The 71794-nt window shown below is 46.3% G+C and overlaps 2 protein-coding genes across 9 annotated transcripts; one reads left to right on the top strand and one right to left on the bottom strand.

The window, feature by feature from the left end:
• Positions 1-4651: 4651 nt before the first annotated feature.
• LOC311146195 (uncharacterized protein) lies at positions 4652-23718 on the top strand. 2 transcript variants are annotated; one of them, XM_084182697.1, is made up of 9 exons: positions 4652-4742; positions 10233-10438; positions 17035-17127; positions 19181-19276; positions 19666-19776; positions 20800-20923; positions 21150-21999; positions 22360-22477; positions 22634-23718. In XM_084182697.1, the coding sequence occupies exons 1-9, from the start codon at positions 4739-4741 to the stop codon at positions 23213-23215; spliced, it is 2184 nt and encodes a 727-aa protein (XP_084038823.1). In that variant the 5' UTR covers positions 4652-4738; the 3' UTR covers positions 23216-23718. The 2 variants fall into 2 exon arrangements, with proteins under 2 accessions (XP_084038823.1, XP_084038824.1); XM_084182698.1 differs by having other exon boundaries at positions 4659-4742; positions 10236-10438.
• LOC311146198 (zinc finger protein 414-like) lies at positions 23630-46919 on the bottom strand. Of its 7 annotated transcripts, none has more exons than XM_084182706.1 (8): positions 46799-46890; positions 46448-46577; positions 42504-42617; positions 36228-36333; positions 35494-36098; positions 31043-31116; positions 24266-24406; positions 23632-23861 (listed from the first exon to the last, which is right to left on the bottom strand). In XM_084182706.1, exons 1-7 carry the CDS (start codon positions 46799-46801, stop codon positions 24311-24313), a joined length of 1128 nt encoding a protein of 375 aa, XP_084038832.1. In that variant the 5' UTR covers positions 46802-46890; the 3' UTR covers positions 23632-23861; positions 24266-24310. The 7 variants fall into 7 exon arrangements, 4 of the variants coding, with proteins under 4 accessions (XP_084038831.1, XP_084038832.1, XP_084038830.1 ...); XR_014614658.1 differs by having other exon boundaries at positions 23633-23861; positions 24254-24406; positions 46799-46919; XR_014614659.1 differs by having other exon boundaries at positions 23782-23861; positions 24254-24406; positions 31043-31113; positions 46448-46581; positions 46799-46908.
• Between the last annotated feature and the right edge of the window lie 24875 nt (positions 46920-71794).

Consider the following 71794-nt stretch of genomic DNA (forward strand, 5'->3'; position numbering starts at 1 on the left):
TTCTACTCAATATACTCTTTAAATACTTTCCCTGTATCCCCTTCTGCCTCATACTAGATCTCATCCTATCTCTTTCCCTCTGATACTGCCCACACTGTAGCAATACATGCATCACTGTCTCTGTTTCCTGGCAATAATCACACTTTCCTGTTGAATGCTTTCCTATCACATTTAATGTCTTATTCAGCTGGCTGTGTCCCACCTTTAATCTTGTAAAAATAGCCTCCTCTCTTCTGTCCCTTCCTGCCGTCCTCCCCTCCCCGACTTTCCTCTGTACCTGAAATAAATGCCTTCCCTTATTATCTCTATTCCACTGCTCCTGCCATCTCTGCACCATCACTGTATATATCAGTCTTTTTGCCTCTGCCTTGCTCATTGAACTTCAACATCAACATCCCCACTACTAAGTGCTTGTTTAGCCTGTTCATCTACTGCCTCGTTCTCCTCCCCCCCAAATGGGCTGGGGCTCACATAAATCTTATCTGAATACCCATCTGTTTAATCTTGCCATGGGTTTGTAGCACCTCATACAGCAGGTCTTGTCTGCTACGTGAGCTAAAGGACTGGAGGCTCATCAACACTGCACATGAATCAGAGCAAATAACTACTCTGTCTGGCTTAACTTCCTCCACCCACTGCAAGGCCAACAGTATGGCCATCTGCTCCACCCACTGCAAGGCCAACAGTACGGCCATCAGCTCCACCCACTGCAAGGCCAACAGTATGGCCATCAGCTCCACCCACTGCAAGGCCAACAGTACGGCCATCAGCTCCGCCCACTGCAAGGCCAACAGTATGGCCATCAGCTCCGCCCACTGCAAGGCCAACAGTATGGCCATCAGCTCCACCCACTGCAAGGCCAACAGTATGGCCATCAGCTCCACCCACTGCAAGGCCAACAGTATGGCCATCAGCTCCGCCCACTGCAAGGCCAACAGTATGGCCATCAGCTCCGCCCACTGCAAGGCCAACAGTACGGCCATCAGCTCCGCCCACTGCAAGGCCAACAGTATGGCCATCAGCTCCACCCACTGCAAGGCCAACAGTATGGCCACCAGCTCCACCCACTGCAAGGCCAACAGTATGGCCACCAGCTCCGCCCACTGCAAGGCCAACAGTATGGCCATCAGCTCCACCCACTGCAAGGCCAACAGTATGGCCACCAGCTCCGCCCACTGCAAGGCCAACAGTATGGCCATCAGCTCCACCCACTGCAAGGCCAACAGTATGGCCATCAGCTCCACCCACTGCAAGGCCAACAGTATGGCCATCAGCTCCACCCACTGCAAGGCCAACAGTATGGCCACCAGCTCCGCCCACTGCAAGGCCAACAGTATGGCCATCAGCTCCACCCACTGCAAGGCCAACAGTATGGCCATCAGCTCCGCCCACTGCAAGGCCAACAGTATGGCCATCAGCTCCACCCACTGCAAGGCCAACAGTATGGCCACCAGCTCCACCCACTGCAAGGCCAACAGTATGGCCATCAGCTCCACCCACTGCAAGGCCAACAGTATGGCCATCAGCTCCGCCCACTGCAAGGCCAACAGTACGGCCATCAGCTCCACCCACTGCAAGGCCAACAGTATGGCCATCAGCTCCACCCACTGCAAGGCCAACAGTATGGCCATCAGCTCCACCCACTGCAAGGCCAACAGTATGGCCATCAGCTCCACCCACTGCAAGGCCAACAGTATGGCCATCAGCTCCACCCACTGCAAGGCCAACAGTATGGCCACCAGCTCCACCCACTGCAAGGCCATCAGCTCCACCCACTGCAAGGCCAACAGTATGGCCATCAGCTCCACCCACTGCAAGGCCAACAGTATGGCCATCAGCTCCACCCACTGCAAGGCCAACAGTATGGCCATCAGCTCCACCCACTGCAAGGCCAACAGTATGGCCATCAGCTCCACCCACTGCAAGGCCAACAGTATGGCCATCAGCTCCACCCACTGCAAGGCCAACAGTATGGCCATCAGCTCCGCCCACTGCAAGGCCAACAGTATGGCCATCAGCTCCACCCACTGCAAGGCCAACAGTACGGCCATCAGCTCCGCCCACTGCAAGGCCAACAGTATGGCCATCAGCTCCACCCACTGCAAGGCCAACAGTATGGCCATCAGCTCCGCCCACTGCAAGGCCAACAGTATGGCCATCAGCTCCACCCACTGCAAGGCCAACAGTATGGCCATCAGCTCCACCCACTGCAAGGCCAACAGTATGGCCACCAGCTCCACCCACTGCAAGGCCAACAGTATGGCCATCAGCTCCACCCACTGCAAGGCCAACAGTATGGCCATCAGCTCCGCCCACTGCAAGGCCAACAGTATGGCCATCAGCTCCACCCACTGCAAGGCCAACAGTATGGCCACCAGCTCCACCCACTGCAAGGCCAACAGTATGGCCATCAGCTCCGCCCACTGCAAGGCCAACAGTATGGCCATCAGCTCCACCCACTGCAAGGCCAACAGGATGGCCACCAGCTCCACCCACTGCAAGGCCAACAGGATGGCCATCAGCTCCACCCACTGCAAGGCCAACAGTATGGCCATCAGCTCCACCCACTGCAAGGCCAACAGGATGGCCATCAGCTCCACCCACTGCAAGGCCAACAGTATGGCCATCAGCTCCACCCACTGCAAGGCCAACAGTATGGCCATCAGCTCCACCCACTGCAAGGCCAACAGTATGGCCACCAGCTCCACCCACTGCAAGGCCAACAGTACGGCCATCAGCTCCGCCCACTGCAAGGCCAACAGTATGGCCATCAGCTCCACCCACTGCAAGGCCAACAGTATGGCCATCAGCTCCACCCACTGCAAGGCCAACAGTACGGCCATCAGCTCCACCCACTGCAAGGCCAACAGTATGGCCATCAGCTCCGCCCACTGCAAGGCCAACAGTATGGCCATCAGCTCCGCCCACTGCAAGGCCAACAGTATGGCCATCAGCTCCGCCCACTGCAAGGCCAACAGTATGGCCATCAGCTCCACCCACTGCAAGGCCAACAGTATGGCCATCAGCTCCGCCCACTGCAAGGCCAACAGTATGGCCATCAGCTCCGCCCACTGCAAGGCCAACAGTATGGCCATCAGCTCCGCCCACTGCAAGGCCAACAGTATGGCCATCAGCTCCGCCCACTGCAAGGCCAACAGTACGGCCATCAGCTCCGCCCACTGCAAGGCCAACAGTACGGCCATCAGCTCCGCCCACTGCAAGGCCAACAGTACGGCCATCAGCTCCGCCCACTGCAAGGCCAACAGTATGGCCATCAGCTCCGCCCACTGCAAGGCCAACAGTATGGCCATCAGCTCCACCCACTGCAAGGCCAACAGTATGGCCATCAGCTCCACCCACTGCAAGGCCAACAGTATGGCCATCAGCTCCGCCCACTGCAAGGCCAACAGTATGGCCATCAGCTCCGCCCACTGCAAGGCCAACAGTACGGCCATCAGCTCCGCCCACTGCAAGGCCAACAGTATGGCCATCAGCTCCACCCACTGCAAGGCCAACAGTATGGCCACCAGCTCCACCCACTGCAAGGCCAACAGTATGGCCACCAGCTCCACCCACTGCAAGGCCAACAGTATGGCCACCAGCTCCACCCACTGCAAGGCCAACAGTATGGCCATCAGCTCCGCCCACTGCAAGGCCAACAGTATGGCCATCAGCTCCACCCACTGCAAGGCCAACAGTATGGCCATCAGCTCCACCCACTGCAAGGCCAACAGTACGGCCATCAGCTCCGCCCACTGCAAGGCCAACAGTATGGCCACCAGCTCCGCCCACTGCAAGGCCAACAGTATGGCCATCAGCTCCACCCACTGCAAGGCCAACAGTATGGCCATCAGCTCCGCCCACTGCAAGGCCAACAGTATGGCCAGCAGCTCCGCCGTATATACAGCCAGATGATCTGTAATACGTTTCCTGACTTCCACCCCACATTCCTGCACTACAAATGCTGACCCAGTACGTCCTGTCCTTGGATCTTTTGAACCATCTGTGTAAATGGCCACACAATCCTGATACACAGTTTCAGACGTCTCTTAAACAAATCAGCTGGATCAACCCCCTCCCTATCTTTCTGTAGTCTCTCCAACACTTCTAGATCAACTACTGGAGGCGGGAGTAGCCATGGTGGATTTACAGGAATAACTACTGTTGGACTAAACTCCCTTCCCATCCAGTCCCATCTCCTTCGCCTGGGTATTGACCCAATAATTAATTGCCAGTTGCTGTCTCCTAATCTGCAATGGCAGATCCCCCCATCTCCATCTGTAATGCAGCCCTATTTTAGTGTTGCTGAGGAGACGCTGAGATAGCACGGACCCATAGAGAATGATAGAGCCTCTAGTGGCCAAAAAGCTATTTCACCATGGGGAGGCTGGGTGGGGATTCCACCATGCTTCCGCCGTCCATTTTTAAGTAGTCAGCTGGGTGGGGGTTCCTATGGGCTGTAGCCTCAATGAGCTGCCCATGCTGTCACAGACGCTATAATGGCACAGATACAAAGTAGAGACCTCTATCTATCTCTATGCACGAACCAATCATAAGGACTGTTTCCGGAAGTACTTTTGCTACGCTTTTATCACCAACAAAGAAGACGCCAAAAAGGTGCTTCTGTGCTAACTAGCGTAAAAAAAAAAAAATATATATATATATATATATAAATACAACTCTCATTTAATTTTGTCTTTATAACAATCCGAAGCATCAAGTTGCTTAGAGGGGCAACATGGGTACGTATTAGCTAAAGTCGTATAGCTTGTTTGTAGCTTAGCTAGCATGCTTCTATATCTAGTTAGCTATCTCGCTTCGGCCCTCCATGACCGTTTTATCCGGCTGTAGCCCTAAACCATATCAGATTGTATTCGTCACATGATTACGGGCCCTTCCCGACAACGCCGACAGAAAGAAAGTAGCGGAATAATAAATAAAAAAGTGACACGTAATAATGAAAGTAATAATGCGTCCACAATGAGTAACGACAACGTGTCTATACACACGGGGTACCAGTGCAAAATCCACACTTGCTGTACTGCAGTGTTTTAACAGTGTTTTTCAGTGACAACATGTGGACACCAAGGTGTTCTGAGAAGCAGGTAGGTAATTAACACAGGTAGTCCACTGTCTTTCCTCTGTCTTTCCATAAACAAGCGTAGTAACATGGAAATGTGGCAGTGTGGGAGCCCTAACCCTATAAAGGTGTGTATCAATTTAACATTTTAGTTTTTTTGAAAACTATTTATCGCTGATATGAAAGATAAGGTCCTTATGCTTCCAAAACCGTACAGTGTGTTCATGCTATTTATACAGTGTTTTCCAGATGTTCTGCTGCAGAAATGCCGAAGTTTAAAAGCCTTTTCTACATTCTTTTTAAAAGTCTCCTCTCCCCTTTATTTCAAATCAAATCTGGTCAAAAACACATTTATCAGATGTTACTGCGGGTGTAGCGAAATGATTGTGTTTCTAGCTCCAACAGCGCAGTACTATCTAACAATACACAACAAAGCACACATGTAAAATAGTGTAATTAAGAAATATTCGGATGAGCAATGTCTGTGATGTATAGACATTATGGACAGTGTGGCTAGACTATATAGTATATCTGAAGAATATGTGGATAGAATAATATATATATATATATATATATATATATATATATATATATTCCAGAGGGTCTGAGGGGCCATGCCAAGTCATTTCTGCCTCCTGAGGGAGAGGCACTGCTGTGCAGATGTGAGAGTTTACATCGTCAGCGATGAACAGCATTCTCACACGGGTATTCCTCTTGTCCATGTGGTAGAGGGCAGAGTGGAGTGCAATTGAGAATGCAGCCTCCCGAGTGGCGCAGTGGTCTAAGGCACTGCAGTGCTTGAGGCGTCACTACAGATCCGGGTTCGATCCCGGGCTGTGTCGCAGCCGGCTGCGACTGGGAGACCAATGAGGACGACGCACAATATGCCCAGCGTCGTCCGGGTTAGGGGAGAGTTTGGCCGACCGGGATGTCCTTGTCCCATCGCGCTCTATCAGCTCCTGTGGCGGGCCGGGCGCCTGCAAGTTGACATGGTCGCCAGATGTACGGTGTTTCCTCCGACACATTGGTGCGGCTGGCTTCCGGGTTAAGAGAGCAGTGTGTCAAGAAGCAGTGTGGCTTGGCAGGGTCGTGTTTTGGAGGACGCATGGCTCTCGACCTTCACCTCTCCCGAGTCCGTATGGGAGTTGCAGCGATTGGACAAGACTGTAACTACCAATTGGATAGCACGAAAAAGATGGTGGTCAGCTTGAGACGTGGGGATTACAGACTGGGACAAGGAGAGGTGGAAAATGACTGAAGTTGCTTTCAGAACGCGCCCTGGAATACCGTCCGGCTTTCAGAACGCGCCCTGGAATACCGTCCGGCCTTCAGAACGCGCCCTGGAATACCGTCCGGCCTTCAGAACGCGCCCTGGAATACCGTCCGGCCCTCAGAACGCGCCCTGGAATACCGTCCGGCCTTCAGAACGCGCCCTGGAATACCGTCCGGCCTTCAGAACGCGCCCTGGAATACCGTCCGGCCTTCAGAACGCGCCCTGGAATACCGTCCGGCCTTCAGAACGCGCCCTGGAATACCGTCCGGCCTTCAGAACGCGCCCTGGAATACCGTCCGGCCTTCAGAACGCGCCCTGGAATACCGTCCGGCCTTCAGAACGCGCCCTGGAATACCGTCCGGCCCTCAGAACGCGCCCTGGAATACCGTCCGGCCTTCAGAACGCGCCCTGGAATACCGTCCGGCCCTCAGAACGCGCCCTGGAATACCGTCCGGCCTTCAGAACGCGCCCTGGAATACCGTCCGGCCTTCAGAACGCGCCCTGGAATACCGTCCGGCCTTCAGAACGCGCCCTGGAATACCGTCCGGCCCTCAGAACGCGCCCTGGAATACCGTCCGGCCTTCAGAACGCGCCCTGGAATACCGTCCGGCCTTCAGAACGCGCCCTGGAATACCGTCCGGCCTTCAGAACGCGCCCTGGAATACCGTCCGGCCTTCAGAACGCGCCCTGGAATACCGTCCGGCCTTCAGAACGCGCCCTGGAATACCGTCCAGCCCTGCGGTCTTGTGAGTGTTGACCAGATTAAAAGCCTTATTCACGTCGGCCTCGGCGAGCGAGATCACCCAATCCTCTGGGGCCCTCATGCACGGCTCTGTGTTTTTGTCGAGCATAAAATGCAGTTTGAGTTTGTCCGGTAGAGAGGCATCGTTTGGCAGATCACGGCTAGGTCGTCCTTGGTAATCCGTAATGGACTCCAGCCCCTGCGACTAGGTCGTCTTCAGCCACGTGTCGAACATCAGTGTAATAATGTAACCGGTGTAATAATAAAAAATCCCCCCCAAAAATGTTTGTCACATGGTCCGAATACAACCGGTGTAGACCTTACCATGACATGCTTACTTACAAGCCCTTAACCAACAATTCAGTTAGGAAAATATTTACTAAATAAACTAAAGAGGGAAAAAAAGAAGAAAAAGTTACACAAAATAACAATAATGATTCTATATACAGGGGGTACCGGTACCGAGTCAATGTGCAGGGGGTACCGGTACCGAGTCAATGTGCGGGGTTATTGGTTAGTCGAGGTAATTTGTACATGTAGGTAGGGGAAAGTGACTGCATAGATAATAAACAGCGAGTAGCAGCAGTGTAAAAACAAAAGGGGTGGGGGCAATGTAAATAGTCCGGGTGGCCATTTGATTAATTGTTCAGTGGTTTTAATGGCTTTGGGCTAGAAGCTGTTAAGGAGCCTTTTGGACCTAGACTTGGCGCTCCGGTACCGCTTGCCGTGCAGTAGCAGAGAGAACAGTCTGACTTGGGTGACTGGAGTCTGTGACTATTTTTTGGGCCTTCCTCTGACACCGCCTGGTATAGAGGTCCTGGATGGCAGGAAGTTAGGCCCCAGTGATGTACTGGGCCATACTCACCATCCTCTGTAGCGCCTTGCGGTCGGATGCCGAGCAGTTGCTATACCAGGCGGTGATGCAACCGGTCAGGACGCTCTCGATGGTGCAGCTGTAGAACTTTTTGAGGATCTGGGCACCCATGCCAAATCTTTTCAGTCTCCTGAGGGGGAAAAGGCGTTGTCATGCCCTCTTCACGACTGTCTTGGTGTGTTTGGACCATAATAGTTTGTTGGTGATGTGGACACCAAGGAACTTAACTCTCGACCCGCTCCACTACAGCCCCGTCGATGTGAATGGGGGCATGTTCGGCACTCCTTTTCCTGTAGTCCACGAGCAGATCCTTTGTCTTGCTCATGTTGAGGGAGAGGTTGTTGTCCTGGCACCACACTGCCAGGTCTCTGACCTCCTCCCTATAGGCTGTCTCATCGTTGTCGGTGATCAGGCCTACCACCGTTGTCGTCAGCAAACTTAATGATGGTGTTGGAGTCGTGCTTGGCCACGCAGTCATGGGTGAACAGGGAGTACAGAAGGGGACTAAGCACGCACCCCTGAGGGGCCCCCGTGTTGAGGATCAGTGTGGCAGATGTGTTGTTGCCTACCCTTACCACCTGGGGGCGGCCCGTCCAGGATCCAGTTGCAGAGGGAGGTGTTTAGTCCCAGGGTCCTTAGCTTAGTGATGCGCTTTGTGGGCACTATATTATAATAATAATATGCCATTTGGCAGACGCTTTTATCCAAAGCGACTTAGTCATGCATGCATACATTTTTTGTGTATGGGTGGTCCCGGGGATCGAACCCACTACCTTGGCGTTACAAGCGCCGTGCTCTACCAGCTGAGCTACAGAGGACCACAGACTATGGTGTTGAACGCTGAGCTGTAGTCAATGAACAGCATTCTCACATAGGTGTTCCTCTTGTCCAGGTGGGAAAGGGCAGTGTGGAGTGCAACTGAGATTGCGTCATCTGTGGATCTGTTGGCGGTATGCGAATTGGAGTGGGTCTAGGGTTTCCGGGATGATGTTGTTGATGTGAGCCATGACCAGCCTTTCAAAGCACTTCATGGCTACTGACGTGAGTGCTACGGGGCGGTAGTCATTTAGGCAGGTTACCTTCGCTTTCTTGGGCACAGGGACTATGGTGGTCTGCTTGAAACATGTAGGTATTACAGACTCGGTCAGGGAGAGGTTGAAAATGTCAGCGAAGACACTTGCCAGTTGGTCCGCACATGCTCTGAGTACACGTCCTGGTAATCCGTCTGGCCCCGCGGCCTCGTGAATGTTGACCTGTTTTAAAGGTTGCACACATCGGCTACAGAGAGCGTGATCACACAGTCGTCCAAAACATCTGGTGCTCTCATGCATGTGCTTCAGTGTTGCTTGCCTCGAAGCGAGCATAAAAGGCATTTACCCCATCTGGTAGGCTCGAGTCACTGGGCAGCTCGCGGCTGGGTTTCCCTTTGTAGTCCGTAATAGTTTGCAAGCCCTGCCATAATAGGATTCCACCTTGTTTCTATATTGTAATTTTGCCTGTTTGATGGCTCTGAGGAGTTCATAGCGGGACGTGTCCTCAGCTATAGCCTCGGGGTTCACCTGTCACCACGCCCTGTGAGCGGTAGCTCTGTCCTTTAGTTTAGTGCATACCTTGGCGTTAATCCAGTGCTTTTGATTGGGGAAGCAGCTATCGTCTGAGTCCCAGAACATTCCAGTCAGCGCTATCAAAGCAGTCCTGCAGCATAGCCTCCGCTTCGGATAACATTTTACATTTACATTTTAGTCATTTAGCAGACGCTCTTATCCAGAGCGACTTACAGTTAGTGAATACATATTTTTGTATTTTTTTTTGTAATACTGGCCCCCCATGGGAATCGAACCCACAACCCTGGCGTTGCAAACGCCATGCTCTATCAACTGAGCTACATCCCTGCCGGCCATTCCCTCCCCTACCCTGGACGACGCTGGGCCAATTGTGCGTCGCCCATGAATCTCCCGGTCGCGGCCGGCTGCGACAGAGCCTGGATTCGAACCAGGATCTCTAGTGGCACAGTTAGCACTGCGATGCGGCGCCTTAGACCACTGCGCCACTCAGGAGATTAACCATTTCTCTATGGCAAGGGGTACTTCCTGTTGTGAGCTTCTGTTTGTAAACAGGAAGCAGGAGTATAGAGTCATGATCTGATTTGCAGAAAGGGGGGCGGGGGAGGGCCTTTTGCTTGCGGGTTTCTTATTCAGACAATTAACTATGCCTCACTATGGTGACTCAACCTCTCCTCTCCTAATGGATCCTCTCCTCCCAGCAGAAACCCCCTTTCCTCTGCCCTCCCTGGGCCTGCTGGTCCCTCCTCTCCGGATGATGTCAGCGGTCATGTGGCAGGTGGTGCGCCAGGGCAACACAAAGCATTATGGGAAGCTGGAGGAGTTTGTGTCCATGGTAACGGAGGTGGTTCCAGAACTCCTGTCCAACAGACAGAGGTGGCTGCTGACCCTGGCTCTCAGAGGACGGGTAAGAGACTCCCAATCAATCAATCAATCAATCAATCAATCAATCTCAGGGGTGGCTGCTGACCCTGGCTCTCAGAGGACGGGTAAGAGACTCCCAATCAATCAATCAATCAATCAATCAATCAATCTCAGGGATTAGGCGTCCAAACAGTGTACAAATAAATTATATATCATTTTCAAAGGTTTGGGGTCACTTAGAAATGTCCTTGTTTTCCATGAAAACATACATGAAATGAGTTTGAATAGGAAATATAGCAAAATGAATAGGAAATGTAGTCATTGACAAGGTTAGAAATAATGATTATTAATTAAAATAATAATTGTGTCCTTCAAACTTTGCTTTCGTCAAAGAATCCTCCATTTACAGCAATTACAGCCTTGCAGACCGTTGGCATTCTAGTTGTCTATTTGTTGAGGTAATCTGAAGAGATTTCACCCCATGCTTCCTGAAGCACCTCCCACAAGTTGGATTGGCTTGATGGGCACTTCTTACGTACCATACGGTCAAGCTGCTCCCACAACAGCTCAATAGGGTTGAGATCCAGTGACTGTGCTGGCCACTCCATTATAGACAGAATACCAGCTGACTGCTTCTTCCCTAAATAGTTATTGCATAGTTTGGAGCTGTGCTTTGGGTCATTGTCTTGTTGTAGGAGGAAATTGGCTCCAATCAAGCGCCGTCCACATGGCATGGCGTTGCAAAATGGAGTGATAGCCTTCCTTCTTCAAGATCCCTTTTACCCTGTACAAATCTCCCACTTTACCACCACCAAAGCACCCCCAGACCATCACATTGCCTCCACCATGCTATACAGATGGCATCAAGCACTCCTCCACCATCTTTTCATTTGGTCTGTGTCTCACAAATGTTCTTCTTTGTGATCCAAACACCTCAAACTTCGATTCGTCTGTCCATAACACTTTTTTCCAATCGTCCTCTGTCCAGTGTCTGTGTTCTTTTGCCCATCTTAATCTTTTATTTTTATTGGCCAGTCTGAGAAATTGCTTTTTCTTTGCAACTCTGCCTAGAAGGTCAGCATCCCGGAGTCGCCTCTTCACTGTTGACGTTGAGACTGGTGTTTTGCGGGTACTATTTAATGAAGCTACCAGTTGAGGACCTGTGAGGCGTCTGTTTCTCAAACTAGACACTCTAATGTATTTGTCCTCTTGCTCAGTTGTGCACCGGGGCCTCCCACTCCTCTTTCTATTCTGGTTAGAGCCAGTTTTGCTGTTCTGTGAAGGGAGTAGTACACAGCGTTGTACGAGACCTTCAGTTTTGGCAATTTCTCGCATGGAATAGCCTTCATTTCTCAGAACAAGAATAGACTGACGAGTTTCAGAAGAAAGTTATTTGTTTCTGGCCATTTTGAGCCTGTAATCGAACCCACAATTGCTGATGCTCCAGATACTCAACTAGTCTCAAGAAGGCCAGTTTTATTGCTTCTTTAATCAGCACAACAGTTTTCAGCTGTGCTAACATAATTGCAAAAGGGTTTTCTAATGATCAATTAGCCTTTTTTTAAACGATAAACTTGGATTAGCAAACACAACGTGCCATTGGAACACAGGACTGATGGTTGCTGATAATGGGCCTCTGTACGCCTCTGTAGACGGTTTTATCGCCACGCCGACGGTTTTACCCTTTCGTCCACCACCTAAGCCCCTTTTTTGATTTAGAAAAAAACCCTGAGTCTGGTTTTAAGAGATTACCAGCATGTTCGAGAGGATCGTCTTGAACAAGGCTCTGGACAGATTACTGATCTACAAAACATCTTGCACCGCAAATGGGTGTGTCTATGCCCTCAAAGGTGCTGTCTGTGATTGGAGGCTTAAAACAGGAAAATAACTTACACATCTGAGTCGACGGTGTGAGAATAATGAGGATCTTTTGAAGAAAAGGATTAAAGATGGAATCCGCAGTAGAGGGAAACAGCGCCACGGTCTGCCTAGGGCTGTGCGGTATGGCCTAAAAATCATATCTATTTTTTCAAACTTATGGGCGATTTCACAATTGATATCTAAATTTGCTCTACCTACCAAGTGAGCCACAAGTGTTACCTGACTCTGTGTAGACATGTTACTGGTTTTCATTATTCAACAAATAATTGAACTAGTTTAAAGTGCTAAAGAAGAAAAGTATATTTTATAACCACAGGCTCATGGGGTTCACCTTAGCTATCCCACGGACCATATTGTGGGCTTGAGCAGGAAACCACAGGGGAGCTCGAGGGTAACTGTGTAAAAACCACACAAAAAAGGATTACAGAGTATCTATAGTTCATCCTTAAACAAAGTGCTTAACCCATGCTTTCAGATAAGAATTCATTTCAAGAAATTAGTCTTCACTGAAACCCTAATACGCAGGACTTAGCGAGTGGGATTTAGCCGTGAGGGTGTTGTCCGGTCAACTAGAAAGGCAGGACCAGCCGCCACCAGGAGTGTCTGAGACTATGCCCCGTGGTTGAACGTATCCTGTGTAAAAGGTGAGGTAACACGTAATAAGAGCTGGCCCAAGCAAAAATAGTGCAGAGTGGACTAAAAATAGCCCCCGCTGACGCGTAGTATACCGTGTCACAAACTACCCGTGACGTGTTAACAGTAGGTTGGAGTGAGCTAACCTCTGTGGCTAGCAGAGATAGTCCAAGAGGGGATGGCCCGGGATGATAGAGTGGAGCCCAGGACTTCACTGCTAACTCAGTCTAGGGTAGGAAGACAGGGAAGACCCCCCCCTCACTGGGAAAGAGGCTCATACCACGGGATTCTCCAGGCCTACAAAGCACGGTGGGAGTTGACCCCGCCCTGTGTGGTCAAGAAAACGGCCAAAGGCAAAGAGACGGACCGTACTAGTCACCACGACAATACACTGCATTTCAAACAGTTGGGAATAATCTAATGAAATTCAGGGCTTGTAAAATTATACATACGCTAAATACAAGCCTTCAACCATAAGACCCACTAAGTTCATAATTTTATCAAAATAGTTTAACCTGCTTTTTTGCAATGACGACTGATCTGGCTTTCAAGTCTATGAAAATGCCCTTTTTGTTACAAATGTAACCACAACCATGCACATCCACTAATATTGACCAACTTCTGGTAGCAGGCATTATGGAATAATTTAACACAGGTCTCGCAAGCACAAGCCCACGTGCTAGTGAGGAGCCAGCTAATCTGTATATTTAAAGTCTAGCCACCTTTGGTAACAAGGTAGAACAGTTGAACTGTAATGAATACACCCCCTCCGGTCTGTCTCCAACCGTTTGAATAACAGCCTGTTCACTTTGTTTTTAGATGTTGAAGTCAACTGGGCTCCCTGGATAAGAATGAGAACCAGTTGCCAATTCCTTATATAATGCTCATCGCACATTCTATAAAACACAGACTAGACAGCTAGCACAAGTCTGTGGCTAAAATGCTGCTAGCTGTACCGTAACTGAGCATTTTAAATTTCCAAAATCATGTTAATTGATACTCCAGTCTTCGTAGGATCAGCTCTGTTCTACGTTGAGACATAACGGGGCTATCGTTACAAAGGTTAGGTTCTCTATTGCAGTAAATGTCTGTTTCATATGACCGACTGTCGGACCAAACCTCAAATGCAAATGGGGAGTTGAAACCGCTTGTTGTCAGAGAGGAGGAAGTGATCTTTCATCTGGACGTTGTTGTTGTGAGTGTCTGGGGGAGGGGCTTGGCGTCTGTGTGGGAAGGTGCACAGAAGGAGACGAGACCAAAAAGACAAACTCATGAAGAAATAACCTTGATTCTTACGATGCAGGCATTTGTAACATCTCGTTAAAACACACATCGCCCAGCCCTGTGTCTGCCCCACGGCTGTTATTGTTTTTGTATTGTTGACAAAGCAGAGATGGGCAGCGCTGGGGTTAGCCTCGCTAGCTGCTGGATCTAGCATGCTAGTAGATACCATAGACTTCCAGTCATTGCGCTAAAAATGGACTCTGGGAAAGTAGATTAAGGGCCTCATTGCCAAAATTCTGAGGTATCCATTTAAGCTTCTGTGATTGGCGGCTGCAGATGGGTTGAATGCACATGGCAGTTGCTAACACAGATGGGTTGAATGCACATGGCAGTTGGTAACTCAGATGGGGTGAATGCACATGGCAGTTGGTAACTCAGATGGGTTGAATGCACATGGCAGTTGGTAACTCGGATGGGTTGAATGCACATGGCAGTTGGTAACTCGGATGGGTTGAATGCACGTGGCAGTTGGTAACTCGGATGGGTTGAATACACATGGCAGTTGGTAACACAGATGGGGTGAATGCACATGGCAGTTGGTAACTCAGATGGGTTGAATGCACATGGCAGTTGGTAACTCAGATGGGGTGAATGCACATGGCAGTTGGTAACTCAGATGGGTTGAATGCACATGGCAGTTGGTAACTCAGATGGGGTGAATGCACATGGCAGTTGGTAACTCAGATGGGTTGAATGCACATGGCAGTTGGTAACTCAGATGGGGTGAATGCACATGGCAGTTGGTAACTCAGATGGGTTGAATGCACATGGCAGTTGGTAACTCAGATGGGTTGAATGCACATGGCAGTTGGTAACTCGGATGGGTTGAATGCACATGGCAGTTGGTAACTCAGATGGGTTGAATGCACATGGCAGTTGGTAACTCAGATGGGTTGAATGCACATGGCAGATGGTAACTCGGATGGGTTGAATGCACATGGCAGTTGGTAACTAACATGGGTTGAATGCACATGGCAGTTGGTAACTAACATGGGTTGAATGCACATGGCAGTTGGTAACTAACATGGGTTGAATGCACATGGCAGTTGGTAACTAACATGGGTTGAATGCACATGGCAGTTGGTAACTAACATGGGTTGAATGCACATGGCTGTTGGTAACTAACATGGGTTGAATGCACATGGCAGTTGGTAACTAACATGGGTTGAATGCACATGGCAGTTGGTAACTCAGATGGGGTGAATGCACATGGCAGTTGGTAACTCAGATGGGTTGAATGCACATGGCAGTTGGTAACTCAGATGGGGTGAATGCACATGGCAGTTGGTAACTCAGATGGGTTGAATGCACATGGCAGTTGGTAACTCAGATGGGGTGAATGCACATGGCAGTTGGTAACTCAGATGGGTTGAATGCACATGGCAGTTGGTAACTCAGATGGGTTGAATGCACATGGCAGTTGGTAACTCGGATGGGTTGAATGCACATGGCAGTTGGTAACTCAGATGGGTTGAATGCACATGGCAGTTGGTAACTCAGATGGGTTGAATGCACATGGCAGTTGGTAACTCGGATGGGTTGAATGCACATGGCAGTTGGTAACTAACATGGGTTGAATGCACATGGCAGTTGGTAACTAACATGGGTTGAATGCACATGGCAGTTGGTAACTAACATGGGTTGAATGCACATGGCAGTTGGTAACTAACATGGGTTGAATGCACATGGCAGTTGGTAACTAACATGGGTTGAATGCACATGGCAGTTGGTAACTAACATGGGTTGAATGCACATGGCAGTTAGTAACTAACATGGGTTGAATGCACATGGCAGTTGGTAACTAACATGGGTTGAATGCACATGGCAGTTGGTAACTAACATGGGTTGAATGCACATGGCAGTTGGTAACTAACATGGGTTGAATGCACATGGCAGTTGGTAACTAACATGGGTTGAATGCACATGGCAGTTGGTAACTCAGATGGGGTGAATGCACATGGCAGTTGGTAACTCAGATGGGTTGAATGCACATGGCAGTTGGTAACTCAGATGGGGTGAATGCACATGGCAGTTGGTAACTCAGATGGGTTGAATGCACATGGCAGTTGGTAACTCAGATGGGGTGAATGCACATGGCAGTTGGTAACTCAGATGGGTTGAATGCACATGGCAGTTGGTAACTCAGATGGGTTGAATGCACATGGCAGTTGGTAACTCGGATGGGTTGAATGCACATGGCAGTTGGTAACTCAGATGGGTTGAATGCACATGGCAGTTGGTAACTCAGATGGGTTGAATGCACATGGCAGTTGGTAACTCGGATGGGTTGAATGCACATGGCAGTTGGTAACTAACATGGGTTGAATGCACATGGCAGTTGGTAACTAACATGGGTTGAATGCACATGGCAGTTGGTAACTAACATGGGTTGAATGCACATGGCAGTTGGTAACTAACATGGGTTGAATGCACATGGCAGTTGGTAACTAACATGGGTTGAATGCACATGGCAGTTGGTAACTAACATGGGTTGAATGCACATGGCAGTTGGTAACTAACATGGGTTGAATGTACATGGCAGTTGGTAACTAACATGGGTTGAATGCACATGGCAGTTGGTAACTAACATGGGTTGAATGTACATGGCAGTTGGTAACCCGGATGGGGTGAATGCACATGGCAGTTGGTAACCCGGATGGGTTGAATGCACATGGCAGTTGGTAACTAACATGGGTTGAATGCACATGGCAGTTGGTAACTAACATGGGTTGAATGCACATGGCAGTTGGTAACTAACATGGGTTGAATGCACATGGCAGTTGGTAACTCGGATGGGTTGAATGCACATGGCAGTTGGTAACTGGTTGGTTCTCTTCTCAGGTGACTCTGGAACTGTTCCGATCTGGACATCCTGATGACCTCAAGGCTGTTGAAAGCCACCTGGATAGAATCACAGCATCTGGTCTCAAACAGGTGAGATATTCAATCAATCAAATGTACACTGCTCAAAAAAATAAAGGGAACACTTAAACAACACAATGTAACTCCAAGTCAATCACACTTCTGTGAAATCAAACTGTCCACTTAGGAAGCAACACTAATTTATAATAAATGTCACATGCTGTTGTGCAAATGGAATAGACAACAGGTGGAAATTATAGGCAATTAGCAAGACACCCCCAATAAAGAAGTGGTTATGCAGGTGGTGACCACAGACCACTTCTCAGTTCCTATGCTTCCTGGCTGATGTTTTGGTCACTTTTGAATGCTGGCGGTGCTTTCACTCTAGTGGTAGCATGAGACGGAGTCTACAACCCACACAAGTGGCTCAGGTAGTGCAGCTCATCCAGGATGGCACATCAATGCGAGCTGTGGCAAGAAGGTTTGCTGTGTCTGTCAGCGTAGTGTCCAGAGCATGGAGGCGCTACCAGGAGACAGGCCAGTACATCAGGAGACGTGGAGGAGGCCGTAGGAGGGCAACAACCCAGCAGCAGGACCGCTACCTCCGCCTTTGTGCAAGGAGGAGCAGGAGGAGCACTGCCAGAGCCCTGCAAAATGACCTCCAGCAGGCCACAAATGTGCATGTGTCTGCTCAAAAAGTCAGAAACAGACTCCATGAGGGCCCGACGTCCACAGGTGGGGGTTGTGCTTTACAGCCCAACACCGTGCAGGACGTTTGGCATTTGCCAGAGAACACCAAGATTGGCAAATTCGCCACTGGTGCCCTGTGCTCTTCACAGATGAAAGCAGGTTCACACTGAGCATATGTGACAGACGTGACAGAGTCTGGAGACGTCGTGGAGAACGTTCTGCTGCCTGCAACATCCTCCAGCATGACCGGTTTGGCGGTGGGTCAGTCATGGTGTGGGGTGGCATTTCTTTGGGGGGCCGCACAGCCCTCCATGTGCTCGCCAGAGGTAGCCTGACTGCCATTAGGTACCGAGATGAGATCCTCAGACCCCTTGTGAGACCATATGCTGGTGCGGTTGGCCCTGTGTTCCTCCTAATGCAAGACAATGCTAGACCTCGTGGCTGGAGTGTGTCAGCAGTTCCTGCAAGAGGAAGGCATTGATGCTATGGACTGGCCCGCCCGTTCCCCAGACCTGAATCCAATTGAGCACATCTGGGACATCATGTCTCGCTCCATCCACCAACGCCACGTTGCACCACAGACTGTCCAGGAGTTGGCGGATGCTTTAGTCCAGGTCTGGGAGGAGATCCCTCAGGAGACCATCCGCCACCTCATCAGGAGCATGCCCAGGCGTTGTAGGGAGGTCATACAGGCACGTGGAGGCCACACACACTACTGAGCCTCATTTTGACTTGTTTTAAGGACATTACATCAAAGTTGGATCAGCCTGTAGTGTGGTTTTCCACTTTAATTTTGAGGGTGACTCCAAATCCAGACCTCCATGGGTTGATAAATTTGATTTCCATTGATAATTTTTGTGTGAGTTTGTTGTCAGCACATTCAACTATGTAAAGAAAAAAGTATTTAATAAGATTATTTCATTCATTCAGATCTAGGAAGTGTTCCCTTTATTCTTTTGAGCAGTGTATTTATAAAGCCCTTTTTACATTAGCATTTGTCCCAAAGTGCTTATACAGAAACCCAGACTAAAACCCCAGAGAGCAAGCAATGCGGATGTAGAAGCACGGTGGCTAGGAAAAACTCCATAGAAAGGCAGGAACCTAGGAAGAAACCTAGAGAGGAACCAGGCTCTGAGGGGTGGCCAGTCCTCTTCTGGATGTGCCGGTGGAGATTACAATAGTACATGGCCATTAAGGCCAGATTTTTTTTCTCCCAAGATGTTCAAACGTTCATAATATTCTGACAAGCCCATTCTCTTGAACAGTAAGGGTCAGTTCCCTGGACACAGAAAGCCTAGCCCTGGACTAAAAAGCTAATTATCAAATGAGATCCTCCATTTTGAGCTTTGTAGTCCAGGGCTAGGCTCAGTCTGTGTCCAGGGAACCACCACGGTGTTCAGCTTGTGATGTTTGTCTGGACCCTTATGTGTTGCAGTCAAACGATGCAGCGATTGAATTTGCTGAAGCCAACTTCCTGAACCTGATCCAGAGCCTAGTGGAAGACCCAGATAGGAGGGAACACTTCTTCAAGGTAAGATGGAGCCTAGTGGAAGACCCAGATAGGAGGGAACACTTCTTCAAGGTAAGATGGAGCCTAGTGGAAGACCCAGATAGGAGGGAACACTTCTTCAAGGTAAGATGGAGCCTAGTGGAAGACCCAGATAGGAGGAAACGCAAGGCGGCTCAACTCTAACAGGGCTCCTAACTTCCATGTTGACTTATCAGGATGGACTTCTCAGATCATGTAGCTAGAGATGAGTGTTTTAATCTCAAGGCAGGATGCAGTTTTAAAGTATTGGAACAGAGATCAAGACTCTCTTCCCCTTCACTATGGTTGTGTTGGGTTGAGACTTATTTCCCCTTGGGGATCTTTAAAGTATTTCTAACTGAGGTCCTAACTTTGACTGTCTTCTACAACAGGTTGTGTTCCCGGTGGAGTACGGTCCTAGCTTTGACTCATCGCTGCAGACTCTGGTGTGCCACTTCCTGTCTAGACTGGAGGAGCTGCTGCCGGTCCCAGACTTCAAACAGGTACGCAGTCAGACAGCACTGTGACGGTGTCAGAATACCCATACTTGTGTTCTAAATAGTAGGCATTTTAGGTATGCGAAAATAGAACGTTTTATAGTATGTGCATTTTCTAAAATCGAGTATGGTTTAAATGCTGCTCTTCATCCACTACTGAGGAACATGCATCTTTCCAGACTGATAATGAGATAAGGGGAGGCGCTGTACCAAAATGAACAAATGGCAGGAATCAACGCATTCTCAGGAGGAGGAGCCTAGTATGATGATATTCTCAGGAGGAGGAGCCTAGTATGATGATATTCTCAGGAGGAGGAGCCTAGTATGATGATATTCTCAGGAGGAGGAGCCTAGTATGATGATATTCTCAGGAGGAGGAGCCTAGTATGATGATATTCTCAGGAGGAGGAGCCTAGTATGATGATATTCTCAGGAGGAGGAGCCTAGTATGATGATATTCTCAGGAGGAGGAGCCTAGTATGATGATATTCTCAGGAGGAGGAGCCTAGTATGATGATATTCTCAGGAGGAGGAGCCTAGTATGATGATATTCTCAGGAGGAGGAGCCTAGTATGATGATATTCTCAGGAGGAGGAGCCTAGTATGATGATATTCTCAGGAGGAGGAGCCTATTATGATGATATTCTCAGGAGGAGGAGCCTAGTATGATGATATTCTCAGGAGGAGGAGCCTAGTATGATGATATTCTCAGGAGGAGGAGCCTAGTATGATGATATTCTCAGGAGGAGGAGCCTAGTATGATGATATTCTCAGGAGGAGGAGCCTAGTATGATGATATTCTCAGGAGGAGGAGCCTAGTATGATTATATTCTCAGGAGGAGGAGCCTAGGAGGAGGGGAATGACTACTGGTGTAGGTGGTAGAAGAATGACTACTGGTGTAGGTGGTAGAAGAATGACTACTGGTGTAGGTGGTAGAAGAATGACTACTGGTGTAGGTGGTAGAAGAATGACTACTGGTGTATTTCTTCGTAATATTAGTGTCATTTTTACCACCGTTCTGTGTTCAGACTGCGTCGTTGATCAGTGCTGCCCCCTCTGTTCTGGAGGAGTACATGCGCTGTGTCTCTCACGGAGAGGACCTGAAGTCTCTGCTACAGAACCAACACTGCCACGGGAAGCTGCCCAAGAGCGGTAAGCCTCTGGCTCCATCCCAAATGGTACCCTATTCCCTTTAGAATGCTCTACTTTAGACCAGGGCCCATGGGGTTCCGGTTTGAAGTAGTGCACTATATAGGGAAAAGGGTGCCGTTTGGGATGCATCTTCTGTCTGACACTCTGTAGATGAAATATAATGCCATATAACTTTAATAATCCAATAACCATCTTCTTTCCATTGGTCCTGGTTGTCACTGTTCAGCTCCCTCGCGGACAGAGGACCGCCTCCTCATCTCCTTATCCTTCCCTCCCTCTCTGAGACTGGCCAATGCCTCGCGCCCCAGCGCCAGCAAATCAGAAGCTTTCCCTGACTGTGACAGCCCGCCCCTGCAGGTCAGAGACTACCAGGGGATTCTGACTGACAGTTTGAGTGGCCAATGGGCTGAGACAGAAGCAAGTATGGATAACAAGATTGGAACAGATTCGGTAGAAAACCAAGGATCTGAAAGAAAGGCTAACCAGAAGGTCTGTGTGGAGAGACAAAGTGTACGATCGAAGTCTGAGGAAGAAAGAAAAGCATCAGTCTCTGAGCACCAATACTCCCTGATCTCCAACACTGCTCCTCAGACTGCTGAACAAGACACGGCCCCATCAGCCAGCCAACAAGCTGCTGCATCGTCCTCCACAACATCCAGCCCTGCCGCCTCCAGCGTATCGTCGGAGCAGCCTCGGCGCCGCGTTGCCCATAAGTGTCCCCATTGTGGCCGTTGTTTCATCTACCTCTACGAGATGCTGGAGCACCAGAGACTCCACACAGGGGAGAACCCTTACAAGTGTTCCCAGTGTGGCAAGACCTTCAGAAGGTCCTCGGAGATGTCCACCCACCGCCGGACACAGTGCTCCAACGCGGCCTACGTCTGTATCAAATGTGGGAGCAGTTTTGGGTCGATCAGGGAGCGGGTCAGCCACCGCTGTAGTGGTAGCAGGCGGGCCAGCAGTTTGGGTCAGGCAGGTCAGTTTGAGTGTCCACAGTGTGGGAAGATCTTCAAGTGGCACAACTCGTTAAAGAAACACCTGGTAACCCACACCAGTGACAAGGTCTTCAATTGCAGGTATATTATACTGCTACACTATTGCTGTATGTAGGTGCATCCCAAATGGCACCCTATTCCCTATATAGTGCACTGGTTTTGACCGGGGCCAATAGGGTTTTGGTCAAAAGTGCACTGTATAGAGAGCCATTTTGGATGCCCTATCTGTGAGTACACAATGTCAATGTTTTTCAATCACTTCCACAGTCCCCCTGCCCTCCAGAAGGTTCTCTGTCCTGTTATGTCCTGTAAGGCAAACGGTCAATAACCTGCGTCCCAAATCACACCCTATTCAGTGCACTAGTTTTGACCAGAGCCCTATATAGAGAATAGGCTGTCATTTCGCACACAGACAATCTGCTAACCCTAATGTATTGTCAGGTGCTGTGGTGAGGGGCCGTTCCCAGGCGTGGCCGAGCTCAGGGCCCACCAGAAGGCCCATGACGGAGAAGAGAAGCCCTACAAGTGTAAACAGTGTGGAAAGGGCTTCAGCTCCCAGGTGCTTTATTGATTGGTATAATCCAGGGGATAACATGTTTCCATGGTCCCCGATTCTACAGACAAAACAAAATGATGTGTGTGTATTGTTGTACTAAGATGTGAGACCACTATGTATTTTTTTAATGGCTAATAAAATGAGTTCATTTCATTTTAGGTCTGGCTAAATAACCACGAGCAGCGTCACTCCCAAGAGAGGTCCAAGATCTGCCCCAGCTGTGGAAAGGCCTTCAGATGCAAAGGAGACCTGAAGCTCCACATGCGGACCCACACCGGCGAGAGGCCGTACCAGTGCACCTACTGCGCCAAGCGGTTCTCTGTGAACGGAAACCTGACCATACACATCAGAACACACACGGGGGAGAAACCTTTCCTCTGCTCCGACTGCGGCAAGACTTTCTGCTCTGCGGGAGAGCTGCAGATCCACAGGAGAACACACACCGGGGAGAGACCGTACAAGTGCACCGTCTGCGAGAAAGGCTTCACCATGGCTAGCAAGGTGACTCTCCACATGCGGGTTCATACGGGGGTACGGCCCTACGTCTGCCACGAGTGTGGAAAGGCGTTCTCTCGCGGTGCGGAGCTGAAGAAACACGTCCTGAACCACACTGGGGTGAGACCGTACCCCTGTCATCTCTGTTCTAAGACGTACACCTGTCTAAATCACCTGAAGAGACATTTGAAGACTCACTCTGCCTCCCCGTCGTTGGATATTAGCAGTGGGGCGTCTGTAGTATAATGCATATTACCCTTTATTTAACACGATATTGTCAATATAAAAAGTGTATATTTTATTTTCTAACGGCTGCTTTATGCTACTTGTAAGGAGCGGTAGTTGAAGTCGACTGAGTACACTACTTTTGACCAGAGCCCTGTGGGATTGAGTTAATATCAGGACTAGAACTCTGCTTTTAGGGGAAGTGGAACGAGGTTCTGATGGTCATGTTGTCTTCAGTTGAGGCTTATCTAATATCACCATTGCTTTAGCTTGCTGCAGCAGATACTGTTAGTTGACAACTTGGCGTGTGAATTTTCAACAATCAAAGTCGGAACTATAATTTGTGTACGCACCGAGGTGGTTGTTATGAAGGTGTGTGTGTGTGATCATGTTTTCTAAATCCTTGTCAAAACATTTTCTGCACATAAACTTGAATACCATTACCTTTGGTCAAGTTATATTTGTTTTGAATATGTTTTATTGAAATGCATCACGTTCACAGTAAAAATAAAAGCTGATTTCTCAATAGTTTACATTTCTATGAAGCTAGTTCCACTATAGTATAACATCGTATTATGAAACTGTCCTCTGGCGTTCCCACTCCGGTGGGGGTAGAATCAGAGGTGGGTGTGGCCTCTATCTGACGATGGAGAGGCCTCATGGACATCTAGAATCAAGAGAGGATTCAGTGAGACCGACCAATCATATTGAGTCCTTATTAACCCTTAAATCAATGTTACAGCATAGACATCAGTGGGATTTACTAGACAATACAGAGGCTATTATATAGACATTGGTACCTGTGTCGTTACCAGGCTATAATATAGACAGTGGTACCTGTGTCGTTACCAGGCTATAATATAGACATTGGTACCTGTGTCGTTACCAGGCTATAATATAGACAGTGGTACCTGTGTCGTTACCAGGCTATAATATAGACATTGGTACCTGTGTCGTTACCAGGCTATAATATTGACATTGGTACCTGTGTCGTTACCAGGCTATAATATTGACATTGGTACCTGTGTCGTTACCAGGCTATAATATAGACAGTGGTACCTGTGTCGTTACCAGGCTTGGCTGCAGGGCTCTTGTGTTGGCCCTTGATGTGGGCGGTCATCTCCTTCCTGTTGGGGGTGGAGTGGCCACACTGGACACAGCTGTAGCGCCCCCTGGTGTGTTTCCATAGAATACGGCTGTTGAAGGACTGACCTGGAGGGTGGAGGAGCAGGGGTTACTCACAGTACTTTCGCCATGGTCCAATCCCAAATCGACTCCTAGACCCTATGCACTTGTGGAGATCTGAGGGTGTGAAAGGTGTAAGCAATCTGATAACAGCTCCAATATGCCCTCTGATTGGTTAGGTAGAAGTTTCACCATATTGCTTACGCCAATCAAATCCTCTCACATCTCCGCAAGTGCATAAGGGGTAGGGTCTAGGGGTCCATTTGGGATTGGGCCCATATCATTAATACATTGGCTAGTGGTTTCAGATTGATGTAGGGTGAAAGCATGTATACCCAGCACAAGGTTATGGACCAAGTGGAAGCTGGTGAATCAACATAGAAGTGAAGGCAGCCAGACACAGCAAAGCCACGAGCCCTCAGCCCTGTATTACTGAAAGCCATAATGAACCCACAGCTCTTCACACCACAGACCTCTGCTAAAGGAAGTTGGAGCTTGTGCACAGACCGGGTCCTGTTCAGTAAGCACCAGATGAAGGAAACTGATAATGGCGCCGGAGGGAATGACTGCCGTTTTACGGGCTCCAAACCAACTGTGCTATTTTGTGTGTTTTTTTCGCATTGTTTGTTACTTATTTTGTATATAATGTTGCTGCTACCGTCTCTTATGACCGAAAAGATCTTCTGGACATCAGAACAGCGATTATTCACCTTGAACTGGACAAAAATATTTTTTATTTAATGAGTCCGACGCAAAGGATATACTGCTTCTCCGAGACCAGGCCCAAATCCCCGTCATTCGCGTGAAAGACGGAAATACAGGGGGCGGAGATCGGGGTGCCTTGTGAGAATTCGTCGGCGAGTGGGTAACCCGCCTCTACCATCCGTTCTATTGGCCAACGTGCAATCACTGGAGAATAAACTGGATGATCTCCGCTCGAGATTATCCTACCAACAGGACAAAACTGTAATATCTTATGTTTCACCGAGTCGTGGCTGAACGACGACACGGATAATATAGAGCTGGCTGGGTTTTCCGAGCATCGGCAGGACAGAGCAGCTACGTCTGGTAAGACGTGGGGCGGGGGTGTGTATCTATTTGTGAATAACAGCTGGTGCGCGATGTCTAATATTAAGGAAGTCTCGAGATATTGCTCGCCTGAGGTAGAGTATCTCATGATAAGCTGTAGACCCACTATCTACCAAGAAAGTTTTCATCTATATTATTCCTAGCTGTCTATTTACCACCACAAACCGATGCTGACACTAAGACCGCACTCAACGAACTGTATAAGGCCATAAGCAAACAAGAAAATGCTCATCCAGAGGCGGCGCTCCTAGTGGCCGGGGACTTTAATGCAGGGAAACTTAAATCCGTTTTACCTCATTTCTACCAGCATGTCACATGTGCAACCAGAGGAGAAAAAAAAACTCTAGACCACCTTTACTCTACACACAGAGACGCGTACAAAGCTCTGCCTCGCCCTCCATTTGGTAAATCTGACCATAACTCTATCCTCCTGCTTCCTGCTTACAAGCAAAAACTAAAGCAGGAAGTACCAGTGACACGCTCAATAAGGAAGTGGTCAGATGATGCTAGTGCTACGCTACAGGACTGTTTTGCTAGCACAGACTGGAATATGTTCCGGGATTCATCCAATGGCATTGAGGAGTATACCACCTCAGTCACCGGCTACATCAATAAGTGCATCGATGATGTCGTCCCCACAGTGACCGTACGCACATATCCCAACCAGAAGCCATGGATTACAGGCAACATCCGCACCGAGCTAAAGGCTAGAGGAGCGGGACTCTAACCCGGACGCTTATAAGAAATCCCGCTATGCCCTCAGATTAACCATCAAACAGGCAAAGAGTCAATACAGGACTAAGATTGAATCGTACTACACCGGCTCTGATGCTTGTCGGATGTGGCAGGGCTTGCAAATGATTACGGACTACAAAGGGAAACCCAGCCGCGAGCTGCCCAGTGACTCGAGCCTACCAGACGGGCTAAATGCCTTTTATGCTCGCTTCGAGGCAAGCAACACTGAAGCATGCATGAGAGCACCAGTTGTTCCGGACGACTCTGTGATCACGCTCTCCGTAGCCGATGTGAGCAAAACCTTTAAACAGGTCAACATTCACAAGGCCGCGGGGCCAGACGGATTACCAGGATGTGTACTCAGAGCATGCGCCGACCAACTGCTTAGTCCCCTCCTGTACTCCCTGTTCACCCACGACTGCGTGGCCAAGCACGACTCCAACACCATCATTAAGTTTGCTGACGACCCAACAGTGGTAGGCATGATCACCGACAACGATGAGACAGCCTATAGGGAGGAGGTCAGAGACCTGGCAGTGTGGTGCCAGGATAACAACCTCTCCCTCAACGTGAGCAAGACAAAGGAGCTGATCGTGGACTACAGGAAAAGGAGGGCCGAACAAGCCCCTATTAACATCGACAGGGCTGTAGTGGAGCGGGTCGAGTTTCAAGTTCCTTGGTGTCCACATCACCAACAAACTATCATGGTCCAAACACACCAAGACAGTCGTGAAGAGGGCACGACAACACCTTTCCCCCTCAGGAGACTGAAAAGATTGGGCATGGGTCCCCAGATCCTCAAAAAGTTATACAACTGCACCATCGAGAGCATGTACAAATTACCTTGACTAACCTGTACCCCCCGCACATTGACTCGGGAACAGTACCCCCTGTTTATAGCCTCGTTTTTGTATTTTGTGTTACTTTTTATTTTATTTTTTACTTTCGTTTATTTAGTAAATATTTTCTTAACTATTTCTTGAACTGCATTATTGGTTAAGGGCTTGTAAGTAAGCATTTCAAGGGAAGGTCTCCACCTGTTGTATTCGGACCATGTGACAAATACAATTTTATTTTATTTGAGCTTGGAACGGGAGGTAGTACTATGATATGGTGAAGAACACTCATCTGCATGTTTTGTAGGAAAGGGTTTTGCTACGTTTTGCCCTACTGAACCCCACCCAGTCATCTGAATGGTAGTTAACTCTCTCTCTGCTGGTGAAAGCATCAAGACCTGACTGTGAGAGGGAACCCCAACCCGGCCTTCCGCATCTGCGGTGGAAGGTGGAAGGGCTAGAGTGGAGATAGTCAGACCCTGTCTTCTCATAAAAACGTCTGTAGGGTCCGAACGGTTTGGCCTACAAACCCACAAGTGTCACAGGACTCACAACTATAGTCTCCTGAGTGGCGCAGTGGTCTAAGGCACTGCATCGCAGTGCTAACTGTGTCACTAGAGATCCTGGTTCGAATCCAGGCTCTGTCGCAGCCGGCCGCGACCGGGAGACTCATGGGCGGCGCACAATTGGCCCAGCGTCGTCCAGGGTAGGGGAGGGAATGGCCGGCAGGGATGTAGCTCAGTTGATAGAGCATGGCGTTTGCAACGCCAGGGTTGTGGGTTCGATTCCCACAGGGGGCCAGTATAAAAAAAAAAAAAAAAAAAATATGTAAGTCGCTCTGGATAAGAGCGTCTGCTAAATGACTAAAATGTAAATGTAAATGACTCGTCTGAAGGTAACCCATACTAACAAATGGAAGTATGGAGGTCGTTTTGTGCCAACAAAAATAAGGGCTTAATTATGTGTCCAAAAAAAAAAAAAAAAAATATCCTGAGATGTTCTTATATCTCCTAGATATAGGACAGACACTTCAAAACCTTATTCCTTATGATTAATTTTTTTACTTACTTTTTTGCCATTTCTGAATGTGTTATAATGTTTCTATAGGCTATAGTTGTATATAGTCTTATACTTTTAGAGGTTAATAACCCTGCTGGTGAAAGCGTCAAATACCTGGCTGTTTGAGTGAATCTGGGAGTTGGACAGGTTGAACAATCAGCCACATGATGGATCGATTAGGTGATTGGTTATTAGGTGATTGGTTATTAGGTAATTGGTTAGCCCGGGGAAGAGGGAGGGAAGCCAGGTTAGCAGGAAGGGAAGGAGGAGGAAGCCAATAATGCAGAAGGTTAGCATTGGAGAAAGAAGCAGGATAATTCCATTGGACATGACCCAAGGGCAGTTTAGTTTAGTGGTTTCTCCCTCTAGTTGTGTGGTTAGTGGTTTCTCCCTCTAGTTGTGTGTGTGGTTAGTGGTTTCTCCCTCTAGTTGTGTGGTTAGTGGTTTCTCCCTCTAGTTGTGTGGTTAGTGGTTTCTCCCTCTAGTTGTGTGTGTGGTTAGTGGTTTCTCCCTCTAGTTGTGTGGTTAGTGGTTTCTCCCTCTAGTTGTGTGTGTGGTTAGTGGTTTCTCCCTCTAGTTGTGTGTGTGGTTAGTGGTTTCTCCCTCTAGTTGTGTGGTTAGTGGTTTCTCCCTCTAGTTGTGTGTGTGGTTAGTGGTTTCTCCCTCTAGTTGTGTGTGTGGTTAGTGGTTTCTCCCTCTAGTTGTGTGTGTGGTTAGTGGTTTCTCCCTCTAGTTGTGTGTGTGGTTAGTGGTTTCTCCCTCTAGTTGTGTGTGTGGTTAGTGGTTTCTCCCTCTAGTTGTGTGTGTGGTTAGTGGTTTCTCCCTCTAGTTGTGTGTGTGGTTAGTGGTTTCTCCCTCTAGTTGTGTGGTTAGTGGTTTCTCCCTCTAGTTGTGTGTGTGGTTAGTGGTTTCTCCCTCTAGTTGTGTGTGTGGTTAGTGGTTTCTCCCTCTAGTTGTGTGTGTGGTTAGTGGTTTCTCCCTCTAGTTGTGTGTGTGGTTAGTGGTTTCTCCCTCTAGTTGGGTGGTTAGTGGTTTCTCCCTCTAGTTGGGTGGTTAGTGGTGTTTCCCTCTAGTTGTGTGGTTAGTGGTTTCTCCCTCTAGTTGTGTGTGTGGTTAGTGGTTTCTCCCTCTAGTTGTGTGTGTGGTTAGTGGTTTCTCCCTCTAGTTGTGTGTGTGGTTAGTGGTTTCTCCCTCTAGTTGTGTGTGTGGTTAGTGGTTTCTCCCTCTAGTTGTGTGGTTAGTGGTTTCTCCCTCTAGTTGTGTGGTTAGTGGTTTCTCCCTCTAGTTGTGTGTGTGGTTAGTGGTTTCTCCCTCTAGTTGTGTGTGTGGTTAGTGGTTTCTCCCTCTAGTTGTGTGTGTGGTTAGTGGTTTCTCCCTCTAGTTGTGTGGTTAGTGGTTTCTCCCTCTAGTTGTGTGGTTAGTGGTTTCTCCCTCTAGTTGTGTGGTTAGTGGTTTCTCCCTCTAGTTGTGTGTGTGGTTAGTGGTTTCTCCCTCTAGTTGTGTGTGTGGTTAGTGGTTTCTCCCTCTAGTTGTGTGTGTGGTTAGTGGTTTCTCCCTCTAGTTGGGTGGTTAGTGGTTTCTCCCTCTAGTTGTGTGGTTAGTGGTTTCTCCCTCTAGTTGTGTGGTTAGTGGTTTCTCCCTCTAGTTGTGTGTGTGGTTAGTGGTTTCTCCCTCTAGTTGTGTGGTTAGTGGTTTCTCCCTCTAGTTGTGTGGTTAGTGGTTTCTCCCTCTAGTTGTGTGGTTAGTGGTTTCTCCCTCTAGTTGTGTGGTTAGTGGTTTCTCCCTCTAGTTGTGTGGTTAGTGGTTTCTCCCTCTAGTTGTGTGTGTGGTTAGTGGTTTCTCCCTCTAGTTGTGTGTGTGGTTAGTGGTTTCTCCCTCTAGTTGTGTGGTTAGTGGTTTCTCCCTCTAGTTGTGTGGTTAGTGGTTTCTCCCTCTAGTTGTGTGGTTAGTGGTTTCTCCCTCTAGTTGTGTGGTTAGTGGTTTCTCCCTCTAGTTGTGTGGCTAGTGGTTTCTCCCTCTAGTTGTGTGGTTAGTGGTTTCTCCCTCTAGTTGTGTGGTTAGTGGTTTCTCCCTCTAGTTGTGTGTGTGGTTAGTGGTTTCTCCCTCTAGTTGTGTGTGTGGTTAGTGGTTTCTCCCTCTAGTTGTGTGTGTGGTTAGTGGTTTCTCCCTCTAGTTGTGTGGTTGGTTAGTGGTTTCTCCCTCTAGTTGTGTGGTTAGTTGTTTCTCCCTCTAGTTGTGTGGTTAGTGGTTTCTCCCTCTAGTTGTGTGTGTGGTTAGTGGTTTCTCCCTCTAGTTGTGTGGTTGGTTAGTGGTTTCTCCCTCTAGTTGTGTGGTTAGTGGTTTCTCCCTCTAGTTGTGTGTGTGGTTAGTGGTTTCTCCCTCTAGTTGTGTGGTTAGTGGTTTCTCCCTCTAGTTGTGTGTGTGGTTAGTGGTTTCTCCCTCTAGTTGTGTGTGTGGTTAGTGGTTTCTCCCTCTAGTTGTGTGGTTAGTGGTTTCTCCCTCTAGTTGTGTGGTTAGTGGTTTCTCCCTCTAGTTGTGTGGTTAGTGGTTTCTCCCTCTAGTTGTGTGGTTAGTGGTTTCTCCCTCTAGTTGTGTGTGTGGTTAGTGGTTTCTCCCTCTAGTTGTGTGTGTGGTTAGTGGTTTCTCCCTCTAGTTGTGTGGTTAGTGGTTTCTCCCTCTAGTTGTGTGGTTAGTTGTTTCTCCCTCTAGTTGTGTGGTTAGTGGTTTCTCCCTCTAGTTGTGTGTGTGGTTAGTGGTTTCTCCCTCTAGTTGTGTGGTTGGTTAGTGGTTTCTCCCTCTAGTTGTGTGGTTAGTGGTTTCTCCCTCTAGTTGTGTGGTTAGTTGTTTCTCCCTCTAGTTGTGTGGTTAGTGGTTTCTCCCTCTAGTTGTGTGGTTAGTTGTTTCTCCCTCTAGTTGTGTGGTTAGTGATTTCTCCAGGTCTCACCTGTGCTCCATCTCTAGTTAACCTGTGACTGGCTGGAGGAGAGGTCCATCTGTGACTTAGAGACCTCTGAGCTTCTGGCAGGACAGTGCAACATGACAAAACACAGTTCACTCACTCATTGCTGCAATCAGCAAGTCTGTCTGGCTAGAAACTCCTGACTGCAATCAGCACGTCTGTCTGGCTCGAGACTCCTCACTGCAATCAGCACGTCTGTCTGGCTCGAGACTCCTGACTGCAATCAGCACGTCTGTCTGGCTCGAGACTCCTCACTGCAATCAGCACGTCTGTCTGGCTCGAGACTCCTGACTGCAATCAGCACGTCTGTCTGGCTAGAGACTCCTGACTGCAATCAGCACGTCTGTCTGGCTCGAGACTCCTGACTGCAATCAGCACGTCTGTCTGGCTCGAGACTCCTGACTGCAATCAGCACGTCTGTCTGGCTCGAGACTCCTGACTGCAATCAGCACGTGTGTGTCTGTCTGTTTCATCCAGGGATGTCCAACAGGACAACAGGACTAGCCTGGTGGTCCCAGCTCTGCTTGTGCTGTATAGCCCAACTCCTATGGTCGTTGCAGTCGACTATTGAGTCATTTAATATATACACTACCAGTCAAAAGTTTGGACACACCTATTCATTCAAGGGTTTTTCTAATTATTTTTTTACAATTTTCTACATTGTACAATAATAGTGAAGACATCAAAACTATGAAATAACACATATGGAATCATGTAGTAACCAAAACTGTGTTAAACAAATCAAAATATATTTGCGATTCTTCAAAGTAGCCACCCTTTGCCTTGATGACAGCTTTGCACACTCTTGGCATTCTCTCAACCAGCTTCATGAGGTAGTCACCTAGAACGCATTTCAATTAACAGGTGTACCTTGTTAAAAATTAATTTGTGGAATTTCTTTCCTTCTTAATGCTTTTGAGCCAATCAGTTGTGTTGTGACAAGGTCGGGGGGGTATACAGAAGATAGCCGTATTTGGTAAAAGACCAAGTCCATATTATGTCAAGAACAGCTCAAATAAGCAAAGAGAAATTACAGTCCATCATTACTTTAAGACACAAGGTCAGTCAATACGGAACATTTCAAGCACTTTGAAAGTTTCTTCAAGTGCAGTCGTGAAAACCATCAAGCACTATGATGAAACTGGCTCTCATGAGGACCACCACAGGAATGGAAGACCCAGAGTTACCTCTGCTGCAGAGGATAAGTTCATTAGAGTTACCAGCCTCAGATTGCAGCCCAAATAAATGCTTCACAGAGGTCAAGTAACAGACACATCTCAACATCAACTGTTCAGAGGGGACTGTGTGAATCAGGCCTTCATCGTCGAATTGCTGCAAAGAAACCACTACTAAAGGACACCAATAAGAAGAAGAGACTTGCTTGGGCCAAGAAACATAAGCAATGGACATTAGACCGGTGTAAATGTGTCCTTTGGTCTGATGAGTCCAAATTTGAGATTTTTGGTTCCAAACGCCGTGTCTTTGTGAGACACTGAGTAGGTGAACGGATGATCTCTGCATGTGTAGTTCCCACCGTAAAGCATGGAGGAGGAGGTGTTATGGTGTGGGGGTGCTTTGCTGGTGACACCGTCTGGGATTTATTTAGAATTCAAGGCACACTTAACCAGCATGGCTACCACAGCATTCTGCAGCGATATGCCATCCCATCTGGTTTGGGCTTAGTGGGACTATCATTTGTTTTTCAACAGGACAATGACCCAACACACCTCCAGGCTGTGTAAGGGCTATTTGACCAAGAAGGAGAGTGATGGAGTGCTGCATCAGATGACCTGGCCTCCACAATCCCCCGACCTCAACACAGTTGAGATGGTTTGGGATGAGTCGGACGGCAGAGTGAAGGAAAAGCAGCCAACAAGTGCTCAGCATATGTGGGAACTCCTTCAAGACTGTTGGAAAAGCATTCCAGGTGAAGATGGTTGAGAGAATGCCAAGAGTGTGCAAAGCTGTCATCAAGGCAAAGGGTGGCTACTTGAAGAATCTCAAATATAAAATATTTGTTTAACACTTTTTTGGTTACTACATGATTCCATATGTGGTATTTCATAGTTTTGATGTCTTCACTATTATTCTACAATGTAGAAAATTGTAAAAATAAAGAAAAACCCTTTAATGAGTAGGTGTGTCCAAACTTTTGACTGGTACTGTATATATATATATTTTTATACCTTTAACGTCAATTATCTAAAAACATTTTTGTTCATTTTCAAATACAATGTAGCTTAGACCCTATTGTACGTCATCTGAGGTGTTTGTGTTGTTCCCACCATCGGATGAGACACAGCATTCTCTAGAGTACAGGCAGATAAATGTACTAAAACGGGAATAAAATTGAAATTTCAACTTTCAAATGGTACCATAAAGATGTTGACTTGAATGGGAATATCAGTTGCTTTAATTTATACTGTCAATCCTCCGTAAGAAACCTATTGAAATCATAGAAATATAGTTAATGTAAATAATATATATATTATATTAAATATAGTTAAATACAATAGACATTCCTATTTAAGTTGACATTCAATGGTCGGTTGACCGGCGGCCATCATTGCGGTAGTGATTAGAAGTTAAAAATGTAATTCAATTGAAATGTAAATGATGTACCAGCTAAATGCAGTGGTCTGAAGGGATATGTCCATTCTATGAATTACATTTCTATGATTGAAATGACACCCAGCCTGTATTCAGGAGAATGCTGTGTCTCAACCGATGGAAGGAACAACACACACCTCAGAGGACGAACAATGGGGTCTAAACTACAACATCATTCCACACACACACACACACACACTATATATAAAAATATAAAACATGTAAAATTAGTTCACACGTTTTTAGATAATTGATGTTAAAGGTTAAAAAAAACTTTCTTAAATTAAACAACTTTTAAAAAAAATACTTTATAAATTAGTTTGACAACCCTGTTTTTAAGCTTTTCAGTGATATCAAACTCAACATGGATGTCTCATGGTAGGGCGGGAGGTAGGGTGGGTGGGAGGTAGGGTGGGAGGTAGGGTGGGAGGAAGGTAGGGTGGGAGGGAGGTAGGGTGGGAGGGAGGTAGGGTGGGAGGTAGGGTGGGAGGGAGGTAGGGTGGGAGGGAGGGTGGGAGGTAGGGTGGGAGGGAGGTAGGGTGGGAGGTAGGTAGGGTGGGAGGGAGGGTGGGAGGTAGGGTGGGAGGGAGGGTGGGAGGTAGGGTGGGAGGGAGGTAGGGTGGGAGGTAGGTAGGGTGGGAGGATGGGTGGGAGGTAGGGTGGGTGGGAGGTAGGGTGGGTGGGAGGTAGGGTGGGTGGGAGGTAGGGTGGGAGGGAGGTAGGGTGGGAGGGTGGGTGGGAGGGAGGTAGGGTGGGTGGGAGGTAGGGTGGGTGGGTGGGAGGGTGGGTGGGAGGTAGGGTGGGAGGGAGGGTGGGTGGGTGGGAGGGTGGGTGGGTGGGAGGTAGGGTGGGAGGGAGGGTGGGTGGGTGGGAGGGTGGGTGGGTGGGAGGGAGGGAGGTAGGGTGGGTGGGAGGATGGGTGGGAGGTAGGGAGGGTGGGTGGGAGGTAGGTAGGGTGGGAGGTAGGGTGGGTGGGAGGATGGGTGGGAGGTAGGTAGGGTGGGAGGTAGGTAGGGTGGGAGGTAGGTAGGGTGGGAGGTGGGAGGTAGGGTGGGAGGTAGGTAGGGTGGGAGGATGGGTGGGAGGTAGGTAGGGTGGGAGGTAGGGTGGGAGGTAGGGTGGGTGGGTGGATGGGTGGGAGGATGGGTGGGTGGGAGGATGGGTGGGAGGTAGGGTGGGAGGTAGGTAGGGTGGGAGGTAGGTAGGGTGGGAGGTAGGGTGGGAGGTAGGTAGGGTGGGAGGTAGGTAGGGTGGGAGGTAGGTAGGGTGGGAGGTAGGGTGGGAGGTGGGAGGTAGGGTGGGAGGTAGGTAGGGTGGGAGGATGGGTGGGAGGTAGGTAGGGTGGGAGGTAGGGTGGGAGGTAGGGTGGGTGGGTGGGTGGGTGGGAGGTAGGGTGGGAGGTAGGGTGGGTGGGTGGGTGGGTGGGAGGTAGGGTGGGTGGGTGGGAGGATGGGTGGGTGGGAGGATGGGTGGGAGGTAGGGAGGATGGGAGGATGGGTGGGTGGTAGGGTGGGTGGGGGGTGGGAGGTAGGGTGGGGGGTGGGTGGGAGGTAGGTAGGGTGGGAGGTAGGGTGGGTGGGAGGTAGGTAGGGTGGGAGGTAGGTAGGGTGGGAGGTAGGGTGGGAGGTAGGGTGGGTGGGAGGTAGGGTGGGTGGGAGGTAGGGTGGGAGATCCAAATGGGTCAACTTTGAGCACCCCTAGCTCCTCAAAAGGGATGCGGTCAAAAAGTGATTGAAATCAAAATGGAACGACCCAAAGACAACATTTCCAAACCCCCAAAGTTAACCCTGAGATTCAACCAAAGAAGCTGATTGTTATAAGATCACCTTTCTTCCTCCAGCGAGCGTTAGAGCCGGGCGGAGTGGAGGTCTGGGGTGGTGGAGAGGAAGGCAGGGCAGGAGGGGCTGGCATGGGGGGCCTCTGTTGTTGCTGTAGCTCAGGCCCAGAGACTTCCAGTGGAGATTGGCGGTACTGAGAGAAGGAGCCAAAGGATCCCTCAGGGAGCTGGGGCTGGTCTGTGAGGCCTGGGGAATGGGTGAGCTGGGTGGCTGACAACCCCCCACCACCAGGCTCCTGGAGGGAGAAAGCCCCAGGGAGCAGGGCCGAGTTGGGGTCCAGGCTCAGGAGAGATCCATCCTCTGGGGGATGGTAAGGGGAGGGAGCCAGGGCAGAGTGGGGGTCAGACCCAGCGGACCCAGGGACAAGGTGGGAGGGTTCGGACTCCATGGGCTCCTGCTGCTGTGGGGTCTCCTGGTCTGTACTGGAGGGGTCTGTAGCCATGGGAACAGCAGCATCAGGGTCAGCATCAGGGTCAGGCTTGACCTCTGCCTGCTCGCCAGCCTTGGCCTTGCCCCTGGCCACCTTGGCACAGGTGTGGAGGTGTTTGAGGAGGGCACGATAGGAACGTAGCTTGGAGCGACAACTCTGACACCTGACAGAGAGAGAGAGAGAGAGGGGAATAATCTATGGATTGGGAACAAGATAATCATCAAACACCTGGCAGAGGAACTTCTGGAGAATGGGAGTATCTCTATGTACACACACAAACACAAATACCTACAGGAAGTATGTGTTGGGTTTGTGGTGCTGCCTCATATGCTCCATCAGGAGCAGCATGCTGGCGAAGGAGCCGTTGCAGCCGGTCGAGGAGCAGAGGAACACTTTCCCTGAGAGGAGGGAGAGCGACAGCGAGTACATTTCATTAGATATTAAACTGATTATGGCAGTAGGCAGAGTATGAAATAGTCATGTAATCACCTTCCTCTGCTTATCTTAAATCAGCGTGAGGTCAAAATCGACGTGAGCGTACGCTGATTAAAACACCTCGTTTTCTGAGCAATCTTTCAAATTATTAGGACGTGTAAACAGCTTAAAATCGCTATTCCAGCAACGGTAGCACAAGCCTCCCTCTTATGTGCGAGTGAAGTGAGTTTGGGGAAAATAAAGTATGTATCTTATAAATAGTTCACATACAAATAGTTTTCACACCCACTTTTCAAGATGGCGGCAAGCACGTATTGTTTTGTCTGATCAGTGTTTGTAGCTGAAAACACTTTTTTTCTCTTCATTTACCTTTGTTTCATCTGGCTGTGAACACATTGGACAATAGTGCAAAATTGCATACAGTATTTTATTAAGGAGACATACAAAACAGTTCAGCTGAAACGTTTGAGGCCTAATTGGATATACCTGGGCACCCTCCTCTGCTCTGGGGCATTATCTGATCAGACACCTGGGCACCCTCCTCTGCTCTGGGGCATTATCTGATCAGACACCTGGGCACCCTCCTCTGCTCTGGGGCATTATCTGATCAGACACCTGGGCACCCTCCTCTGCTCTGGGGCGTTATCTGATCAGACACCTGGGCACCCTCCTCTGCTCTGGGGCGTTATCTGATCAGACACCTGGGCACCCTCCTCTGCTCTGGGGCATTATCTGATCAGACACCTACCTACTGCTGCTTTCATCCTTCCACCTGACATTGTGCCTTGGATGTTATTTTGGATTTACTGCCAAACTTGAACTCCACTTGGATTAACTCTTTTGGACTCTCCCGCGGCCCAGTGTAGCCTCTCTCCTCTCCTCTCCTCTCCTCTCCTCTCCTCTCCTCTCCTCTCCTCTCCTCTCCTCTCCTCTCCTCTCCTCTCCTCACCTCTCCTCACCTCTCCTCACCTCTCCTCACCTCTCCTCTCCCGCGGCCCCAGTGTAGCGCTTGCCTCCCTCCCGGTTTTCCTCCGGCCTGTACTGGAAACTACATCCCCTCCAAGGTGCTTCTCTCTTGGCTATCACAGTGGTAACACGGCCTCCGTTGCGTTGCTGTTTTGATGGGCCCCAGCACTTAAATCACATTGAGTAAGTCACCGCTCTCTCCTTGCTGTTGTTATGCTGGCCATGTTTTGTGCTTTGGTTGTGTTTATTGTGTGTCCTAGTGCTGGTTTCTAGTCTGTGGTTGGGTTCTGGCTTACCGCCTATAACTGTGGTGATCTTACAAACTCTGTAAGAGCTGATTCCTCGCCAACCTGGATTTTAACTGAATTTTTCAAAAAAATGGCGTCTACCACTTTCCGCCATACGGGGAAACTGACTTTTCCCAGACTATCAGCAACCACCTTCAGAGACGACGGTGAACGTTTCATCCCATGTAGGAGCTGCACCTAGTTTGCACAGTTCCGGGAATAATATTGACCAGACAAATTTCCATTGTGGAAACTGTCAGCTTATTGAGGAATATACACTACCGTTGAAAAGTTTGGGTTCACTTAGAAATGTCATTGTTTTCAAAAGAAAAGCAAAATGTTTGTCCATTAAAATAACATCAAATTGATCAGAAATACAGTGTAGACATTTAAATGTTGTAAATGGCTATTGTAGCTGGAAACGGCTGACTTTTAATGGAATATCTACATAGGCGTACAGAGGCCCATTATCAGCAACCATCAGTCCTGTGTTCCAATGGCACGTTGTGTTTGCTAATCCAAGTTTATCATTTTAAAAGGCTAATTGATCATTAGAAAACCTTTTTGCAATTATGTTAGCACAGCTGAAAACTGTTGTGCTGATTAAAGAAGCAATAAAACTGGCCTTCTTGAGACTAGTTGAGTATCTGGAGCATCAGCAATTGTGGGTTCGATTACATGCTCAAAATGGCCAGAAACAAATAACTTTCTTCTGAAACTCGTCAGTCTATTCTTGTTCTGAGAAATGAAGGCTATTCCATGCAAGACATTGCCAAGAAACTGAAGATCTCGTACAACGCTGTGTACTACTCCCTTCAAAGAACAGCGCAAACTGGCTCTAACCAGAATAGAAAGAGGAGTGGGAGGCCCCGGTGCACAACTGAGCAAGAGGACAAATACATTAGAATGTCTAGTTTGAGAAACAGGCGCCTCACAGGTCCTCAACTGGCAGCTTCATTAAATAGTACCCACAAAACACCAGTCTCAAAGTCAACAGTGATGAGGCGACTCCGGGATGCTGACCTTCTAGGCAGAGTTGCAAAGAAAAAGCCATAATTTAGACTGCCCATCTTACTCTTTTATTTTTATTGGCCAGTCTGAGAAATGGTTTTTGTCAGTTGTAATCTTGTACCCATTCATTTGAACTCCACTCTTAGATCTGCTATTGTTAGCTCAAAACAGGAACCCACGGTGGTCTGCTCACCCAGTGCTTTTAGTTCAAATGTGAATTCCATCAACTTGAATACCCCCTCGGTATTCAAATCACGTAGAGGGCTTGGACCTTTGAACGATAGCAACCAAAACCCATGTAAGTCAGTTTATAACATTCCATCATTGGTTACTCTGAGAGTTCCTCATATTGACATTGGCTGCGGCCTCAGACCCTGTGGTGCCAACCTTGGAAAAGTAATTCCAATTTCTTCTCCTTCCTCTATTACTAATAGGGACCAAATGGTGCAGTTCAATGCAATCTTATAGCCATACCAACTATAATCAACCATCAGACAGGGCCTGCAACCGCCTACTGAACGTAGCTTGTTTGAGTTTGCATGTGACTTTAAAAAATCGTAAAGGTCTTGGGTTGATGCATCTGAACATTAGGAGCTTATTTCCTAAACTGGATTACATCAAGATCTGGCCTATGCAGACGAATCCGGATATTCTGGTATTGACTGAAACTTGGATCTCTGGGGACATTCTGGACTCTCTTAATATTGAGGGTTATCAAGTGTTCAGAGCTGACAGAAAAGGGTAGAGGTGGTGGAGTGGCCACTTTTATAAAAAATCATTTATCTTGCCAAAAAATGTGAGCTACTATTCTTTAAGGCTTTGTCTGGGGGAAAAATGTATTCAGAACTGTTATAGGGGTCTACCGTCCTCCCTCAGCCAACCTCGAGGAGTTAAGTAGTTTGATGTCTTCTTTTACTAAATCAGAAGTTATTATCCTGGGTGACCTAAATTATGAAATGGGAAATGCAGGTTTCAGACAATCTAAAAAGACATGTGTAATGATCTAAACCTAACCCAGCTGGTGAGATCCTTTAAAGTCCTCTCGGATTGATCTTATCTTATCGAAATACACCAGACCAGAGAAATATGTTTCTACTGGTGTCTTCGCCCAAGACATTTGTGACCATTGCCCAGTTGTTTGTGTAAGAAATGTCAGGCCATTGTGACGGATGGGGTTAAGTCTGAATTTCTTGAAGTACATAAAGGTGTACCACAGGGGTCGATTTTGGGACCTGTTCTCTTCACTATTTATATAAACACCATTGGTCAATCTGTAAAAAAAATGTTTAACTTCATCTATATGCGGATGATACTACTATGTATGCTATTGGCAAAACTACAGTCAGATTTTATAGCTACAGTGCATTCGGAAAGTATTCAGACCCCTTCCCCTTTTCCACTTTGTTACGTTACAGCCTTATTCTAAAATGGATTAAATAGTTTTTTCCCCCTTATCAATCTTCACACAATACCACATAATGACAAAGCAAAAACAGGTTTTTATACATTTTTGCAAATGTATTAAAAATAAAAAATTGAAATTTCACATCTACATAAGTATTCAGAACCTTTAGTCAGTACTTTGTTGAAGCACCGTTGACAGCGATTACAACCTCAAGTTGTCTTGGGTATGACGCTACAAGCTTGGCACACCTGTATTTGGGGAGTTTCTCCCATTCTTCTCTGCAGATCCTCTCAAGCTCTGTCAGGTTGGATGGGGAGCGTCGCTGCACAGCTATTTTCAGGTCTCTCCAGAGATGTTCGACCGGGTTCAAGTCCAGGCTCTGGCTGGGCCACTCAAGGACATTCAGAGACTTGTCCCAAAGCCACTCCTGCGTTGTCTTGGCTGTGTGCTTAGGGTCGTTGTCCTGTTGGAAGGTGAACCTTCGCCCCAGTCTGAGGTCCTGAGTGCTCTGGAGCAGGTTATCATCAAGGATCTCTTTGTACTTTGCTCCATTAATCTTTCCCTCGATCCTGACTAGTCTCCCAGTCCCTGCCGCTGAAAAACATCCCCACAGCATGATGCTGCCACCACCATGCTTCACTGTAGGGATGGTGCCAGGTTTCCTCCAGACATGAAACTTGGCATTCAGGCCAAAGAGTTCAATCTTGGTTTCATCAGACCAGAGAATCTTGTTTCTCATGGTCTGAGAGTCTTTAGGTGCCTTTTGGCAAACTCCAAGCGGGCTGTCATGTGCCTTTTACTGAGGAGTGGCTTCCGTCTGGCCACTCTACCATAAAGGCCTGATTGGTGGAGTGCTGCAGAGATGTTTGTCCTTCTGGAAGGTTCTCCCATCTCCACAGCTCTGGAGCTCTGTCAGAGTGACCATCAGGTTCTTGGTCCTCTGTAGATCAGCTGGTAGAGCACGGCGCTTGTAACGCCAGGGTAGTGGGTTCGATCCCCGGGACCACCCATACACCAAAAAAAAAAATATGCACGCATGACTGTAAGTCGCTTTGGATAAAAGCGTCTGCTAAATGGCATATTACTACTATTACTTCTCTGACCAAGGCCCTTCTCCCCCGATTGCTCAGTTTGGCCGGGCGGCCAGCTCCAGGAAGAGTCTTGGTGGTTACAAACTTCTTCCATGTATTATTTTACCTTTATTTAACTTGGCAAGTCAGTTAAGAACAAATTCTTATTTACAATGATGGCCTACCAAATATGATGGAGGCCACTGTGTTCTTGGGGACCTCATTTGGGCTCCTGAGTGGCGCAGCGGTCTAAGGTACTGCATCTCAGTGCTTGAGGCGTCACTACAGACCCCCTGGTTCGATTCCAGGCTGTATCACAATCCGGCCGTGATTGGGAGTCCCATAGGGCGGCGCACAATTGGCCCAACGTCGTCCGGGTTTGGCCGGGGTAGGCCGTCATTGTAAATAAAACTTTTTTTAAATAAAGGTTAAATAAAATAAATAAATAAAATTTGGAAAAGAGACGTAGGTCTCAAGATCTCTTCCCTGTCAAAATAAATGTTCAATAAATAAATAAATAATAATAAAAACGTTATATGTCCAAACTCAGAATCAAACAGGCTTCGCAAAAATAACATGGTCACTGTGATAGAACATTATTCATTTTCATAGGCTTTTTTTTCTGCATTAATTTAAGCCTCACCAGGTAGCCTGATTTCAGATGTGTCCATGTAAACAGGATTATTAGGGAAATCGTGCATCTTGCAAAGCATGTAAACTTTTTAAACAAACTATTATATTAAAAGCTGCAATATGTTACTTTTTGGGCGACCCAACGAAATGAACATAGAAATGTGTGTTATAGATCTGTCATTCTCATTGAAAGCAAGTCTAAGAAGCTGTAGATCTGTTCTATATGCTCTATTTCTATGCTTCCCGTTCTCAAGTTTTGTTTTTGCGTCTTTTACTTTCGGTTTTTGTACACCAGCTTCAAACAGATGAAAATACAATATTGTTGGTTATTGAAAATATATTTCACAGCGGTTTAGATGGTCCAATGATTCTCTACACTATACTTGGTTGTTCTGTCACTTAAACTGAAATTAGGCGACCTATTAGAATTTCAGCAACCAGGAAACGGCGGAGCGATTTCTGCATAGTGCAGCTTTAATCTGACTTATAATAGTAACTGATCCTCTTTATACACACAGCAGTTTTATAATATGGGGAGACGGATCTCACAAGACCTTCCCCGATTCCTAGTTTCCACTCCTCTTCCACTCCCTTCTTCCACTCCCAAAAAAAAACATGTCTCCTCCAGGATCCAATAAAAACGTGTCTCCTCCAGGATCCAATAAAAACGTGTCTCCTCCAGGATCCAATAAAAACGTGTCTCCTCCAGGATCCAGGAGGTGTTTTGTAAGACACAGGTGTGTTGTACTCTATGAGCTTACCTGGGAGGGACTGAGTGGGAATGTGATTCTGATGGTCCTTGATGTGTCTGGCCAGGCTGTCTGGGTCCGTGTAGACTCGTTGGCAGCCATATAATGTGCAGGTTAATCTCTGACCTATGGAGAGAGGAAACACACAACACAAGTCATCCTGTAGCTACTAGTCTCAGAAATCCCAGACCATAGGAACATTGTTAATGTAGGAGGCAACCAGTCCACCTATGGAGACTATGTAGCTACAGGAGTGAGACAATCTGTTGCCACCTGCTCATATAGTGTGGTAGCCCAATAATGGACTGAAGGAGTCTTAACGTTACTCCTTACAGTCCAAGGACCTTGTTCTGTCGAGGCGAACTGGCTCTGAAAGCCAAAACAGCCAAATACTCCCATCTAAAACGTGAATCGATTCTCAATTAAGGTACGGCTCTAGAAACACAAAGCCCTCTACTTTCATACCACATCAAAATAATTTCACAAAACGCTAAATACACACTTACTGTATACTGTTTTAACACAGTTGCAGCCGATAATATTGTTCAGCGACAATTAGGCCTGGCTCGCAGTCTGCGTTCCAATTCATCCCAAAGTTGTTCGATGGGGTTGAGGTCAGGGCTCTGTGCAGGCCAGTCAAGTTTTTCCACACCGATCTCGACAAACCATTTCTATATGGACCTCAGTTTGTGCACGAGGGCATTGTCATGCTGAAACAGGAAATGGCCTTCCCCAAACTGTTGCCACAAAGTTGGAAGCACAGAATCGTCTAGAATGTCATTGTATGCTGTAGTGTTAAGATTTCCCTTCACTGGAACTAAGGGGCCGAGCCCGAACCATGAAAAACAGCCCCAGACCATTATTCCTCCTTGCACCAAACTTTACAGTTGGCACTATGCATTGGGGCAGGTAGCGTTCTACTGGCATCCACCAAACCAAGATTAGTCCGTCGGACTGCCAGATCGTGAAGCGTGATTCATCACTCCAGAGAACGTGTTTCCACTGCTCAAGAGACCAATGGCGGCGAGCTTTAAACCACTCCAGCCGACGCTTGGCATTGCACATGGTGATCTTAGGCTTGTGTGCAGCTGCTTGGCCATGGAAACCCATTTCATGAAGCTCCCGACTAAAAGTTATTGTGCTGAAGTTGCTTCCAGAGGCAGTTTGGAACTCGGTAGTGAGTGTTGCAACCGAGGACAGACAATGTTTACGCGCTACAGCACTCGGCGGTCCCGTTCTGTGAGCTTGTGTGGCCTACCACTTCGCGGCTGAGCCGTTGTTGCTCCTAGACGTTGCCACTTCACAATAACAGCACTTTAGGGCTGTCCCTGTCAATAAAGATCTTAGTCGACCTAAAGTCGTCTGTTCTTTCAACCAATCAATTGGTTGACATTTTTAAATGTGTATTTTTCCATAGACACACCCTACCAGTTTTAATACAATCAACTATATGCATTGAGCTTGTCTGATGCTTTAAGCTTACTGTTTGATAAAATAAGACACAAATGACTCAAGAGGGAGCCAGAGATCTAGATAACCAACCATTCTCCTCCCTCTCCTGCTGGCTTTCGCAGATTCTGCCGTTACTCTCCTGAAGTTGCCGATAAAATCAAAATTGTATCCAAATCTAAATGAAAATGATACAAACCTAAAAAGTAACTTTGATTGCCATTGCCAACTATATGTAAAAATTGCCTACATAAAGCCAACAAACACAAACATCGCAGTCTGCAGGTAGAAATGATCCTGATAAAAATAAATATCCTATAAATCACATTGGCTATGCATGGCCTGTCTGCAACGAACAAGAAACATTGTATCAACTATTAACTTGGGTCTGGCCCAGCGAATTTGCAACATTGTATAAAATATTCTGGGTCCTCAGAGTTTCCTGTGCCAGTGAGCTCGGGACAGACACATCCTATTTGCGCAAGGTATAAGCAGTGCTTGACTTGGGCAGGAGCTCACCGGAGCGGAGTACCGGCACCTCAAATTCTCTAGTGCTTGAGCTCCTGTTCCTCTTATAGAATGTTAGCTCAAAAGTATTGTGGAGCTCCTGCACCTAAATATAAACAGTACCAGCCCCAAAATGAGTACCGGAACCTATTTCAGTCCAAGTCAAGCACTGATAATCAGGTAGGCCTATTTTATGACGTTTCCACTGGATCAGAGCATGACATTTTTTCCTTTCACGCTGAGTGGTTATTGAACGGGAGAGAGCTGGGAAGATTTTTCAAATACATTGAGGAACTATTGTAATTCTCAATGGATGTAGAAACAGACTTTGTTTGCTTGCTGTTTGAGGTGAAGAAAACATTACTTTGAGAAGCTCCGCAGGTCATTAGTGGTGGTGCGTTAAACCAATCATAAATACTATCAGATCCCCAAATGGGCACATTTATAGGCCTACATTTGGGCGCAGGCCAGGTAGCCTATAGGACGACTTCTATGAATAATCAGGCCAGGTAGCCTATAGGCCGACTTCTATGAATAATCAGGCCAGGTAGTCTATAGGCCGACTTCTAAGCGTAATCAGGTGCGTGTCCTTACTCAACATTCACAGGAGCGCTCCAAACAAAAGACATTGACTAAATTGACAAAACTCGTAGATGGAATGAAATAAACCAAAACTTGTTTCTCACAAGTGTAGCATAGGTTGTGCACTCTGCAAACAATGTGTCCACTCCGACAATGAGAAAGGTAAAACTGTAATAATTATAATAATAATAATAATAATAATATTGAATGCATTAACAGAAATTACCGTAACCAAAGTAACAAACATCGTAGATTACAAATTATAGGAATTAACGGTAAATGTACTACTGGTGATATACACTATCAGTCAAAAGTTTGACCTGCTGGCAGCAAATAATTCTACAGCAGGATGAATCTAGCTGTGGGACACAACATTGGGAGTCTGTGTATTGGTTAGACTCCCTGAATTGTGAATCGTTCTGGTGGCCGGCGACGGAAAATAACCCTACCACAATATAGCCGGCTACACCAAATCAAACGTTTCCTGTCAACAAAGGCATATGTATAATCTCTCGGAACTCTTCTTACCAGATGTAAAGTGAAAAGTTTTTTTTTTGGGTGTAGCCGGCTATATTGTGGCAGGGTTATTTTCCGTTGCCACCCACCAAAACGATTCACAACTCCGGGAGTCCAACCAATACACAGACTCCCGGCTCTGCTGACAAGTGTTTTGCTCCGCTCATACAGGAGTAATAAAGGTATATTGTTATAATTATTTTATTTTTTTAATTTGGGGGGGGGAGGGGGTCAATTTTTTAAAATAATGTTATATTTTTTAAAATGTTGATTTATCAGGGGATGGTGCTGCACCCTCAGCCCCCATACTTTCCACGGCTATGGCCACAACTAGACATTTACGTCATTTAGCAGACGCTCTTATCCAGAGCGACTTTCTGGAGCAATTAGGGTTAAGTGCCTTGCTCAAGGGCACATCGACAGATTTTTCACCTAGTTGGCTCGGGGATTAGAACCAGCGACCTTTCGGTTACTGGCACAACGCTCTTAACCACTAAGCTACCTGCCACCCCCCAGGGCTCCTTTCAAATGTATCATGAAATAATCTAATTTGTATGCCTAGCATTCAACAAATGTAGAAAATTGTAAACATGTAAACATTGCTTAAGTCTTAGTCGCAAATGACAGCTCCAATATCTCCCCTATTGCGAAGGACATGTGAACGAGAGGCTTGTATATCCATGACTCTTTACAGTTCGCCGGTAGGGGAGATGTACTCTGGACAACAAATTAACGGAACGAGTCAAACGATTCGTTCTTTTGACTGAACGACTCAAAAAGATCCGAGTCAGTAAAAATAGCCTAACTTCCCATGACTAGCGCCGGAGCTCCGTTATCAATCGTCCCATCACTAATGAGTACAGTTAGCTATTAGTAAAAACGGTGTTGTTGTTGCATAAAACCTTGTGTTGTGTTGCTTGTAGGCTGCGGTAGTGGTGCTGAGGCCATCCCCGTAGACATGGTGGTGTTGGTGGGGGAAGAGCGGTCAACTGGCGGTACGGGAGAAGTCGACAGCAGTCTCACTAGTTCAGACTACCTAAAACAAATGAATCCACGCTGTCATATCAATGTAACGGACATGTAGTTAGCTAGGCATGCTAGGTTAGTTAGCTATATTCATTCCTTGGCCAGCTATCCATTCAGAACAGTCGCAGACACTTTTCGGTAGCTAGCGTATTAGATAAACAGAACAAAAAAAAATATTCGCTAAGGAAATGATTAGCTAGCTATGTAACCAGACAAATAACTCTTACCATAGCACATTTGTAATTAGGATTATCAATTTAAATCGTTGACCATTTAGCGAGCAAGAGAGGAAAACGTTAAGATAGGTTTCTTTACCAGCTTCTCGTCAGCAACATACAAAAAAGTACTTCCGGGTCACGGAATTGCGGAACCGGTTCAAAACAAAATTCCCCCACATAATATTTACTTTGAGGGGAAAAAAACATTGTAACGGACATGTAGTTAGCTAGGCATGCTAGGTTAGTGTCATTGACCTATATTTATTCATGATATATGAAAAATGGTCTAAACATTAATAATGATCCATATTTGTTAATATTTAAGTGACATTTGCATTGGACTCCACTTTCACTGCGACACATTGAGACACAGGAAATTGTGTATGGCGCTATAGAGCCCCACAGTCGAGGTGTCATAACACCCAAAAACCTAGCAGTCAAACAGGGAAATGGTTCCAATCGTTTTTCCACCATTCATTTTTTCCATAGGGGATGAATGGTGGAAAAACGATCGGAACCATTTCCCTGTTTGACCGCTAGGTTTTATGGGTATTATGACTCGTACTGTGGTACTCTATATCTGCAAAACTTGCTATTTAAGGGATGCAAAATGTGCAGGGACGCTGCTTGGGGTGTAAATTATTTTACTTCGACACATACTTTAGGAAATTGTGTACAGTGCAACACGTATGTCCAATATGAAAACGTACGGAACATGCAATATGAACAGGCTAAAAAAACTATGGGTTTTAAATGTGTTTTCTAAAGTTGATTATTATAATTATAATGATATTATTATTAATATTGTTATTACTAATATTATTAATAGTAGCGTTATAAATAATGTTTTGTTATTTGTCATACTGTTGTTACCATAATAACTATCTAGTAATAATAATAATACTATTGTTATTACTATTATTATTAATAGTAGCATTATAAATAATGTTTTGTTATTTGTATTACTGTTGTTACCATAATAACTATCTAGTAATAATTACTTTTAATGCTGTTAACAATATTGTCAATGCTATAATATTATTTGTGCTATTAAGGCTATAACTATTTTCCTTTTTGATTTTGTTAAACAAAATTCTAAGTCTGCTAACATTTCCTAATAAAATGTAACGAATTTAACAATCTTCATTGCGGGACTTTTATTTTGAAGGGAAGCACGCGGTACCGCGCGGTGAAACACCGCTTCCCATTCATTTTCAATGGAAGGAAAGCGGTGAGAAGCGGAGAGGGCGGTGAAAAAGTTAGACTGCGGCGCCACTCGGGAGGCCGGTACAACAGTAAATGGTTGTATTGTTGTTAGTAAAGTTAGCTTGCTGGATAGCCAATCATTGTTATTTACATCTGTTTGGAATCCTATCTTGCGTCATGCCTGAAATGCAGCCACTGTCATAACCAATGTCAACCCTCGTTACACAGCTAGCTAGTAAAACGATTTACAGTTGCCAATGTTACACGTTTGCTAACAAGTTCCAAATTAGCAGGCACCAGTTTTACTGCGGTCAAGCCATCCGCTCTTCAGTTTCCTCCTGAATACACAACTCTTTAAAGGTATCATGTGTTTTCTGGGTAACTGAGTCTGATGCTCTCATGCAGATAGAGACGATGGCTACAAATAATTGAAACAGTTTGAAGCACACTTATTCAATCTTCCATAATCAAAATTATACCAAATCATTTATTTTATTTTCGTGTCTCATCAAATATTACTTCGATATCAAGGGTAGAGTGAGGCTGCAGTAGCCTACCGTGGGTGCTGTTTAGCACATGTTAAATTGCGAAAGCAAGATGTGTTTATGGTCATGACATACTAACACACACAGCTTCACAGGAAGATCGAAGTGAGCTAGATAGGTTTTTCTTTCTTTGTCTTTGTATTTCATTAGAGATGATACATTTAAGAGTGTTGAATAACTACCTTTTACTTGGTCTATCCCCACATTCTTTGTCTTCATCGTTTTAAATAGTTATATTACACTGAACTTTGATGACCCCATGTCAAAAGAATTGACAGTGAAAATGTCTGGCAGACGTGTAGCTCAGTTGGTAGAGCATGGCGCTTGCAACGCCAGGGTTGTGGGTTCGATTCCCACGGGTGGACAGTATGAAAACAATAATGTATGCACTCGCTAACTGTAAGTCGCTCTGGATAAGAGCGTCTGCTAAATGACTACAATGTAGTAGATAATTAATCCAGTGTGATGACCATCTTAAAATATGGGGTAAAACAATTGTTTTCTATATTACAGTGAACTTTGAGGGTGCCCATTTTATGACAGATTAAAGATGTTTTGTGACATATGTGCAACACTAGTAGATCGATACTCCATTGTCACGAAGGTTGTAAAGCATAACATGCCCATATTATGCCAGCTCGAAGATGGGGAAAATAATTGTTTCGTCCTATTATAGTGAACTTTGAGGGATTCTAATTCAGTTTTAACACAGTAAAAACGGAAGGTAAACACTGTGACACGCATGCCACTGGTAGATCAACAATCTATTGTCATTAACATTGGAAAGCATAAGATGCCCATATTATGCCTGCTACAAGACGGGGAAAAATACTTGTTTTGTCCTATTATTACTGTGGACTATTACACACACCGGTCTGAAATGGGGATAAAAGTCAGGAGACTGAGATGGCCATTGCTAAATGTTGATTTTGTGGTCAATTAACCACTGCTTTATAATAATATTTATCAAGGGTGCCAGTGATTTCAGAGGTGACTGTATGAGTGGACTAGAGAATATCTACTTTAAGGGGGTAGGTGTCCATTTAGGATAGAGCAAGAGGCATGGTTAAAAGCACCCTCCCTCCCTTCACATACATTTGACCTTTTGCACATTTTGTTACGTTACAGCCTTATTCTAAAATTGATAGAATTGTTTGTCTTTTCTCATCAAACTACACACAATACCCCATAATGACAAAGCAAAAACAGGTTTTTAGAAATGTTTGAAAATGTTTTACAAATAAGACACTGAAATATCACATTTACATAAGTATTGAGACCCTTTACTCAGTACTTTGTTGAAGCACCTTTGGCAGTGGATTACAGCCTCCAGTCTTCTTGGGTATGACGCTACAAGCTTGGCACACCTGTATTTGGTGGGTTTCTCCCATTCTTCTCTGCAGATCCTCTCAAGCTCTGTCAGGCTGGATGGAGAGCATCGCTGCACAGCTATTTTCAGGTCTCTCCAGAGATGTTTGATCGGGTTCAAGTCCGGGCTCTGGCTGGGCTAAGTCTGAGGTCCTGAGCTCTCTGGAGCAGGTTTTCATCAAGGATCTCTCTGTAATTTGCTCCGTTAATCTTTCCCTCAATCCTGACTAGTCTCCCAGTCCTTGCCGCTGAAAAACATCCCCACAGTATGATGCTGCCACCCCCATGCTTCACCGTAAGGATGGTGCCAGGTTTCCTCCAGACGTGACGCTTGGCATTCAGGCCAAAGAGTTCAATCTGGGTTTCATCAGACCAGAGAATCTTGTTCTCATGGTCTGAGAGTCTTTAGGTGCCTTTTGGCAAACTCCAAGCGGGCTGTCATGTGCCTTTTACTGAGGAGTGGCTTGCGTCTTGCCACTCTACCATAAAGGCCTGATTGGTGGAGAGCTGCAGAGATGGTTGTCCTTCTGGAAGATTCTCCCATCTCCACAGAGGAACTCTGGAGCTCTGTCAGAGTGACCATCTGGTTCTTGGTCACCTCCCTGACCGAGGCCCTTCTCCCCCGATTGCTCAGTTTGGCCGGGCGGCCAGCTCTAGGAAGGGTCTTGGTGGTTCCAATCTTCTTCCATTTAAGAATGATGGAGGCCACTGTGTTCTTGGGGACCTTCAATGCTACAGAAATGTTTTGGTACCCTTCCCCATATCTGTGCCTCGACACAATCCTGTCTCGGAGCTCTACAGACAATTCCTTCGACCTCATGGCTTGGTTTTTGCTCTGACATGCACTGTCAACTGGGTGACCTAATTTTACATTTACATTTTAGTCATTTAGCAGACGCTCTTATCCAGAGTGACTTACAGTTAGTGAGTGCATACATTTTCATACTGGCCCCCCGTGGGAATCGAACCCACAACCCTGGCGTTGCAACACAGGTGTGTGTTTTTCCAAATCATGTCCAATCAACTGAATTGACCACAGGTGGACTTCAATCAAGTTGTAGAAACATCTCAAGGATGATCAATAGAAACAGGATGCACCTGAGCTCAATTTCGAGTCTCATAGCAAACGGTCTGAATACTTATGTAAATAAGGTATATATATATTTTTGTTTTGTTTTATAAATTAGCAAACATTTCTCAAAACCTGTTTTCGCTTTGTCATTACGGGGTATTGTGTGTAGATTGATTAAAACTGTAATCCATTTTAGAATAAGGCTGTTACTTAACAAGTTGTGGAAAAAGGGAAAGAACCATGGCTGAGGGTATATACAGTTGAAGTCGGATGTTTACATCCTCTTTGGTTGGAGTCATTAAAACTAGTTTTTTCAACCACTCCGCAAATGTCTTGTTAACAAACTATAGTTTTGGCAAGTTGGTTAGGACATCTACTTGGTGCATGACTGTCACACCCTGGCTCTGGGGACTCTATATGTTGAGCCAGGGTGTGTAGATTCTATGTGTTTTTGTTCTATGTTCACAGTCTAGCTTTGTATTTCTATGTTGGCCAGAGTGGTTCCCAATCAGAGGCAACGAGTGTCAGCTGTTGCTGGTTGTCTCTGATTGGGAGCCATATTTAGACAGGCTGTGTTCCCACAGGTGTTGTGGGATCTTGTTCCGTTTGGTTTGTTCCGTGTTGGTTGTGTTTAACCTAGGACGTCACGTCATCGTTTATTGTTTTGTTCGTATTATCACTAAAGATAATAAAGTATGTTCGCTCATAACGCTGCGCCTTGGTCTACTCCATTCAACGATCGTGACAATGACACAAGTCATTTTTCCAACAATTGTTTACAGACAGATTATTTCACTTGTAATTCACTGTATCACAATTCCAGTGGGTCAGAAGTTTACATACACTAAGTTGACTGTGCCTTTAAAAGCTTGGAAAATTCCAGGAAATGATGTCATGGCTTTAGAAGCTTCTGATAGGCTAATTGACATAATTTGAGTCAATTGGAGGTGTACCTGTGGATGTATTTAAAGGCCTACCTTCAAACCCAGTGCCTTTTTGCTTGACATCATGGGAAAATCAAAAGAAATCAGCCAAGACCTCAGAACAAAAATTGTAGACCTCTACAAGTCTGGTTCATCCTTGGGAGCAATTTCCAAACGCCTGAAGGTACCACGTTCATCTGTACAATGTACAGTGTAATTGCCCCCTTACACTCAAAAACCAAACACTGCATTCCACAGTAAGAACCTCATACCAAAGGTCAAGCATGGTGGTGGTGGTGTGATGGTTTGGGGATGCTTTGCTGCCTCAGGACCTGGACGACTTGCCTTAATAGGAGGAACCATGAATTCTGCTATGTATCATAGAATTCTACAGGAGAATGTCAGACCATCCGTCTGTGAGCTGAAGCTGAAGCGCAGCTGGGTCATGCAGCAAGACAATGATCCAAAACACACAATCAAGTCTACATGAAAATTGCTAAAAAGCAACAAATTGGACGTTTTGGAATGGCCTAGTCAAAGTCTAGACCTAATCCCAATTGAGATGTTGTGGCGACGAGCGAGCATGCTTGAAAACCCACACGTCACTGAGTTAAAGCAGTTCTGCATGGAAGAGTGGGCCAAAATTCCTCCACAGCGACGTGAGAGACTGATCAACAACTACAGGAAGCATTTGGTTGGAGTCATTGCAGCTAAAGGTGGCACAACCAGTTATTGAGTGCAAGGGGGCAATTACTTTTTCACACAGGGGAATTGGGTGTTGCATTACTTTGTTTATGAAATAAATATGTAATTGTTGTGTTATTTGTTCACTTATGTTCCCTTTATCTAATATTAGGTTTTGGTTGAAGATCTGATAACATTCAGTATCACAAATATGCAAAAGTAGAGAAAATTAGAAAGGGGGCAAATACTTTTTCATAGCACTGTATATATTTTAAATAACACTGTATATGTTTAAAGTACTTTGTATGTATATATATATATATATATATATATATATATATATATATATATATACAGTGGGGGAAAAAAGTATTTAGTCAGCCACCAATTGTGCAAGTTCTCCCACTTAAAAAGATGAGAGAGGCCTGTAATTTTCATCATAGGTACATGTCAACTATGACAGACAAATTGAGGAAAAAAAATCCAGAAAATCACATTGTATGATTTTTCATGAATTTATTTGCAAATTATGGTGGAAAATAAGTATTTGGTCACCTACAAACAAGCAAGATTTCTGGCTCTCACAGACCTGTAACTTCTTCTTTAAGAGGCTCCTCTGTCCTCCACTCGTTACCTGTATTAATGGCACCTGTTTGAACTTGTTATCAGTATAAAAGACACCTGTCCACAACCTCAAACAGTCACACTCCAAACTCCACTTTGGCCAAGACCAAAGAGCTGTCAAAGGACACCAGAAACAAAATTGTAGACCTGCACCAGGCTGGGAAGACTGAATCTGCAATAGGTAAGCAGCTTGGTTTGAAGAAATCAACTGTGGGAGCAATTATTAGGAAATGGACCACTGATAATCTCCCTCGATCTGGGGCTCCACGCAAGATCTCGCCCTGTGGGGTCAAAATGATCACAAGAACTGTGAGCAAAAATCCCAGAACCACACAGGGGGACCTAGTGAATGACCTGCAGAGAGCTGGGAACAAAGTAACAAAGCCTACCATCAGTAACACACTACGCCGCCAGGGACTCAAATCCTGCCGTGCCAGACGTGTCCCCCTGCTTAAGCCAGTACATGTCCAGGCCCGTCTGAAGTTTGCTAGACTGCATTTGGATGATCCAGAAGAGGATTGGGAGAATGTCATATGGTCAGAGGAAACCAAAATATAACTTTTTGGTAAAAACTCAACTTGTCGTGTTTGGAGGACAAAGAATGCTGAATTGCATCCAAAGAACACCATACCTACTGTGAAGCATGGGGGTGGAAACATCATGCTTTGGGGCTGTTTTTCTGCAAAGGGACCAAGACGACTGATCCGTGTAAAGGAAAGAATGAATGGGGCCATGTATCGTGAGATTTTGAGTGAAAACCTCCTTCCATCAGCAAGGGCATTGAACATGAAACGTGGCTGGATCTTTCAGCATGACAATGATCCCAAACACACCGCCCGGGCAACGAAGGGGTGGCTTCGTAAGAAGCATTTCAAGGTCCTGGAGTGGCCTAGTCAGTCTCCAGATCTCAACCCCATAGAAAATCTTTGGAGGGAGTTGAAAGTCTGTGCTGCCCAGCGACAGCCCCAAAACATCACTGCTCTAGAGGAGATCTGCATGGAGGAATGGGCCAAAATACCAGCAACAGTGTGTGAAAACCTTGTGAAGACTTACAGAAATCGTTTGACCTGTGTCATTGCCAACAAAGGGTATATAACAAAGTATTGAGAAACTTTTGTCATTGACCAAATACTTATTTTCCACCAGAATTTGCAAATAAATTCATTAAAAGTCCTACGATGTGATTTTCTGGATTTTTTTTTCTCATTTTGTCTGTCATAGTTGACGTGTACCTATGATGAAAATTACAGGCCTCTCTCATCTTTTTAAGTGGGAGAACTTGCACAATTGGTGGCTGACTAAATACTTATTTTCCCCATTGTATATATATATATTTTATACCTACAGGAGTCCTAAAATTCAAAATCAAATAGCTAAATGATCCATGGTATAACCATCTTAAAACAATTCCATATGTTAGCTTAGTAGCTTAATATGGAATTGGCTTAAGATGCCAATAAATACCTTAACGTAATATAATTGCACCTTTAATTCATAGATCAACAGACACATCTGACGGATTACGAGAACAAGTCAAAGTCAACCATGTGAAATGCAATTTTTTTTATTAGTTAATGAAAATGTATCAGTTCTGAATAGTCTGGTACCAAAACAAATACTCCATGTAGATCTATGATGTAAACACAAAAAGCCTTTCAGTGTCAGTGTCATAACACAACAGCCGTATGGGGGCAGAGTGGGGTCCTGAGACAGCGTCGGTGCCGGTCGAGGTCTCCAGAACTGGCTGGCTGGTTGGCTGGCTGGTTGGCTGGCTGGTTGGCTGGCTGGTTGGCTGGCTGGTTGGCTGGCTGGTTGGCTGGCTAGTTGCCGAGGCAAGGGTTGTCTGGCTGGTTGGCTGGCTGGTTGGCTGGCTGGTTGGCTGGCTGGTTGGCTGGCTAGTTGCCGAGGCAAGGGTTGTCTGGCTGGTTGGCTGGCTGGTTGGCTGGCTGGTTGGCTGGCTAGTTGCCGAGGCAAGGGTTGTCTGGCTGGTTGGCTGGCTGGTTGGCTGGCTAGTTGCCGAGGCAAGGGTTGTCTGGCTGGTTGCCACCATGCCAGGGAGGGGTTTGAGCTTTGCCTCCAGACACTTCCTCCTCACATGCATCTCCAGCTGGCGTCTCTCCTGGGTCGGGGTCACTGGGGTCGGGGGCATCTGGAGGGAGGACTGGTCCAGAGATTGGCTGGGTCTGGTAGCGTGGGTCTCGCCTGGCTGGGGAGTAGTGGTGCTGCTGGCGGTGGTGAAGGGAGGCCTGCTGTTTGCAGGTGAGCTGTCCTTGAGTTTGGCTGTAGCTGCAGGACTTGTAGCCTGGGTCTCCTCTCTCTCCTCCCCTGGCCTTGTCCTGTCACTCAGCCTGAAACACAACTCGGTGTTTCGCTGCCCTTGGCCAACATGGTCGCTCACGTTGCCCATGATCTTGCCAGGGATCTTACCCATCTTGCCGTCTCCGGAAGCGGGGGGTACCTGGGCAGCCAGGTTGGCAAGGTGATCTCCCACGTTCCTGGTGACCAGCTTGGGGAATCCCCAGAGGCGCTGGCTCTGCTTGCGGCGGACGTGGGACTCCAGCTTCTCCTGGATATCCTGGGTGATAAAAGGGATCTGGGCCCCATCCTGCACGTACATCTGGATGGACGGCTTTGGTTGACCTTTAGAAAATAAAATACAAATAAATTACGAATAAATAGAAAATGGTGGGTGCAGGAGTTTATATTTTTTTACAGTGTAGATTTTTGGGGCAGTAACTTCAATCATCAAAAAGGACATAAGAGACTTGACTCTTCTAAACACTTGATAAGCTTGGTGGTGTTAACTCTTCTAAAGACTTGATAAGCTTGGTTTTACCTTTACCCTCCGACCCACTGGCATGGAGACTGGCATGGAGACTAGGAGGGTTGTTGACACGCTGTGGGGAGAATGCTGGAAGGCTGGTGGTTTTCCTTGCGATCCTTCTTGTTTTAGCCTGTGATGTGGTTGAGGTCGTGATCGGGTTTGAGGTGGACTGGGTGGTATCGAGGTGGGTGGAGGTAGAGGTCGGGTTTGAGGTGGTGGTCCCTCCTCCCTTCAGTCTCTCATTATGGGCGACCTTAGATTAGATTACATCAGATTACATCAGATTACCACCAAACCCAACAACTCCTCACCAGGGTCCCAAATGGCACCCTATTCTCAACATATATACACTACCAGTCAAAAGTAGTGCACTATATATACAGTACCAGTCAAAGGTTTCGACACACCTACTCATTCAAGGGTTTTTCTTTATTTTTACTATTTTCTACATTGTAGAATAATAGTGAAGACATCAAAACTATGAAAGAACACATATGGAATCATGTAGTAACCAAAAAAGTGTTAAACAAATCAAAATATATTTTATATTTGAGATTCTTTAAATAGCCACCCTTTGCCTTGATGGCAGCTTTGCACACTCTTGGCATTCTCTCAACCAGCTTCATGAGGTAGTTACTTGGAATGCATTTCAATTAACAGGTGTGCCTTGTTAAAAGTTAATTTGTGGAATTTCTTTCCTTCTTAATGCGTTTGAGCCAATCAGTTGTGTTGTGACAAGGTCGGGGGGGGTAAACAGAAGATAGCCCTATTTGGTAAAAGACCAAGTCCATATTATGGCAAGAACATCTCAAATAAGCAAAGAGAAACGACAGTCCAGCATTACGTTAAGACATGAAGGTCAGTCAATACGGAACATTTCAAGAACTTTGAACGTTTCTTCAAGTGCAGTCGCAAAAACCATCAAGCGCTATGATGAAACTGGCTCTTTTGAGGACCGCCACAGGAATGGAAGACCCAGAGTTACCTCTGCTGCAGAGGATAAGTTCATTAGAGTTACCAGCCTCAGAAATTACAGCCCAAATAAATGCTTCACAGAGTTCAAGTCACAGACACATCTCAACATCAACTGTTCAGAGGGGACTGTGTGAATCAGGCCTTCATGGTCGAATTATTGCAAAGCAACCACTACTAAAGGACACCAATAATAAGAAGAGACTTGCTTGGGCCAAGAAACACGAGCAATGGACATTAGACCGGTGGAAATGTGAGATTTTTGGTTCCAATCGCCTTGTCTTTGTGAGACGCGGTGTGGGTGAACGGATGATCTCCGCATGTGTACTTCCCACCGTAAAGCATGGAGGAGGAGGTGTTATGGTGTGGGGGTGCTTTGCTGGTGACACTGTCTGTGATTATTTCGAATTCAAGGCACACTTAACCAGCATGGCTACCACAGCATTCTGCAGCGATACACCATCCCATCTGGTTTGGGCTTAGTGGGACTCTCATTTGTTTTTCAGCAGGCCAATGACCCAACACACCTCCAGGCTGTGTAAGGGCTATTTGACCAAGAAGTAGTGCTGCATCAGATGACCTGGCCTCCACAATCCCCCGACCTCAACCCAATTGAGATGGTTTGGGATGAGTTGAACGGCAGAGTGAAGGAAAAGCAGCCAACAAGTGCTCAGCATACAGTGGTGTGAAAAAGTGTTTGCCCCCTTCCTGATTTGTTATTTGTTTGCATGTTTGTCACACATAAATGTTTCAGATCATCAAACAAATTTAAATATTAGTCAAAGATAACACAAGTAAACACAAAATGCAGTTTTGAAATGAAGGTTGTTATTATTAAGGGAAAACAAAATCCAAACCTACATGGCCCTGTGTGAAAGTGTTTGCCCCCCCTTATAACAGAACTCAACTGTGGTTTATCACACCTGAGTTCAATTCCTCTAGCCACACCCAGGCCTGATTACTGCCACACCTGTTCTCAATCAAGGAATCACTTAAATAGGACCTGTCTGACAAAGTGAAGTAGACCAAAAGATCCTCACAAGCTAGACATCATGCCGAGATCCAAAGAAATTCAGGAACAAATGAGAAAGAAAGTAATTGAGATCCATCAGTCTGGAAAAGGTTATAAAGCCATTTCTAAAGCTTTGGGACTCCAGCGAACCACAGTGAGAGCCATTATCCACAAATGGCGAAAACATGGAACAGTGGTGAACCTTCCCAGGAGTGGCCGGCCGACCAAAATTACCCCAAGAGCGCAGCGACGACTCATCCAAGAGGTCACAAAAGACCCCACAACAACATCCAAAGAGCTGCAGGCATCACTTGCCTCAGTTAAGGTCAGTGTTCATGACTCCACCATAAGAAAGAGACTTGGAAAAAATGGCCTGCATGGCAGAGTTCCAAGACGAAAACCACCCCTGAGAAAAAATAACACATTAAGGCTTATCTCATTTTTGCCAGAAAACATCTTGATGATCCCCAAGACCTTTGGGAAAATACTCTGTTGAAGTTGAACTTTTTGGAAGGTGTGTGTCCCATTACATCTGGCGTAAAAGTAACACCGCATAACACCGCATTTACCAACAGTAAAATATGGTGGTGGTAGTGTGATGGTCTGGGCCTGTTTTGCTGCTTCAGGACCTGGAAGACTTGCTGTGATAAATGGAACCATGAATTCTGTTGTCTACCAAAAAATCCTGAAGGAGAATGTCCGACCATCGGTTCGTGACCTGAAGCTGAAGTGAACTTGGGTTCTGCAGCAGAACCATGATCCAAAACACACCAGCAAGTCCACCTCTGAATGGCTGAAGAAAAACAAAATGAAGACTTTGGAGTGGCCTAGTCAAAGTCCTGACCTGAATCCTATTGAGATGCTGTGGCATGACCTTAAAAAGGCAGTTCATGCTCGAAAACCCTCCAATGTGGCTGAATTACAACAATTCTGCAAAGATGTGGGCCAAAATTCCTCCACAGCGCTGTAAAAGACTCATTGCAAGTTATCGCAAACGTTTGATTGCAGTTGCTGCTGCTAAGGGTGGCCCAACCAGTTATTAGGTTGTAGGGGGCACTCACTTTTTCACACAGGGCCATGTGGGTTTGGATTTTGTTTTCCCTTAATAATAACAAACTTCATTTCAAAACTGCATTTTGTGTTTAATTGTGTTATCTTTGACTAATATTTAAATGTGTTTGATCTGAAACATTTAAGTGTGACAAACATGCAAACAAATAAGAAATCAGGAAGGGGGCAAACACTTTTTCACACCACTGTATATGGGAACTCCTTCAAGACTGTTGGAAAAGCATTCCAGGTGAAGCTGGTTGAGAGAATGCCAAGAGTGTGCAAAGCTGTCATCAAGGCAAAGGATGGCTATTTGAAGAATCTCAAATATAAAATATATTTTGATTTGTTTAACACTTTTTTGGTTACTACATGATTCCATATGTGTTATTTCATAGTTTTGATGTCTTCACTATTATTCTACAATGTAAAAAAAATAGTAAAAATAAAGAAAAACCCTTGAATGAGTAGGTGTGTCCAAACTTTTGACTGGTACTGTATATATAGTGCACTACATTTGACCAGAGCCCTATGGGGGGATAAGGTACCATTTGGGACACAGAAGGACATTTTAAAGTGTAATTTGTACAAACCTTCTGTTGCACATTGACCTCCAGGTGTCGTTGGTGCCAGCTGTGCAGGACAGGTGGGTCATCTTTCCCTGGAATGATCTCAAACAGCTGTCTCACTGTGCTAATCTGTCTCACTGTCATCAGAGTCTTGGAATGGTCTACAGAGTTGGCAGTCTGAGTCTTGGAGCAGTCAGTGGGGTTGTAACGGTCTTTGCAGCCAGGTGTAGCAACCACAGGAACATCGTCCTCTTTGTGCTCCATCTTGGTCGTGTCGTAGTAACCAATAGCAGGCTGCTGAGGGCTTGGATGGTACTCCAGAGGCAGCCGGGAGTCAGAAGGAGTCACGTACTTAGAGGAGCTAGGAGAGGAGTCAGAAGGAGTCACGTACTTAGAGGGGCTGGGAGAGGAGCAGCGGGAGGCATTTTCGGAGGAGCGGCGAGGAGAACGGCAGGAGGTGTTGGAGGAGGTGTTGGAGGCTTGCGTGGAGCCATAGTATCTGATGTCCCCCTCATCACCTCCTGGTAGCTGGAGACAGGGCCTTGGACTGGCCCCCTCATCACCTCCTGGTAGCTGGAGACAGGGCCTTGGACTGGCCCCCTCATCACCTCCTGGTAGCTGGAGACAGGGCCTTGGACTGGCCCCCTCATCACCTCCTGGTAGCTGGAGACAGGGCCTTGGACTGGCCAGTGGGCTAGGACTACCTGGTTGTCTGGGGCTTCCCACTGGGCTGGGGCTTCCCACTGGGCTGGGGCTTCCCACTGGGCTGGGGCTATCCAATGGGCTGGGGCTATCCAATGGGTAAGGGCAATCCAGACTATCCAATGGGTAGGAACTATCCAGACTACCGCCCAGGAACTTAAACCTGTCAGGCCGTTTGTTACAGTGTCGGCACGTGCTGCAGTCACCACCACTAGATCTGGAGGAGGACCTAGAAGATCCAGAAGGTCTACAATGTGATCTAGGATATGATCTAGTTCCAGAGGTGTAGCCGCAGGAGGACCTCCCAGAGCAGGAGGCAGAGGTGTAGCCGCAGGAGGACCTCCCAGAGCAGGAGGCAGAGGTGTAGCCGCAGGAGGACCTCCCAGAGCAGGAGGCAGAGGTGTAGCCGCAGGAGGACCTCCCAGAGCAGGAGGCAGAGGTGTAGCCGCAGGAGGACCTCCCAGAGCAGGAGGCAGAGGTGTAGCCGCAGGAGGACCTCCCAGAGCAGGAGGCAGAGGTGTAGCCGCAGGAGGAAAGGTCAAAGTTCGCTTCAGCGTTCAGGCTGTCTATCTGTAGCTTCATCATATCCAGCAGCCCCTCCAGGTACTGGAGGTATTTGTAGTAGTTTCTGCAAGACAAAATCATTCAATCTCAAATGGCACCCTAATTAATCCCCTGTGCACTACTTTCGACCAGAGCCCTATGGTAGTAGTGCACTATATAGGGAATAGGGTGTCATTAGTTTTTTAATTCTGAATTTACAATAAATGATGAAAAAGGACTTACGAGTCAATCTCATCGTAGACCTCATCCTGTTTGAAAAAAAACACAAAAATATTGGTGTAAGGATGATAAAATTCACATTTAAGGCCAAAATTCTGTCTGGCTGTCCGCTTCCTGTTGCTGAAGGGGGTGCAGCGTCCCCTGGTGGTAAGATGGTAAAACTGCAAGAATTTGTGTCGCAATAAAAGAAATATTAAACTAGTTTTCTGTTGCGTTATTGATATAAATGATAATGGGATTGGGCCCCATTCTGCATGGAGAGCTCTCAGCTCTGTTTTGTAAGTGGTGAGCTCATGATATTGTAGCGAACTCAGGGTGTAGCGCTGAACGGGGTAATGGTAAACAGGAAACAGGAGCTAGCGACTGTCAACATTTACATTTACGTTTTAGTCATTTAGCAGACGCTCTTATCCAGAGCGACTTACAGATAGTGAATGCATACATGTTTTTTGTTGTTGTTTTTTTTCATACTGGCCCCCTGTGGGAAACGAACCCACATCCCTGCCGGCCAAACCCTCCCCTACCTTGGACGACGCTGGACCAATTGTGCGCCGCCCCATGGGTCTCCCGGTCGCGGCCGGCTGCGACAGAGCCTGGACTCGAACCAGGATCTCTAGTGGCACAGCTAGCACTGCGATGCAGTGCCTTAGACCACTGCGCCACTCGGGAGTCAAGCCAAACACCTTAACCAAGAGGTCCAACCCCCTTGATGAGGAGGTTAGGTTAAGATTGTTACATTACCCCCTTCCTTCAGGAGAGCGTGTCCCCACGCTTCTCTCACGTGGACACGCCTCTCCGAGCGCCCCACGGCCACCATCCCACTTCTGACACCAGCAAATCCAGGGGGTATCCCCAACTGCGACTCAAACCCAGGTCCAGACTGCCAAGCTACTTTGAAGAATCTAAAATCTAAAATATATTTTGATTTGTTTAACACTGTTTTGGTTACTACATGATTCCATATGTGTTATTTCATAGTTTTGATGTCTTCACTATTATTCTACAATGTAGGAAATAGTAAAAAATTAAGAAAAACCCTGGAATGAGCAGGTGTGTCCAAACTTTTGACTGGTACTGTATGTAATGGGGAATATATGAAAAGAAACAATCAAAGGGCAAACAATTAACACAATAAAACAATGAATGCGCAAGAATTGGCGGGAGACAGCTGAGCCATTCTGGAGAGAGACTGGCCTATATCACTACTTACCAACTATATCTTCGCCACACAACCCTCCCCTTATTCTTGTCTCAAAACGTCAAATTATACTCAAGACACAATATCTTCATCCACATTTTAGGTGCATTGCTTTTCACTGACAGCCGCGTCTCAATAATCAGCTGGCCAAACACACGCTGGCCAAATTGCGGGCTTCCCGACTAGGAATAAAGGTATTTGGCTTGTGATTTTAAACAACCCACAGCTTTAAGAGAAGCTAATGGTTCTCTGTGGCTACATCATGCTCTCTGGGGATTTTATTTATTTCTGTATTGACAGGAGTAGCTAATTATATAATTTTGGCACATTTATTTCAATTAACTTTAGGCTGCAGTGACTACTGTTACCGAATATTGTCCTATGCTGAGGCTACTCATCCCATTAGGAATTGTATTTTATTATTAGCCTGCAAATACTCTATTATGAAGGTGATTTATCTCAACACCCAGCCCTCCCCCGCAGCACCCCCCTACTCAGAACGTCTTCCTGCTGCTAGGCCTACAGGCTTGGCGCACAGGCCAGTACTCACATCATCTTTCCGCAGAAGGAGAACCCAGAAGAGGAAAAGGAGGAAGCAGAGGAGAACCATGAATAGTTTGAAGTACCCGATGACCACCTCTGAGCCCATCTCCTCCTCGGATGCTTGGAGGAGCCGGGGCACTAGTTTACGGAGGCCCGGATGCTCGACTGAATTGGTGAACATGATGACTTTTTTTCAGTCACACATCACCACGAACATTGTAGGATGAAATATGGCCAAAATGCGCACGGAGATGTAGCTTCTATCCAGTGCTGCTTAGATGGCTATGTATTCTTTACCAAGGGGAAACTAGGGGGTGAAGCAATAAGCAAGGTTACACTGTTACCGAGCTGTCTGATGGATGCAGTGTATCTGACCACAGCGGGGTGTCCTTGAACACGTTAATGGCAGGTGCGCGCCAAGCTATTGTGACGCAATAATTGTTGTTGTGCGTTACGCAATGAAAGGAAACAGTTCCAGGTAAACCAAAACCTACGTTTCGACCCTGCGGTTTCGACTTACACCCAAAATGTGCTCCTGTAGTCGTAGGCTAGGCCTGCTCTACTGTAATGCACCCTGTATTTTACCGAAAGAGAAAATAGCAATAGTCTCTAGGCATATATTTTATTGTTGTGGGGTGAGGATTCCAGAAATAAAAGCAGAAACATCATCACCAACCTTTTGTTGATGGACCCTTTACTGGGCTTATAAATAAAAGTTTACTGCTGTCACTGAGCAGTAGCCTACATGTTGAGAAACGAATTAGGCAGAATAGTTCATCACGTAATACTAAGTTATAAACGCACATCAAAACCAACTGTCTTTTGCCTTCAACTTTTAAACTAAGATCACCAACACTTGAAAACGTATAACTGATACTTTCCATACTTTTGACAGTTTGTATTTAAACTAGGCCTAACAATGTTGTACAACATCCAGTTAAATAATATATCTAGAAGCAAGGCCACCTGGAATCATGTTTTAAGTCAGAGCTATAATATATCTAGAAGCAAGGCCACCTGGAATCATGTTTTAAGTCAAAGCTATAATATATCTAGAAGCAAGGCCACCTGGAATCATGTTTTAAGTCAGAGCTATAATATATCTAGAAGCAAGGCCACCTGGAATCATGTTTTAAGTCAAAGCTATAATATATCTAGAAGCAAGGCCACCTGGAATCATGTTTTAAGTCAGAGCTATAATATATCTAGAAGCAAGGCCACCTGGAATCATGTTTTAAGTCAAAGCTATAATATATCTAGAAGCAAGGCCACCTGGAATCATGTTTTAAGTCAAAGCTATAATATATCTAGAAGCAAGGCCACCTGGAATCATGTTTTAAGTCAGAGCTATAATATATCTAGAAGCAAGGCCACCTGGAATCATGTTTTAAGTCAAAGCTATAATATATCTAGAAGCAAGGCCACCTGGAATCATGTTTTAAGTCAGAGCTATAATATATCTAGAAGCAAGGCCACCTGGAATCATGTTTTAAGTCAAAGCTATAATATATCTAGAAGCAAGGCCACCTGGAATCATGTTTTAAGTCAAAGCTATAATATATCTAGAAGCAAGGCCACCTGGAATCATGTTTTAAGTTAAAGCTATAATATATCTAGAAGCAAGGCCACCTGGAATCATGTTTTAAGTCAGAGCTATAATATATCTAGAAGCAAGGCCACCTGGAATCATGTTTTAAGTCAGAGCTATAATATATCTAGAAGCAAGGCCACCTGGAATCATGTTTTAAGTCAGAGCTATAATATATCTAGAAGCAAGGCCACCTGGAATCATGTTTTAAGTCAAAGCTATAATATATCTAGAAGCAAGGCCACCTGGAATCATGTTTTAAGTCAAAGCTATAATATATCTAGAAGCAAGGCCACCTGGAATCATGTTTTAAGTCAAAGCTATAATATATCTAGAAGCAAGGCCACCTGGAATCATGTTTTAAGTCAGAGCTATAATATATCTAGAAGCAAGGCCACCTGGAATCATGTTTTAAGTCAGAGCTATAATATATCTAGAAGCAAGGCCACCTGGAATCATGTTTTAAGTCAAAGCTATAATATATCTAGAAGCAAGGCCACCTGGAATCATGTTTTAAGTCAAAGCTATAATATATCTAGAAGCAAGGCCACCTGGAATCATGTTTTAAGTCAAAGCTATAATATATCTAGAAGCAAGGCCACCTGGAATCATGTTTTAAGTCAAAGCTATAATATATCTAGAAGCAAGGCCACCTGGAATCATGTTTTAAGTCAAAGCTATAATATATCTAGAAGCAAGGCCACCTGGAATCATGTTTTAAGTCAAAGCTATAATATATCTAGAAGCAAGGCCAAATGGAATCATGTTTTAAGTCAAAGCTATAATATATCTAGAAGCAAGGCCACCTGGAATCATGTTTTAAGTCAGAGCTATAATATATCTAGAAGCAAGGCCACCTGGAATCATGTTTTAAGTCAGAGCTATAATATATCTAGAAGCAAGGCCACCTGGAATCATGTTTTAAGTCAGAGCTATAATATATCTAGAAGCAAGGCCACCTGGAATCATGTTTTAAGTCAGAGCTATAATATATCTAGAAGCAAGGCCACCTGGAATCATGTTTTAAGTCAGAGCTATAATATATCTAGAAGCAAGGCCACCTGGAATCATGTTTTAAGTCGAAGCTATAATATATCTAGAAGCAAGGCCACCTGGAATCATGTTTTAAGTCAGAGCTATAATATATCTAGAAGCAAGGCCACCTGGAATCATGTTTTAAGTCAGAGCTATAATATATCTAGAAGCAAGGCCACCTGGAATCATGTTTTAAGTCAGAGCTATAATATATCTAGAAGCAAGGCCACCTGGAATCATGTTTTAAGTCGAAGCTATAATATATCTAGAAGCAAGGCCACCTGGAATCATGTTTTAAGTCAAAGCTATAATATATCTAGAAGCAAGGCCACCTGGAATCATGTTTTAAGTCAGAGCTATAATATATCTAGAAGCAAGGCCACCTGGAATCATGTTTTAAGTCAGAGCTATAATATATCTAGAAGCAAGGCCACCTGGAATCATGTTTTAAGTCAGAGCTATAATATATCTAGAAGCAAGGCCACCTGGAATCATGTTTTAAGTCAGAGCTATAATATATCTAGAAGCAAGGCCACCTGGAATCATGTTTTAAGTCAGAGCTATAATATATCTAGAAGCAAGGCCACCTGGAATCATGTTTTAAGTCAAAGCTATAATATATCTAGAAGCAAGGCCACCTGGAATCATGTTTTAAGTCAGAGCTATAATATATCTAGAAGCAAGGCCACCTGGAATCATGTTTTAAGTCAAAGCTATAATATATCTAGAAGCAAGGCCACCTGGAATCATGTTTTAAGTCAAAGCTATAATATATCTAGAAGCAAGGCCACCTGGAATCATGTTTTAAGTCAAAGCTATAATATATCTAGAAGCAAGGCCACCTGGAATCATGTTTTAAGTCAAAGCTATAATATATCTAGAAGGGTTGAACCACGTGGATGGGAAGGAACGTCTCAAGATGGCTGGAGACCCCAACCATGCCCACTAACACATGCCAGGCTTTGGCTTGACCATGGGCTCAAGGGTATTGACACAGAGGTAGGGAGGTCTGGGGGAAGGAACCAGATCAAAACGTTATATTTAGATACATTGGAAAGTATGTTTCAACTTAAAGTTTCATATCATGACATTTTTATTTGAAAATCTTTTGGACATCAGAGCAATCTTGAGGGAATCCTATTTGAGTCAGAAAATGATATTCATATGCTAGGTAAGCTATACAAAACCTTACAGAGAGCCTATCTAACTGCCAATCTCTTAGAAAAAATGTATAAACTATTGGAAGCAAGACTTAAAAAGAACTGAGAATGGCACAAGATGGAGGGAATGTTGGAAGTCGGAAGTTTACATACACTTAGGTTGGAGTCATTAAAACTCGTTTTTTCAACCACTCCACAAATGTCTTGTTAACAAACTATAGTTTTGGAAAGTCGGTTAGGACATCTACTTTGTGCATGACACAAGTAATTTTTCCAACATTTGTTTACAGACAGATTATTTCACTTATAATTCACTGTATCACAATTCCAGTGGGTCAGACGTTTACATACACTAAGTTGACTGTGCCTTTAAACAGCTTGGAAAATTCCAGAAAATGATGTCATGGCTTTAGAAGCTTCTGATAGGCTAATTGACATAATTTGAGTCAATTGGAGGTGTACCTGTGGATGTATTTCAAGGCCTACCTTCAAACTCAGTGCCTCTTTGCTTGACATCATGGGAAAATCAAAAGAAATCAGCCAAGACCTCAGAACAAAAATTGTAGACCTCCACAAGTCTGGTTCATCCTTGGGAGCAATTTCCAAACGCCTGAAGGTACCACGTTCATCGGTACAAACAATAGTACGCAAGTATAAACACCATGGGACCACGCAGCTGTTATACCGCTCAGGAAGGAGACATATCTCTGGGACCATCAGGCGACGTCTTGACAACTGATACACAGAAACATGTCTAGAACATTAATATCGTACATTCTGAGAACATGGCAACCATATTCTATGTATGTTTGGTGGAATGTTGATGGAATGTTCTCCTAATAGTTGTGTTCTGTGGGTGTCACCGAGTGGGCTGATACTCCCATTTCATGTGGACACACTCCATAGGCAAGGCTCTACAGTGCAGATATGTCACGGTTCTCCAAGACAGAACCCAGAAGCAGACCAGGACAAGGTGAGTTGAACGAAGGTGTGTGTTTATTTACAGATTCAAAAGATGCAGAATAATCCAGGAGATGGAGCGGGTGGCGGAGATGAGTAGGTGGAGGTGAAGTGGCAGATTAAATGATGGCACGGCAGGGGTTGGGTGAAGGTTCCGGGATAATGACTGTAGACAAAAAAAACGGAGGTAAGTACAAGGCAGGTCAACAAGGTGCAAAAACAACAAAACTAACGCTAGTACTCAGAGGCTGATACGCTGACAAAAACATACTGTTAATGGCTAACGATCCAGCAGGGAATGGATGTCAGGTCAGAGCTTAAGAAGGGGTGATGATCAGGACCAGGTGTGCCGAAGCTGATGAGAAGCAGGTGCGGTTAATCGAGAGATCACCCGCCTAGCAACGTCGCCCGGCAACCGGACAGGGTGCGTTCAGGCACCTTCGGGAAACAGGAGATTCAGAGCAGAAAAACGGCAACACAGGCAGGAACAGACTCAGGACGCAGGGTTCATGACAATATATATATCCCCCAATACAATTATGCAGTCTAATGCATCCACAGTGGGATATGAACTTTTGTTTTTGGTTTATTGTCAAATTAATGAATTATTGTATTTATGTTTAAGCTATGTAACAAAACGTTGTTTAGCATTATCTTGTCCAAATATGGCATTATTCCACTATTTGTACAGTATCTGTGTGGAGCAGTTTCAATGTGGGATTTTTATTTTGAAGACGAACTGCAAATTCCACTATTGTGGCTAATCCTTATTGTGGCTAACTTCACACAGGTGGGACCGGTGGGAGAAGGAACGACGGCCGAGAAGCTGTCCGCGTTCGGTGAATTAGGATAGATACGATTATTCAATGTAGCTAAATCAACAGATTTGAACAAAGATAAACGAAACGGAGAGGAAATCCGGTGGAGGTGGTTGAGCAACACTGGGCTGTGACTGGAGCAGAGATGGATGGAAAGGTAGGGGGGTTAGGAGTTGAGGAGGACGGGATGGAGTGGAGTGGTCGAGAGGAAAAAAGCGGAGGTATAGTAAGAGTAAAGGTTTAGAAGAAGAGGAAGCCTGAGGAGTGTCGTAGTAAATATATAATGTTATAGCTTGGTCTGACTAAAATCTTGTGCATGACCCATTTTGTGTTGGGCCTTTGTATTCAATACAATGGACAAAAGAGTCCTATCTTGTCAGCCTTGTCAGCAGGTGGCTAAGGACAACACCCACGCCATAGGTCTCTCAGTTCTTCCAACTCACGAGTTCTTGCTCTGAGGACACACACACACACATCCACACACACACACACACACACACACACACACACACACATCATCACTGATAAACACACACACACACACACACACACACACACACACATCATCACTGATAACACACACACACACACACACACACACATCATCACTGTTAAACACACACACACACACACACACACACAAAAATCCCCTTCTCTTAGGCTGAACATCTGAAGACAGAGAACCCGACTCAGAGCCAATGCAACAGTGATACTAACCTGGAGGGGACCTCGCCCAACTCATCAGGACCAATCAGAAGATCAGAACTACTAGATTCAACCTACTTCATTTTATTGTATAAAATGTCAGCACACAATGTTTCGGGGCTCTCTCAGATATCTCCCTACGAGATTGACGAACGGGTCCGTGCACGCGATTCCAGATATCTTTACCTCTGAATAAACTGCCTTTATTATACCATATCCACCCTGTCCAAAGTCTCTACTTGGTCTCAGTTCTCCAGTAAACTTGTTTTATCAACAGGAGCCTTTGCAGGTCTTGTCAGAGGAGAGTAGCGACGAGGGAGGTTCGGGGCGCAGCGTTGTACTGAGAAGAAGTGGAGTTGAAGGTGTTGGTGACATTTAAGGATCAAGGTGGAGTCCCGGCGGTGAGTCCGATCGCGTTGGCTAGGGATTTGGAGAGGAAAGTAGGAGAGGTTGTGTCTGCTTTAAGTTCTTCGTGATGGAAGTTTGGTGGTGGTGTGTTTCAATGCTAAACAGTGTGAGAATGCGCTCAAACTCAAGCAGGTATGTAAACGTGTGGTTGATAGTAGCATGCCGGATCAAACTGGACGCAAGTGGGTGAAGGGAGTTATTACAGGTGTTCTAGAAATAGTTAACATGCAAGAAATAAAGGACCATTTAAAGGGAGGCTCTCTTATTGAGGCAAAGCGCCTCCAGATGACACGAGATGGGAAGAAGTTGGATAGCTTGTCAGTGCTACTAAACTTTGAGGATCTGGTATTGCCAGGAAAAGTTAGGATTGGGTAACGTTATATGAGTTAGTATGTGCGAGCATATGTTCCCGAAACCATTGCGTTGCTATAACTGGCAAAGGTTTGGCCATGTGGCTGCGGTGTGTAAAGGCAAAAGGAGATGTGTGGGGGAGAACATGCATATGGGGAATGTGAAGATGGGGTCCAGTCATAGTGTAGCGTATCGGGGGTTGTTCAGTGATGAAAAGACAGGTGGAAGTGCAGCAGGTCAGGATGGAGCTTAACATCTCGTATGCAGAAGCAGTGAAGGTAGTTGACGGAGAAACAATCGGGGCACCTATAAGAGCAGGTATTCCAGGACAGATCGGGATGCAGGTTGGTCGTGATGGAGGGAGCGGAATTGGAGGAGAACACAAGACTGATAGGAGACATGAGGAAGGTTGTTACATTTGTGACAGCAGCAATCAATTGCACAGAAAAATGCCAATGGAGGACTAAGAAGATAAAGGTCACAGTGGAGCAGAGATGTCTTGGGATCACAGGACTGACATGGGAAAATGTACAGGATGACCTCAATAAGATTGAGAATCAGTCCAGCCAGGAATCATGTATTTGGTTCATTATGGTGTTAATCCTTCAATGGAATCCCAGAAGTTTGATGGCTAATGGGCAAGAGTTCAAACAGGTTCTAGAGGAGTTGCCAGCCAAACCTGATGTGAAATGGTCTCCAGGAGACATGGCTAAAACCTGCTCTAGGGACAGGAGGAGGAAGGCAGGTGATTCCTATTGGTCCAGGGGGGAGAAGGAGGAAGGCAGGTGATTCCTATTGGTCCAGGGGAGAGGAGGAGGAAGGCAGGAGATTCTTATTGGTCCAGGGGGGAGAAGGAGGAAGGCAGGAGATTCTTATTGGTCCAGGGGGGAGGAGGAGGAAGGCAGGTGATTCCTATTGGTCCAGGGGAGAGAAGGAGTAAGGCAGGTGATTCCTATTGGTCCAGGGGGGAGGAGGAGGAAGGCAGGTGATTCCTATTGGTCCAGGGGAGAGAAGGAGGAAGGCAGGTGATTCCTATTGGTCCAGGGGGGAGAAGGAGGAAGGCAGGAGATTCTTATTGGTCCAGGGGGGAGAAGGAGGAAGGCAGGTGATTCCTATTGGTCCAGGGGAGAGAAGGAGGAAGGCAGGTGATTCCTATGGGTACAGGGGGGGGGGGGGGGAGGAAGGCAGGTGATTCCTATTGGTCCAGGGGGGAGGAGGAGGAAGGCAGGTGATTCCTATTGGTCCAGGGGGGAGAAGGAGGAAGGCAGGTGATTCCTATTGGTCCAGGGGAGAGAAGGAGCAAGGCAGGTGATTCCTATTGGTCCAGGGGGAGAGAAGGAGTAAGGCAGGTGATTCCTATTGGTCCAGGGGGGAGAAGGAGGAAGGCAGGTGATTCCTATGGGTACAGGGGGGAGAAGGAGGAAGGCAGGAGATTCCTATTGGTCCAGGGGGGAGGAGGAGGAAGGCAGGTGATTCCTATTGGTCCAGGGGGGAGGAGGAGGAAGGCAGGTGATTCCTATGGGGACAGGGGGGGGGAGCAAGGCAGGAGATTCCTATTGGTCCAGGGGAGAGAAGGAGCAAGGCAGGAGATTCCTATTGGTCCAGGGGAGAGAAGGAGCAAGGCAGGTGATTCCTATTGGTCCAGGGGAGAGAAGGAGCAAGGCAGGAGATTCCTATTGGTCCAGGGGAGAGAAGGAGGAAGGCAGGTGATTCCTATTGGTCCAGGGGAGAGAAGGAGTAAGGCAGGTGATTCCTATTGGTCCAGGGGGGAGGAGGAGGAATGCAGGTGATTCCTATTGGTCCAGGGGGGAGGAGGAGGAAGGCAGGTGATTCCTATTGGTCCAGGGGAGAGGAGGAGGAAGGCAGGTGATTCCTATTGGTCCAGGGGGGAGAAGGAGGAAGGCA

Source organism: Coregonus lavaretus (assembly GCF_964263955.1).
Source record: "Coregonus lavaretus genome assembly, chromosome: 19".
NCBI classification, from domain to species: Eukaryota; Metazoa; Chordata; class Actinopteri; order Salmoniformes; family Salmonidae; genus Coregonus; species Coregonus lavaretus.

Coding starts and splice junctions, on each gene's coding strand:
- LOC311146195 (XM_084182697.1), top strand. Junction 17,128..19,180: donor CAGCATCTGGTCTCAAACAG/GTGAGATATTCA, acceptor TATGTGTTGCAG/TCAAACGATGCAGCGATTGA. Junction 20,924..21,149: donor CGGGAAGCTGCCCAAGAGCG/GTAAGCCTCTGG, acceptor GTCACTGTTCAG/CTCCCTCGCGGACAGAGGAC.
- LOC311146198 (XM_084182704.1), bottom strand. Junction 42,618..46,447: donor TACAAGCAACACAACACAAG/GTTTTATGCAAC, acceptor CTCTCTCCATAG/GTCAGAGATTAACCTGCACA. Junction 36,099..36,227: donor AAACCCAACACATACTTCCT/GTAGGTATTTGT, acceptor TCTCTCTGTCAG/GTGTCAGAGTTGTCGCTCCA.